Below are 70,793 nucleotides of genomic sequence, written 5' to 3'. Positions count from 1 at the left end.
GACCTGTGACGATCTTAGCCACCCTCTCTCTAGGAGTCAGTGCCAAGCAATGGTGCCCAGGCAGAGCATTGAGTCTCTGGAGACAAGGAGGGCCGCACATTGTCCGTCTAGCCAAAGAAGGGGCCGGCATCTCAATAAAAGGCAAGGAGGGCAAATGACAAGAACGGTGTGAACCTCAGAGATCCATTAGAAACATGAACACTTGTTTGGCCCCAAGGGTAGGGGTCTAAAATGGAATATAATTTCAGATCACCAAATTTACCTGAGTTTGTCTTCCACATATTTCACCCGCTGTTCCATCTCGGTTCCATCCAAATCTGTGAGTTCATCCTGTGGAGCCTCACTTTCACCTCTGGATGGCACAGAGCTATTGAGGATGACCGATAACTCATTAGAAGTCTTTCCAACATAACAGTGACACCACTGACACCACCTTCTACCCAGTAAACCCGAACCCTCACAGAAAAAAGAGGAAATTAATAAAATCTAAAAATATCAAAACAAAAAACCCTACCCTGAGCAGATGTTTTACCCCAAAAAGCGTGAAGTGCCAGTGTCTCCGTGAAATCCACTCAAGACTTCACTATTGCTACTGATTTTATGTAGAAGGCGCTTAGTACTACCATGATGGGAGACAGTATAAAACCCTAAAACAGACAGATGGCAATTATCTCTAGGGCAGGATGACCTGGGCAAGATAAAATAAGAACTCACCACACAAAACTTAAACTGAATCTAAAACCATTTCAGAGGTTGGGGGGGGAAATCTAGCCAGCTATTTTGCTTAAACCAGTCTTCAGTTTTTTAAGATACTTCTTAAAGAAAAGAGAAAGACGGAAATAGGTTGTAGCATTCTAAAGATATTTTTCAGTTTCATGGATGCTTCTGTGTTTCCCAGTTCTTCCTAGGACCAGAAATGCCAAATATTGTTCTGGAGAGATTTCTAGCTCAGTTTTGCAGGTTCAGGATATTCCTGCAATTCAGTTAATGACCGAGTAAGGATCTGACCCCCTGCCACAGAACCCCAGTGTCAGATAAAGGATGAGGGAGCCCGGGGCCATTGGTAACTGCAAGTCTGTAATTCTCTTCTAGGGCTGGCTCATGAACTACTGTCTAATATTAACAGAAGGAGCCGTTCTCTGGTTCTTCACTGGGTGTCATTGCTGTTGAAAACCTCTCTTTTAAAACTGAAACAGGATCCAAACTGTGCAGCTTGAACTTGCTCCATCTGTACAATGATCGGACCCAAAACTCCAGATCCAAGTACCCCTCAATGTAAGGAAAGTCCAGCTTTGGAGCTGAACTCTGCAGCTCTGCTCCATCGATAGTTAAGACTTACTGCACAAACACATCCTGGCCAAGCTTTTGCAGCTGAGCATGGGATGATTCAGGATGCATGTGTGTGTGCCTGCGGGTGAACTCAAATGAGCAGAAAAGGTCAAGTTCAGCAGTGGTCAGTGAAAAAGCAAACCCTGTTCTCCCCTCGCCGTATGTGCAGGAACAATCATTTTGCTGTGAAACTACTTTAAACAAAAATGGCAATTTTCTAACTGGTACAAAATCAAAGCACTTTAAGCTTTCATTCAGGGGGAGGGGAGGGGACATGCAGAAGTTTGTCATTTTTGGTTGCAAATATCTAAGGTCTTCATCCTGGATTGAAATTTGCAAATGCTAGGATTAAAAATAATAATGATGCAGTCTCTGACTGCAAACACTGACAACAGGAAGAACGCTGCATGAGAGTTTCACAACCATTTTTAAACAGAAACTTAGAAATCTTATTAAACATGCTGTGATTCCCCACTGAGTTCCGATTGCCCAGCATACCTGTTGGTCTCTTCTGAAGCCCCTGTTCTGTGATCCAACTCCTTGCACTGTGAAACCTCTGGCTGAGCTGTGCCTGGGTTAGATAAAGCGCTTTGCTCCATGCTTCTATTAAAATAGCAAATGTCTCTTCCAAACTTTCCACGCTGAATGCTAAACTAATTTCTTTGACTTCGCTTTCTTATGATAGTCTATTTGTACAGTGCCCCCCTTCGCCCACTCACACTCCCCTGACCTATAAGCAATTTAATGCAGCTCTCCTGCAGGCTGAAAAAGAGACTATTGTTGCTATTTATAGTTTTAAATATGTGGGAGGTGTTTAAATGTGTTGATGGTATCCAGAGAAGTGGACAGACAATCTCTTTGCAAAACCAGAGTAGAAGGCCAAGAGATTTGCTGCCCTGGCAGTGGGAGCTTGCTTTTGGACACGATTCAATTTCTATAGAAGTAAATAGGTGTCTTCACAGTAGAACTGGGTGAAAAATGGGTTTTTTGGCTTGTGGGCAATTTCACAATTAAAAAAAAAAGTTCCAGTTCAAAATGAAAATGTAAATCTTGAACATTTTCAGCAAATTGAAAATTCAAAAATAAATCAGCAAAAAGTAAGTCTCATTTTGGCTTGATTGAAATGTTTTGTTGCCATAAAAAAATAAATGTTTTATTTTGATTTGAGCTGTTACATTTAAAAATAAAATTTAATGAAAATTTGAAACAAAGTTGTTTCCAACTAAACTATCAAAAATCTTTGGTCAGAAAAATATTGAAACAGTCCATTTGGCATTTTTCAGCTTGACTTAAAAAATTCAAAATGAAAAACGTGGCAAGCTTTCTCCACAGCAATGAGGGCTAGAAACTTCATTTTTCTTTAAGAATGAAGGCTGAAATCATCACATATCCACTTGACTCCAGGAGCTGGGGCTTTAAGGAAAGCAATAATTATCATGAGACTTGTGACAAAATCATGAGAGTTGGCAGGGGCGTCTCTGTGTTTTTTGCTGCCCCAAGCACGGCAGTCAGGTGGCCTTTGGCGGCATGCCTGCGGGCGGTCCGCTGGTCATGCGGATTCGGCGGCATTTCTGTGGATGAGCTGCCGGTCCCGCACCTTCGTGCCTGCTGCCGAATTGCCGCTGAAGCCGCGGGACCGGCGGACCTCCCACAGGCATGCCACTGAAGGCTGCCTGACTGCCGCCCTCACAGCGACCGGCAGTCCGCCCCCCCATTTTTGTTGCCCTTTTCTGAACCGTTTCCAATTCCAATATATCTTTTTTGAGATGGGGTGACATCTGCACACAGCATTCAAGATGTAGGCGTACCATGGATTTATATAGAGGCAATATGAAATAGTCTGTCTTGTTATCTAGCCCTTTCTTAATGATTCCCAACATTCTGTTCGCTTTGGTGACTGCTGCTGTACATGGAGTAGATGTTTTCAGAGAACTATCCACAAGGATTCCAAGACAGGGCCACCCAGAGGATTCAGGGGGCCTGTGGCAAAGCGGGGGAGCTGCGGCCAGGGCCAGCTTTAGGCACCACGGGGCCGGATTCGAAGGAGCTGCTGCTGAAGTCCCGCCGCTGTCTTCGGCGGCAGCTCAGTCGCTGCCGCGGAGGAAGGTCCCTCCGCCGAAATGCCGCCAAAGACAGCAGCAACGATTGAGCTGCCGCCGCCGCCAGTGCCGGGACTTCGGCGGCAGCTCAATCGGCTGCCGGTGCCTTCGGCGGCACTTCGGCGGAGGGACCTTCCTCCATGGCAGCGATTGAGCTGCCGCTGAAGACAGTGGCGGGACTTCGGCAGCAGCTCCTTTGGGACGTTGCGGGGCCCGATTCCGGCCCTGGCTGCGGCACTTGTACTCACCCCGTGGCGGTCCGGGTCTTCGGCGGCATTTCAGTGGGGGGGGGCCCTTCAGTTTCTCTGCGTCTTCGGCAGCACTGAAGGAGCCGCCGCCAAAATGCCACCAAAATGCTGCCGAAGACTGGACCGCAGCCTGGCCAAGGCTCGCGGGGCCCCTGCGGAGCCCGGGGCCTGGGGCAAATTGCCCCACTTGCCCCCCCTCTGGGCGGCCCTGTTCCAAGATCTCTTTCTTGAGTGGTAACAGCTAATTTAGACACCATCATTTATATGTATAGTTGGGATTATGTTTTCCAATATGCATTACTTTGCATTTATCAGCATTGAATTTCAGCTGCCATTTTGTTGCCCAGTCACCCAGTTTTGTGAGATCCCTTTGGAGCTCTTCGCTGTCTGCTTTGGACATAACTATCTTGAGTAGTTTTGTATCATCTGCAAATTTTGCCACCTCACTGTTTACCCCTTTTTCCAGATCATTTATTAATACGTTGACTAGGACTGGTCCCCATACAGACCCCTGGGGACACCACTATTTACCTCTCTCCATTCTCAAAACTGACCATTTATTCCTACCCTTTGTTTCCTATCAGTTAATGAGCACGACAACGTGTCTAGCAGTGGTGCCTTAGATGGAGGTGACACTGGTGATGACTTGATGAATAAATGTTTTCAGTCCTACATATCAAGGCTAACTTCCCTAGGATTACCAAAGATCAATGTCTTTTTTATGTAAGCAATGTATCCCTGTGTTAAAGTACAACTTAAAAAGTTGATTTTTAAACACTTTTTCAAATATATATCTATGTAATTGTTCTGGGCTGTTTACGTTTGGTATCATTGTGTTTGTGGAAGAAAGGGCTTTCAAATGATTCCCAACTCAACCCATTTCCGATGACACTGGATTATCAAAATTTCCACTGACCGGAGGAGCTGGAGAGGTAGCGAGTCCCTGCTGTTACGCCAGGTGACACCACTGAAATTATGATTCTGTAGATTTTTATGAATCAAATTACATCTCCCTTATCTTTCTATCACTAACTTGCCCATGGAATGAGATTTTATTACATTATGCTCCCAGATGTGTGAGACCCTGGAGAAGTCATACAACCTCCCTTTACCTCATTCTCCTTAGCAGTAAAATGGAGATAATACTTGCCCTACCTCAGAGCGTTGTTGCAAGGATAAGTCCTTTAATGCCTGTGAGGTGCTCAGATACTACAGTGATGAGCTCCATAGTAAAGCCTATAAACAATAAATAAATATAAGGAAGAGGCCCGGCTTCAATCACACCCTCACTCATCCCATCAGAATCTTTTACATAATTTAATGTAATGTTTCCCCTTGGTCTCTACTATTGATGGATCTAAGATGATAAAGTGTTTTGTTACATTAAGCAGATGTACTACTACAAGCTAAAATCAGTGAGATAAGAATGAAGTCAGTCTCTGACTACAAGCCATAAAGCCAAACAAGTCCTCCTTAGCCTTGTAAGAAAACATCTCAGAAGTTAAAGGACATTCTACTAAAGTGGAGTGTTACTGTACAAGATGCAATTCAAACTGACTGTCTTATTTGGGTGGGGATAGGAGTTGTCTGTGTCATTACCAATATTGCAGTTTGTTAACAAGGATTTAAGGACAGTTAGGTTTCTGAGCTAGAGGGACAGATGTTGGTGATTTGTATTTACAGTGCACTTGGCAATATAGACAATTTCACAAAACATTCCCGGAGAAGGAAAATCATGCTCCAGATTTAAGAATGGTTTCATGGCATTGTAAAATTTGTCCACCAAAACGGCTGTAACATCTTTGTAAGTTCCTGAAGTCACTGACCTAAGAAAGGACGGAATGTGCCACACAGGGTACAAAAACAAATTTCAGTTCCTTCTGAGCATCTATAAAGCTCCTACATATAGTTTAAAATGTAAATGTGCCCTGCTTATACCATCTATCTTAGGCTAAAATACTGCTAGAACTCCACTCGTATACCTGGTTAGTACAGAGCAACTGGGCTGCCTGTTTCAGGATTGGAGTATAAACTGAATAGTACAGTAACCCAAGGAAAAAGGGTTTCAGAGTGGTAGCCGTGTTAGTCTGTATCAGCAAAAAGAACGAGGAGTACTTGTGGCACCTTAGAGACTAACACATTTATTTAATACATGCAGTAACAGTCACTGGGTAGGAGGGGGCAGAGACATGCCATGTGTACGTGTTGCAAGGGCTCACATGTGCCCTCAGCTTAGAGGACACACGGTGGTACTTGTTGAACAACGACAGTATATCACTACATCACTGTGTAGCTCAACGGTGCGAAAATTCAAACTAGAACAAATAAATACAAACGTAACTGACATTTCTAAAGCACCTTTCATTGTGCAGGATCCCAAAAGGATCCCTTTATAAGAGATCACTCACTCTCAACTGAAACGCAGCTGCCTGTGGGGGGGAACATGGATCACATTCTGTGTCAGCAACACAATGTTCATTTTTAGGAGGAGAAATAAAGACTAACTTTTCCAAGTTGAAGCTGCTAAAGGTATGCATTGGTAACAGCCAGGACACTATGATTTTAAGAGCTTTTGTCTCTTCATGATCTTGGAGCAGCCATGGTCTGTTTTAGGGTCTCATCAGAAAGACAGAACTTCCAGTAGTAGAGTTGTGTATTTAAAACATTTTCCTCCAAATGAGAAAGTTCTGTACTGTTTCTTCTCATAATATTGACCTAACTAAAGAACATACACAAATAATTAGCCACATTCACCTTGAGACACCAAGGTGCTCAATGTTAACTTACCGGACAATGCAGTTTACTTTTTAATTTTTTAATTTTATTTATTTATTTTTACAATTAAGGATGTACAGCTTACATCCCACAAGAAAAAGCAGAAAAAGTCTTTACGGAAAAAAACCCAAATATACTGAACACATACCAAATGGTAGAGAGAGATGGGACTGGCTTTGATTTCAAAATTTCAATAAAAATAAAAAATGTAATGCAACAGCTGTTCAATTCCCCAGTCTAAATAGGCACTGTAAAAAACGACATTTCAGCTTTCTCTGGCACTTATTCCAGTCTAAATGCTCTCACTGTAACCAACTCCTAGGTTCCCATACAATCATTGGGAAACAACCTTAGAATAAAAGTTTAGTACCCACCCGCCCTCTTAAGCGAGCGAGACCAATGTTTGCGGTGATCTTGGGACCTAGATCTGGAAACAGAAAGAAAGGATTTACGGTGAATTAGGCAGTCGGCCAGCTGCTCTATCAATATACCAATATTTAGTGCTCTGTACATAGTAACGGGTCTGTACAGAGAGCAATCTCCAATTGTCACAGCCATTATATAATTCTAGGAGAGCTCAGATACACTGATATAGGGTTACCATACATCCTGATTTTCCCGGACATGTCCGGCTTTTTGGGCTCCAAATCCCCGTCCGGGGGGAAATCCCAAAAAGCCGGACATGTCCGGGAAAATCGGGACATGCGGGGCCGGCGGTGCTGGGCCGGGGGCCGGGCCGGGGGCCGGCGGTGCCGAGCCGGGGACCGGGCCGGCGGTGCGGTGCCGGGCCGGGGGCGCCGAGCTGGGGGCCAGGCCGGGGACCGGGCCGGCGGTGCCGAGCTGGGGGCCGGGGGCCGGGCCGGGGACCGGGCTGGCGGTGCGGTGCCGAGCCGGGGCCGGGCCGGGCCGGCGGTGCCGAGCCGGGGGCTGGGGCCGGGGGCCGGGCCGGGGACCGGCAGTGCTGGGCGGGCCGGGGGTGCTCGGCCGAGGGCTGGCCCGGGGCCGGCACCCCAGAGCCCGAGCCGACCCAGGCTGGAGACGCCGGGGGGGGCAGACTGGGCCACGCCTCCTCCCCCCACACCCTCCTTACCTGCTTCAGGCTTCCCGCGAATCAAATGTTCGCGGGAAGCAGGGGAGGGGGCGGAGTTGGGGCGGGGACTTTGGGGAAGGGGCGGAGTTGGGGCGGGGGCGGGGCTGGGGGCGGGGCCGGGGCCCCGTGGAGTGTCCTCCTTTTGGAGGCTCAAAATATGGTAACCCTACACTGATAGTACACTAACACAGATTTATGTAGCACCAGCAATGCCAGCTTTCTGTGCTCAGATGTCTGTTTGAGCAAATACAATAGATACAGGACTTTGAGGGTTAATGCCCCAAAGTGAAAGTCAGAAGATCTGTGTGACCTGGTGCAAAGTCACCACAACCAAAATTCTCCAATGTGCATACCCAAGGTTAGGCATCTTAATTCGTATTTAGGCATTTAACATTTTCAGAGGTACGGAGTACCTGCAGCTCACATTGGCTGCAGCAGGAGTTGTGGATGTGCACAAAATTGAAAATCAGGCCTCTTAGATGCCTAACTGTGCACTGCGTTGCCTAATTTTAGGCACCCAAGTTTGAAAGTTTTGGCCCTGGGCATTTATCACTCTGTGGTGTAGCTTCCCATCAGTAAAATGTGGAGAATATTTACCTCAGAGGGGCATTTGAGGAGCACTTTGGAATGCTTGGATGAAGCCTTTGGATTGTTCAGGATGCTGCAATCAGAGTACAAACTATTATATACTTTCCTCTTGTAACCTCAGACACTGTCCAGATTCTTAGAAGGCAACTGAGTTGTGAGGCTGTATGGAATATGGGAGACCATTTATAATATTAGTGATACCAATATTATAAAATTGCAAGGAATCTGACCAGATATGCCATGTAAGATATTTGTGAAAATATTATGATTTGCCAAGTATGATAGTATTGTTTATATGTTTGTATCATCTGTGTATTGTGAGTTATAGATACGTATGGTATAGCTGTATTTCAAACTTGTGCTGTGCATCTAGGTGACTCCCCCAGACAGATTGGTATCACCAGTGCTCAGCCTAGTCGATGGCCCATCAAGGGTCATCAACTGTACAATGAACCCATTGAAAGGAACCAGAGAATATACCTCATGAGTCAGCAGGGCATGTGGACAGAGAACTCTAAGGCTTCCATGCCATGTGCTGCGCAGCTTATGTTTGGGACAAAAGAAGTACAGCCCACGTGGCAAAAGGCTATAAAAGGCAGCTACATCATTTCCATTTTGTCTTCATTCCTGCTTCTTACCTCTGGAGTAACTTTTCTACAAACTGAAGCTCTGAACAAAGGACTGAATGACCCATCTAAGCTGTGGATGTGTTCCAGAGCGACTTTCAAGCCAGCAAACTCACCAATATTGCTAAGAACCTGATATACGGACTTTGAAGTCTGTGTATGTATCTGAGTGCTTTATCATTTAACAACTCTCTTCTTGTTCTTTCTTTTTTCTTTATAATAAACCTTTGGTTTTAGACACTAAAGGATTGGCTGGCAGCGTGGTATTTGGGGAAAGATCCAAACTAATATTGGCCTGGTAATGTGACTGACCCTTTGGGGTCAGAACAACATTTTGTATTAGTGAGCAGAGTTTTTAAGTAACTTCTCACTGTACTGGACCTATGTGCTGACTGTGAGTCAGAGAACTGGAATGCAATAAGGGGGCTGTGATTTCTTTTTTTGCTTCTTGATAACCAGTGTGGGGGATCAGGAGCACAGTTTGTGACTGGTTGGGGAGTTTAACATCAGTGTTACCCACCAGTCTTGGGAGCATCTCTCTCCTTTTTGCAGCCTGCCCTGACTTTGGCATTTTCAGTGAGGGCTGCCCTAGGCCCCACAGGTCACATGAGTGTTGCTGATTGCACTGGAAGGAGGACCTAGAATTAATCAGAATTTTGTTCTTAATAAGGTTGAAATGATTGAATACATTTGATTTAATTATTTAAAAACCACAGCACACATCGAATTTGGGCTGACTTGCCACTCTGGTATAAATGGTGCTTAACGATGGTCAATTATTACTCACAAACACAGAGCTAAACTGATAGCACAATCTGGGGATCAGAAAGACCCTAGCATACATTGGCAGGGTCTCTGGAGCATTGGTGGGATATTGCCCTTTAGGATCAGGGAGGTGAGGCTGGGCTGGTGAGAGGGAAGATTTTCTCTCTCTCCAAAACACACACACACACACACACACACACTCTTATTCCCCCATCCCCCGTTTTTCCCCTCTGTATGCAATCTGCTCCCCGCCCACCCTATCCAATCTGGGGATCAAGAAGAGGGGCAGGAATAGGGGACCAAATGTTACAGATAGTGGAAGGGTTAGTTAAACCTAGCACTTCATCAGAGCAGCTAGGCTGTGATGGGCAGACAGGAGCTGAGGCTGCATTTCTATTGGGCTCCAATCACCCTTTGACATTTACAACTGGTCATTTATGTATACTCAGCCTTTGATCTCTGTGATCCTGGTGAGTTTAGTGAGTCCTGGAACTCAAGGTTTATATTTACATATCCTGCATTTCCCTTTCCTCATTCTTGATTAGTAAGGATATTTTCATGTAAACAGGGTACTTGCTCCTAACTAGGGTGACCAGATAGCAACTGTGAAAAAACGGGACAGAGTGTGGGGGGTAATAGGTGTCTATATAAGAAAAAGTCCCAAAAAATGGGACTGTCCCTTTAAAAACAGGACATCTGCTCACCCTACTCCTAACAGCTCATCTTTATTGGCTCATGCTGCTTATTCTCTAGCAGAAGGCATGATCCTGGTTATTGTGGAGATATTGTGACAATGTGACTTCCAACTGTGGAGGACAAGCAGCAGATAATTTAAAAATGGAGATTCTGTTTTCACACAAATGACACTTGGAAGTAATCAGGGATGATAAGTACCTACAATTTGAGACATGCAGAAGCAAAACTATTTCTAAGAAAAATGTTTTCCATGAGATATCTGGAGATGTTTAATACCCTATTTGTAAATCCTACACTCTCCTGTCTTCCCCTCTCCAAAGCTAAATTACAAGAGCTAATACCCAGGCATTTACTGGATAAAAAAAAAGACACATACCACCAGGCTGCAGATTTACTTGCTTTTTATTGCTTTTTGACACAGGGGTATAATTTGACTCCAAACAGCCATTACTTTTAATCATAGATTACACCCTTTCTACATATCTTTCCCCCACAGGTCAGCACTGGCCACAGAAAGGTTATTGACATACAACTTTCTATCTCTTTATTGTCCACATGCTCTATGTAAACTATGGGAACTCTACTTGTGGGCCACACAGGTTTAATGGGCGGGTTCTGAAGAAGCAACAAACAGTAAATTTTGTAGCACTCTGCTGTGAACTTTACAAGTGGCTGAAACTTCTGTAGATCAGGAGAAAGAACAGGCTGAAAATAAAGCGAGGACAGTGATTATTATCTTATGTGCTCTGCGATGTAATGATAATTATTAAGCAGACTCTACCACCACTCGTTGACTCACTTTGCTGCTTCTAAATATGGACTAATATCAGTAACTGAATTCCTAACCCAGAATTGATGGTAGTGGGAAAGGCATGTCTGAGGATCCTTTATTTTCTCTGATCTCCCATCCAGAGAAGTTGTAGGTTCCGGGGCCTGGTAGAATTCCAGTATCCATGGGCTGCCTTTGATCCCCATATCCAAACAGAGCTTTGCAGGTGACAGGAGAAAGAAGAGCTGCAAAGTGATGAAGCAGCTCCGTTGCAGCCCATATAGACTTTTACCACAAGAAACAGGACAGAGTCTGGTCTTGTAGAGTTGGAATATGGTTATTGAAACTTGGGTTCCACCCACTTACTGTTTTCCCAATTCCACATAACACAAGGTAGCATATGTCCACCTCTCATGACCCAACATGGAAACCAGATATAGACACTCTATGAGTCCCTTCTGACTGATGTAAGGAGTGGTATCAGTGGGGTGTGAAGGGAGGAGCATCCAGAGCTCCTCAGCCAGAGGGGTTTCCACAATGTCAGCTTTGAGGGGGGCGGAAAGAGGAGTAAAAGGGAGGGGCTGGACAGGAAAATTCTTGGAGTTTGGTGAATCCCACCCACATCGTAGAAGTGGATGATACAGCACAGAACTCAATGGTGTGTCTTTTAATACCATGAGTTTCACAGAAATGTGTGGAAATGGAACCCCTTTCCCAGGCTTGGTATTTACTCACCCAAATCTTGGCTTGGTAAAAGTCTTCTCCATATTTAAAATAGAGATTTTTAAGGTGATTCTTTATATCTCTTGTCAGCTCAGGGGGCAGCTACAAACCAAACAAAGAACAGCCCGAGTTAGCCGATATGAAATGGGAATAATCAAATTCCTGATTATAGGCCCTGTTCAGAGAGACAAATATTTCCAAACAGTGATTTGGAAACTTCCAGCTCCAAAGGTTTGGGCAAATGCCCAGACTGGGACATGGGGTTGGAAGGAGATTTCTAACTCTTGTATGTGCATTCCAGTCAGTCAATGACAGGATTATTCTCTCTCAGTCATGTGACCTACTGTCACAGTAAAATTGTCCCCCATGGGATCCCCTGGGTAAGCACCAGCATTGTATATTGCTAACGCCTATATATGCATATGCATGGGAAAGGATTTTGGGAGAGCTTCAAGGTGTGAGTGTGGGGCGAAAGATTCCTTTGCAGATTGCGAGAGGCCGAAGGGGGAGAAAGGAACGGGTTAACTCGATGATCCAGCTAGGTCCGCAGATAAGAAGTTGACTCCAGCCGCCCAAGGCCAATGCACACAAGCAAACTCTCTGAAGCCAAGAAAGACGGGAGCCTGAATTCCAACCCTGACCAGCCGTGAGAAAAGAGAAGTAAGCTGAACAAGACTGCAGGGGATTGCAAAAACTAATGAGACGGTAAAGGCCAGTGAGGGGGAAAACAACAGTTTCGAGTCCCTGAAGCCGGTGTGTTTTGGGAAGGCTAAGGAAGCCACACAAAGCCGGTTTGGACTGGTACAAAGAGCATGGGGGACAGAGGTCCCTAAACAAAATGCCCCCAGAAGAACCCAGGGCTTAAAAATCCTCTCAAAAGCCAAAGCAAGTCGGAGATCAACAGCACTCACCACTGTTATTTTATAAATAAAGCTTTAAAACTTAGTCACTTGGTGTGCTCCTTCATCTCCTCCTCTAACAATCCTGCGGCCTCAGCCTGATAACCTGATGCCTGAGGCAGATTGGTAACATGAATCTGTCACACTACCACACTACATATGACTCAGCCTGATTCTCCTGTCATACCAGTTACAAACATAAAGGAATCACAGTTCTCCCCTCCACTCTTCCTGTCCCGCTCAGGTTATTTCCATTGTAGCTGCCTGTCTACGTTAGGGCTTCCAGCATCGCTCACACTGGTGGAGCTGAACCAGTTTTAGCAACTGTGGGACACTTGAGATATTTCCCTCTTGTGCATAAGGTTGTAAGCGGTGGCAGATCTAAACAGGTTACCCAGCTTCCCGCTGCTACCCAAGTCCTACTGCGCTATAATGTTAAATACCTGTTGGCTGTCAAAGAGGCTTGTGGTTTCCTTTGAAACTGGAATATCAAGGAGTTCAAAAATTTGCTCCAGTCTTTGTGACAGCTCTTCTTCACATATGGAAAACACAGTCTGGGGTGCAAAGATAATAACAGATCACTGTTAATAATGAAGAGGACCAAACTAGAAGCATGGTATGGTACATGAGAGACATATGACTCATGCAATAGAGAGGTCAATCGACTGCGACATCCCTCAACTGACAGAAATGCACCTTGTACTCCTGGGGGAATTCTGCACCAAACGATTAAAAAATTCTGCACACAGTATTTGAAAATTCTGCAAAATTCTGCATATTTTATTTGTCAAAATAACACAATATAATCATGCCAGTTTCAATTTTGGTAATTTATTTAAAAATATCTGTCAGCGAGTATGTCTGTAACAAATTTTTTTTGACAAATAGATTTCTTACCAAGCATATTAATGCAGAACTTTGAGTACTTCATTTAAATTTCAATACAGAACTGTATTTCCTGCACCTGTCAGAAGTAGTGCAAAGGCTTGGGGGAGTCAGGGATAATGGAGGCACTGAGGAAGGGGAAAGGAGCCTAGGAGTGAACCTGGAGGGTGTTAGGTATGGGTGGGAGAAGGTTCTTTTTTTGGGGGGTAGGATTGTTAGAGAGTTGGGAAGTCTCCCCATGCAGAGCCTGGCTGACCCCAAGCCTCTCCAATTCAGTCAGGCACATCTGCCCCTGTCCCCGCACCCGCTATCCCCATCGGTCTCTGCAGCCCCCTGTTCCCGTCCCCAGGCTCAATGTTATCACCCTACTATAGCACCTGAGGCCATAACCCAGTCTGTCCCCCCGACTAGCCATTCTGAACCTCAGTCTGTGACCCCCCCAGCAGCCCTGTGTTCCCCGCTCTGTCCAAACCTGGCTCCATGGGCAGGTGCTGTGATGAACTTCTACTCCTGGGGGAATTCTGCAGCACTGGGCATAGAATTTCTCCCCCCCCCCCCAACAGAAAATACATTCTGCCCCAGAAGTGCTGCAGTTCCATCTTTTGCAGCTGGCTGTTCTGGCACCACAGCAGCCTCTGGTGGGCAAAAGGCAGAACTGCAGCACTTCTGGGGCAGAATGTATTTTATGTGGGAAAAAACAAAATTATGCAGGACAGAAGAATTCTGCATGTCCACAGATGCGCAGAATTCCCTCAGAAATATCCTTGAATCCGCGTGCAAAAATGCTTCAGTCAGCTGTCAGGGATTGAAGAATCTCAGTAATCTCTAGATAAAGCCTCAATTAAGTGAATGCTAGTGTGGGCACCGCCCACTGGACAATCAGTGCAGACATTTCTGACAGCAGTCACTCCATTTGTGTGCATCTGTGCTGTCCTCTTAATTGTACAATGCTGATTTTTCCCCAATACACTCAGCCTTGAAGCAATAATTAGAAATCAAAGCTAAATCTCCTATGTGGCATGGCCGAGCGCTAGTCACAAGGAAACCAGACAAGATGCTGCGACACTCTCAACTGATGCCCAGTTGGAGTGAGAAATGGCAACGAGGAATTGAACCGGCTCATCTGAATGCCAGGCGTGTTCAGCACCATTAGGTTGGTCTCCATGGCATTCCGTAGCTCTTATTTTTCAGCCCAGCATGGCCTAACAACTGAGTAGCTGACCCTAGTGTGAGACTTCCAAGGGTTACCCAGGGTTGTGAGACACCTCGCTACCACTGGCCCTTAGCGTGAGGAAGTCTTGTCTGTGCCTGCTATGCATCAGCTCCCCGACTCCCCCAGACTCTGGCAACACAAGGCCTGCTTTCCAGGCCTCCGCAGGCCTTGCTTCTCTATACAGATTAGCAAGAGGCACCCAGCAACTTCTGAGTCCTCCACGCGTCACCCTGGAGCATCCAATCTCTAATTCACTGAACACTTACAGAAGAGGAAATTACTCACCTTGTGTAGTAATGATGGTTCTTCAAAATGTGTATCTGTATAGGTGTTCCACTGTAGGTGTATCTGAGTCCCTGCACCTCTAATCTGAGATTTTAGGTAGAAGTGTCCATTCAGTGCACACATGTGCTCTCCATACCTCATGCTCTGCCTTGAGGCTAATCTTCCCTGGGCAAAAACGCCGAAGTAGAAGGGAGGAGAGAGGGTCATGGAGCACCCATAGGGACACACATCTCAAAGAACTATTGTTACTGCACAAGGTGAGTAACTTCCTCTTCTTCTTTGAATAGTGTTCCTATGGGTGCTCCACAGTAGGTGACTCCACAGCAATATGCCCCATGGAGGGCTGGAGCTTCGGAGTGGAGGCTGTTACTGATGATAGCACTGAGGTGCTGAAAAAGAGTCCTCGCGAAAGCATAGGCAGAGACCCAGGTTGCCACCCTACAGATTTCTGAGATGGGGACATCTTTAGCAAACACAACCGAAGTAGAAATGGATCTTGTGGCATGCGTGTGGATCCCTGATGGAGGCAGCAGGTTACGTAACGTTCACGGTAACAGTGGTTAATGCAACTGGAGACCCATTTGGAGTCTTTGAGGTAGTATTGTGGAGTCCTTGGATCTTTCAGTGAATTAAAGGAAGAGTTTGGAAGACTTCCTCAAGTCCTTAGTCCTGTCCAAATACAATGCCAGGGCTCTCCTAACATCCAGCATGTGTAGTGTTGCCTCCCTCTTGGCACAATATGGTTTTGGAAAAAATATGGGGAGGTTCATATGAAAGAACGCTACGTTGGGGAGGAACTTGGGGTGTGGCCTCAAGATGACTTGGTCTTTAAAACACCACTATTTCCCCCATCCTTCATGCTGAGGTCATGGCCACTAGAAATGCCATCTTCATGCATAGGTGTAACAGCGAGCAAGTCGCCATAGGCTCGAAGGGTGGTCTAGTTCTCAGAACTAGATTGAAGTCCCAGGTTGGAGTGGGTGGTCTGATGTGTGGGAAGAGGTTTCCCATGCCTTTAAGAAATCTGCATGTCGTTGGGTGGGCAAATACTGAGCATCCATCCACTTGATGGTGGAAAGCCATTATGGCTGCTAGATGTATTTTATATTCTAGAATTCAAAAGGTGTGAGCTCTCAGCTCATTTAGTCTAGGATCAAAGGGAAGGAGGAAGATGTTGGGTCCGCTTGTTTGGAATCTTATAAAATTTGGAATTGTTTCCATTTTTGAAGGTAAGTACGACAAGTCACCGATTTCCTACTACATAGTAACACCTCTTTCACCTCCTCAGAGCATTCACTCTCTAAGTGTTGAAACCAAGAAGGAGCCGAGCCTGGAGCTGAAGGATCAGTAAGTTTGATTCTTCCATTGTTTTGGGAGAGAAGGTGAGGAATGGGATGAAGAGAAATAGGAGGACATACTTCCAACTGTGCAAGGTATGGGTACCAAACTTGTCTCGGCCGGGGGAGTAGGGTAATCAGTATAACTTTTGCTTTCTCTTGCCATTCTTTAACAGGAACTTGGACATCAGAGGGAATGGGAGAAAGGCCTACAATAGTTCCCTGCCCCATGGGAAGAAGAAAGCATCCCCCAGGGACTGTTTCTTTAGTCTAACCTTCAAACAGTAGCAGAGACATTTCTTGTTCTGGTAAGTAGCAAACAGATCTATTGTCGGGGTCCCCCATAGGTTGAATATGTTGTGAAGCACTGCTGGGTTCATTTCCCATTTGTGATTGTGTGAGAAATTCCAGCTGAGACTGTCAGCTGTCACATTATGTATTCTTGGTACATGAGTGGCTGAAAGGAGCACATTGTGGTGGATGCACCGGTTCCAAAGTTTCAGCGCTTCCGTGCAAAGGGAGGATGATCTGGCGCCCCCTTGGCAATTTATGTAAAAAATGCAGGTCATACTACCCGTCATGACTTTCGTTTCCCTGATGAATGTCATTTCTGACAGCTCTTAATTCTAAAAGATTAATATGGAGAACTGCTTCTGTGGGAAACCACTTGCCCTGGACTTTGCTGTCATTTAGGTGGGCTCCCCAGCCTATTAGAGAGGTGTCTGTTCTTAGAATCAGCGTTAGTGTGGGTTCTGCAAACGGAATACCTGCATAGACATTGTATAGTTCTTTCCACCAGTCCAGGGAGTATTTGACCCTAGAGGGCATCAACAGCAGCTTGTTCAGCCCGTCCTTGTTCAGAGAGTAGACAGATCTGAGCCACATCTGCAAACATCTCATGAATAACCAATTGTGTGGAGTCACAAAGGTGCATGCCATCATATGCCTGAGAAGCTGGAGGCAATTGCTGGTGTATAGATTCCCAGGGAGCATAGTCTGGTCCTAGAGTCCTTGAAGAGATGGAGTAATGCATCTGTCTTGTCAGCAAAGAGTTTGGGCCCTTCGAACGGGAGGTCCTTGACCATTGTCTGCACTTCCTTTGACAACCCTGAAAGCTGCAACCAGGATGCCCGCCTCATTACCACTGCCATTGAGACTGAGTGGGCCGCTGTGTCCAGTGTGGTCTGTAGCGTTGTTCTTGCTACTACCTGGCCCTCCTTGGTGATGGCCTGAAATTGCTCCTTTTGTGCTTCTGGCAAGTGGCCAATAAAGGAGTTGAGTTTTCCATAATTCATGTAGTCATAATTAACTATTACGTCCTGGTATTTTGAGACCCTGAACAGTAAGGTCACAGACAAATATGCCTTCTGTCCAAATAGGTCTAGCATCTTCCAATCTCTATTATAAAGGGTCAACTTGGTACAATGTTGCTTTCCCTGTGCATTAACCACATCTATGACTATAGAGTTAGGTTGAGGGTGCATGAAGAGAAAGTCTGCTTCCTTAGGGGGCATATAATACTTTTTGTCAGCCCTATTGCATGTTGGTGCAATGGAGGCTGGTGTCTGCCAGATGACCTTGGCAGGGTACATAAGCACCTCGTTGATTGGGAGGGTGATTTTCGAAGAGGAGGAAATGTGCAGTATGTCTAACAATTTATAGTTCAAGTCTTTCACCTCCTCCAGGAGAAGTTGTAGTGCATCCGCCACCCTCTTAGTGAGGTTTTGGAAGAGCTTACAGTCATTGGCAAGTGATGGAGGACGGGGCATTACTGCCTCATTTGGTAAGAAGACGTTTGCTGTGGCATAATTTCCATCTCTAGTCTAGCCTCCTCCTCCTTGAAAGTTTCTTCCTCAGGTTCCGGGGATCTAGACACTAAAGCCGTAGGGGAACATCTAGTGGACTCTCTATGGGAGACACTTGATAAGGTCACTCGAAAAATGGAGTTCCTGTGGTACCATTGATGGGCTTGGTACCGTCAGGGAATGCCCAGTGCTGACTCACTGGTACTGATGGCCTACTATTGGCGGTGTGCTCCGAGGAGAGCTGCTTTGAGGTACTCTGTGCCGAGGGTCCTTTTGTCAGTGTCAATTTTTTTAGAGGTGGTTTAGTGTCTGTCCTTATCTCTGGTAGGCAGTGCCATTTCTTCGGTGCCTTTCCCTTCGGGTCTTTAGGCGCTAAGGAAGAGCTCATACAGTGGGGTCCCTGAGATTTCTGAGTGCCGTGCTTCGGAGCCATCAGTGCCAAGGTGGGCAAACGCACGGGGGATCTCCTCTGGCAGGTCAAGGGGTTGCCTAGAGGGCTTGCAGACCATTTACTGGAAGCTTTGTGGGGGGAGTCAGTCAACTTTCTCCACACTTCCACCTCCCTGGAGGTTGAAGGCTTTGGGGATGATCTTCATCCTGGAGAGGATTCAGGACAGGGGTCAGATGCCAGCCTAAGAGCACCTTCCATGAGGAGAAGTTCTAACTTCAGCTCCTGGTTGTTTCGGGATCTGGTCTTTAGTTGTTGGCAGAAGATGCACTTCTAGGGAATATGTGCCTCTCCAAGGCACTGGACACAATGAGTGTGTCCGTCTGTCACTGGGATTGCCTCCCTGCAGGAGAGACATCTCTTTAAGCCAGGGGAACACGGGGGTGATCCCACAGCAAAAGTCGGGAGGAAAACGGTTGAAAGAAAAAAGGGGTTTTTTTTTCAATCAAAAAACCAGAAGCTCTAAGGGCACTACAAAAGAAAAGGAAACTCTACAAATCACTATGAACTCTAACTGTCCACTACCAATATAAAGGAAGTTAAGCAGTCAACGGACTGCTATGTTGCCCTGGATTTGAGGGGTGTGTACACCCCAGAATGTGATCAAGCTAATTGCAATCATATTATGTGCATTCAGCCAACATGAAATAATAAAATTGAACACCATGTAGTTACAGGTTAATTTGAAAACAGGCTTTTAGAGGCAAGGTCAAAACTAGCTGCAGTTCCTGCTAATCAGAATGGGAGGAGGGCAGAGAAAAGTAAATAATTGAGACTGAAAGAAGATAAGTGGATGGAAGACCTTGTGTCTGGCCACCTTTGATATAGAAGTTTATTGAAAGTTAGGAAACGTGATGATCCAGTAGGGGGTCATTATGATTTGTATGTTTTGTAGAAGTTAATTATAAAAAGGATTAGCTATAGAGTGTACTTTGGAGCAGTCCTATGAACCCATCTTAAGAGATGTTTTTCCTGACACCTTTACTCCCCGGCAGGGAGGTGACTGGCCATCGCTGAACCGCCGTTAATTACTCAATAAGGTCTCAAAATTTAGGTAACTATCAGGGATGTCCTAAACCTATTGCTTACATCGGTGTGTGCTTAAATCTAATAAACTGCACTTTTAGATAGAGCATACGCACTTGTATTAATTATTTATCAGACAGACTCGCTGTGTTCCCATTGATTTATTCCTGACACCACCTAGAGTGAAAGAGTTGCCACTGCTGTGGGTTCTGAAAACCCTGGGTAAAAGCCACACGTTCTGTTCAAGGACAAAAGCAATTGAGAGGGAACTGAGGGTGCTTTGCCTGTGCAACACTATTTAGCCTTGAGGCAGACCAAGTGGGAGGGAGAGCGTATGTACAGGCCAAATGGACACTGCTACTTAAAGTCTCTGATTAGAGGCGCAGGGGCGCAGATACACCTAAAGTGGAGCACCCACAGGGACACTACTCAAAGAACTCTCAGATTCTCTGCTGCCAGAGGAATAGTACATACCAGCTTACTAGATTTAACTCAGGATCACCACTCCACTTAACACACAGCGCTTAGATATACTGATTGTGAAAGAAGAATACATTTTTTATCAAATCGCAGAGATTCACAGGACAGTCAGTAAGAATACTGGAAACAAATAGTTACATAGAAAACAAAATCATAACATGCTTGCTAGAGCCTTAACTAAACTCAAAAGATATTCCCCCGTCTCTTACAGGAGAGCTTACTTCAAGTCCTTTTCTCAGTGTTTTCAACCAGGATGGCTGAGATAAGATCAAGCCCTCTGGGAACTTGTCTTCACTGATTGAAGGATGCCAAAGCATCTCTCTGCAACCCCCAAATATACCAGGCCAAACCTTTGAGTTTCAGCGGAAAACAGCGTGGGTCCTACCCCTCCCTCCACCCCACTCCTTGCTGTTTATCTCTGTCACTTAATTTCCTTCTGAAGTTTCCGCAAACACTTAATGAGCATTTGACCCAGTATGCGAATAGAATTCTACTGTAAGGCACACAATGGCCCACCAGAGAGATAAGTATCTCTCTCCTCCTGTCTGGAGAGTTTGTCTCATGGTGCACTACATTTGAGTGACCTGCCTTCAATTACCAGTCCTACAGAACCTAATTTTCAGCAGATACACTTAACTCCTCACATATTCTTTTTTACAATGATTATGATGTCACATGTGACACAGGCTTTCATTAGAGACCATACATGACATTCTTTTGATGAACCCAGGGGATCCCTGTACCCCTATGTCCTCGGCCAGTTGGCAAGAGGTCCTTGGATCACACCTGCTTGATCATGCAAGTACTAAATGCCAGGTCATTAGACGGTTCCTACAGTGCTATTATTTTTTCAAGACTTTATACATTTGAGTTCTAGGATATGAATAGGAACAAACCTTAATTATGTTGCTACCTTTTTCATACATCATTGGGAAGACAGAGCCACTTGCAGCACATCTGGCTTTCTCCCATTCATGTGTCCTGAGCCTGTCATACATCCCCAGCACAGCTGATAATGGACAGGGGTCATTCAGGTTCTCAGAGCACGTATGGCTTCCCATTGCATTGGCCAAGACACGGTTCAATCTAGGGCCAAAAGGGGATTAAAAATACATTTTAAAATGAAAGAGCCAGATTCAAAGGACACACACCAAGACTAATGGGCTTTAAATTCATAAAAGGATAATTAATAATAATCCAGAAATACTTTATGAATTGGCATGTAATTCACAAGACACAGCCTCCACTCTGTACTTCCCAACCCCAAACTGATATCCGCCTGACCAGGGAGCATCCAGGTGTGCCAGATTCTGTCTGGAAAAGTATCACTCTCACAGCGATATTCCACAAGTAGCAATTAGCATGATTTAAACAGCACTTGGGTTTTTCCGTGGGCGCTTGCCTCTTTCATCTGCACTTGGATACTGGGACAGAGCTGCCATAGTTCCCCATCTTACAGTAGCCAATAGTACACATGCCCCATGGAGGCTGAGAATCTGGGGAGGGGACACTTCGGCTGCCAAGGTGGCATAGAGGCATTACAGTACTGGGAGAAGGATCAGGGTCTTTGTAGAAAGATAAGCCCTGGAGGAAATATTCACAAATACCCTACTTTTGCTCCAAGGCTCTCTTCTCTTCTTTCAGCTTTTTACACTCTTCCTCCTTCTGACGAAACTCTTCTGCGCTGACCATTTCGGAAAGCTCCCTGAAACAGATTCATGGACAAAATAAATATCAGCAACCATCAAAAGATGCACAAGGCAAGACTAGGGTTATCCATCCATTCCAGAAGTTATGAGACAGTCACAGCTTCTCACCAGTCTATTCTGCAAGCCCAGCTCACAGGACAGTTATTGTCCCAGCTGTATTTATGGCCTTGCAATGATGTGATGCTGCTGCCACCTCACATGATGTTGTTGCATTGTGGTAAGAGGATGCAATGTTGTCGTACAATAATGTAATGCCATGACATGATTATTTGTCTCACAAGGCACAAAATTGGATTCATTCAGATAATGCAGGGATTCGCTAGCCCAGATATGTAGCAGAAAGGTAATGTGTATTACAAACTACAGTCTGATCCAGCACCCACTGATGTCAATGTCAAAACTCCTGTTGACTTTGATAAGAGCAGGTTCGGGTCCTGTGTGTCAAAACCTTGAGTAATAAACATCATCTGATGGACAAGCAACACTGCTTGTTCCTCTCTCCTGGCAATCCCCCTTTTCCTGAGCACTGACGTGTGGCCTGCTATCTTCATGCACTTTCATAGATTTTGTTCACAAGGTTGTGTTTGTAGAGTCCCAACAAATTCAAAGATGACAGATGTCCTAGACAGATGGGAGGAAGGTCACTGGCCCCAGGAGAAGAGGCAATTCACAGAATAGCAACAAAGATAAACAATACTCACGTCTGTGTGGAGCTCTCACTCTTGTTGGTGGCCTCCGGTGATCTGAAACTACGGGAATCCATCCTGCTTGCTGCTTCCTGACTAGAGATGAGACAAACCAAGTTGAATAAAAGAAATGCAGATGGGAATAACCCAGAAACCCAGAAAGTTTAACTTTGGAGAAGTTCAGATCTAGATCTGGCCTTTGCAACTAGCCTACTGTATGTGGTTGAACAAAATCTCTGGATCCAACTTGATCTGAATTTGGGGGGAAATTTGGATTTAACTCCAACTTCTGTATCATGGAACACTTTCTGTTAATAACCTGAACCTTTGTCCTACATCAACCAAGTCTTGGGTTTGACAAAATTCTAAGAAAAACCTTTCAAATTTGAAAAAGATTGATTAGCTATTTCCAATCCCCTCCCCTTATCCTGGCTGCCTCTGTATTTCCTTCTTCTAGCTGGGATTGGAAGCTCCAAAATGCTGTGGAGAGAAGCTGCTGTCATTGTAATGCCATCCTGACCAGGCATAGAAGTTGCAGGAAATCTCCCATCACAGCCTATTCTCACAGAATTTCCAACACAGTTATTTGGGGTTCAGATAAGGCTCAAAAAACATCATTACTTTTATTGGAACCAACCTGTTTGAAATTTGTTCATCACTATTCTTGAACTTTTAGGAGGATTCATTGCATCTTTAGGGTACTCTCTTCTCTCCCCCACAGTTCACCCCTTTCCACCTTCACCAGAATCCCAGCTGCTACCCTTCCCTTTAGGAGCTTGTCCAAGACACCCCTTAATTAACTGTTAGGAGGTCACTGTATACAAGATTCTCCCTTCCCTCTAGCCTCAAGAGCAGTGTATGGTACAACGGCAGCTGCACTCACAGTGCCTGCCAAATATAGGTTTACTACCTGCCCTTACTGTATCAGGCTGGGTGGCTTTATCCTCTGTCCTGCTGATGTGCAAGGGGGTATTACTTATTTAGAAAATTCTTTGGAATGGAAATAAAAGTCAACCTATTGCCTCACACCCATGACATGATTTCAAGATGCCAATCACATGGCATAATAAGGCTGTGGTGTTACATCACACTGTCAGATTTGCCCTTCAAGACTAATTGAAATTGGTGGCAGCCTCTGGACCTGACCCTCCAGCGTCAAACACTCCCTGGACTTGTGGAAAGAACCATACAACACTGTGTAGGCATACCATTCACACAGCCCCCACTGACGGAGAGAGATGCCAAGCCAGAGAAATGGAGCTAGTCCAATCACTAGGCATGTTGATATTTTAGTATCAACACCCACAAGCACTGTGTAAACTTGGTGAGAAAACCACACTTGGAAATTTTCAAGACTTCTTTGGAATGGTAGATATTTCAGAAAGAATCACAATATTTTTCACTATCATTGAGGCCTGAACCTCCCCACTTACCTGAGCTGTTCTTGCAAATCCTCTAGTTGTTTCTCCATACCTTCAAATCGAGCATTCATTTCACTTCCGTCAGGCAGAGAATAATGCAAAGTGATTAGAATTAATAAAATATCCATAAAAGTAGTAATATCTGCAAAAGCTAAAGCCCCACCCAAAATTATTAGTCAGTCCTTCAGCAAAAAAATCTAAACAGCCAAGACTTATATGGTTAAAAATATATCTGCTTGGCCTGGTGGCTTAGAGATCACTGCTCTGCCCTGCCATGTGGGAGACCTGTGACAATCTTAGCCACCCTCTCTCTGTCTCTTTCTCTAGGAGTCAGCGCCAAGCAATGGTGCCCAGGCAGAGCTCTGAGGCTCTGGAGACAAGGAGGGCCGCACATTGTCCGTCGAGCCAAAGAAGGGGCCGGCATCTCCATAAAAGGCAAGGAGGGCAAATGACAAGAATGGTGCAAACCTCAGGGATCCATTAGGAACATGAACAATTGTTTGGAGGCCCCAAGGGTAGGGGTCTAAAATGGAATATAATTTCAGATCACCAAACTTACCTGAGTTTGTCTTCCACATATTTCACCCGCTGTTCCATCTCGGTTCCATCCAAATTCGTGTTCTTGTCTTGTGGAGCCTCACTTTCACCTCTGTGGGGCACAGATGTATCGGGGATGACAGATAACTCATTAGAACCGTTCCCAATGCAAGAGTGGCAACACCAACACCACCTTCTACCCAGTAAACCCAAACCCTCACAGAAAAAAAGAGGAAATTAATAATATCTAAAAAACAAAAACAAAAAAACCCTATTCAAAGCAAAGTCACCCCAGCAAGAGAAGTGCCAGAGTCTCCATGAAATCCAGTCGAGATTTCCCTATTGCTACTGATTTGTATGTGGAAAGTGCTCAGATACTACGATGATGGGTTGCAGGATAAAACCTTAAAATAGACAGGTTAACGATGGCAATAATCACTGGGGCAGGATGAACCGGGCAAGATAAAATAAGAACTCACCACTCAAAACTCAAACTGAATCTAAAACCATTTCAGAGTTACGACAAAAATCTGTCTAGCTATTTTGCTTAAAGCAGATTTCTTTCTTTTGTTTTTTTTTAAAGACGCTTTTATTTTGTAGAATCCCATTTAGGGAAGGAGAAAGGAGGAAATAGGTTGTAACATTATAAAGATATTTTTCAGTGTCATGGATGCTTCTCTGTTTCCTGGTTCTTCCTAGGACCAGAAATACCAAATATTGTTCTGGAGAGATTTCCAGCTCAGATTTAGAGGTGCAAGATGTTCCTGCAATTCAGTTAATGACTGAGCAAGGATCTGACACCCATCTCCCCCATATAAAGCATGAGGGAGCCAGGGACCAGTGGCAACCACAAGTCTATAATTCTCTTCTAGGGTTCAGAGATGAAACCAAACACAAGGATGAAACCAATGATACCCTTCAGTGAGACTGTAGCTTCAACACCACCACTGGCCCATGAACTGCTGTTTAACATTAGCGGAAGGAGCAGTTCTCTGGCGTGTCACTGCTGTTGAAAACCTCTCTTTTAAAACTGAAACAGGCTCCATCGTACAATGATCGGAGCCAAAACTCCAGATCCAAATACCCCCAAATTTTAGGGGAAGTCCAGCTTTGGAGCTGAACTGTGCAGCTTCGCTCCATCCATAGTTAAGACTTACTGCACAAACACATACTGGCCAAGCTTTTGCAGCTGAGCATGGGATGATTCAGGATGCATGTGTGCGTGACTGCGGGTGAACTCAAATGAGCAGAAAAGGTCAAGTTCAGCAGTTGTCAGTGAAAAAGCAAACCCTGTTCTCCCCTCGCCGTATGTGCGGGAACCATCATTTTGCAGTGAAACCACTTTAAACAAAAATGGCAATTTTCCAAATGGGGCAAAATCAAGGTACGTTAAGGTTTCATACAGGAAGAGGGCAGGGGAAGTGCAGAATCTTGTCATTTTGGTTTCAAATCTGTGTTCTTCATCCCAGATTGAAATGTACAAATATTAGCAAACAAAAACATGCGGTCTCTGGCTGCAAACCCTGAGAGCAGGAAGAACTCTGCATGCAAGTTTCACAAGTATTTTTAAACAGAAAATTAGAGCTCCTATTAAACATGATATGATTACCCACTGAGTTCCCATTACCCAACATACCTGTAGGTCTTTTTTGAAGCTCTAGTTCTGTCACCTAGCTTCTTGCAGTGTGAAACAAGCCGAGCTCCGCCAGGCTTAGGGAAAGTGCTTCGCTCCATGCTTCTATTAAAATAGCAGATGTCTCTTCCAAACAGGAGGGGACAGAAGGGAGAGGGGATAAGTGGAAGTGGATCCACAGGAGTGTGGGGAAGAGCTCCAAGTATCAAGCACTTTCTTGCTTGCACAAACAAGCAGGGAAAGCAGCCCTAACTAGGGGGTTGGTGCTTTCAAGTTCCGTTGTAGCTCAAAACCACAATAGAGTTAGGCCAACCCCTGCTTGGAGAATTTATTCAGAGAGCCCTGGCTCCCCACCCCACCCCCCACATCAGAGTCTGCTGTGACCACCCAGCCAATTGAAAAGGAGGGGCAGGGTTTCATACTGCAGAGTTAACTGTAAAACTGTTTCACTTTCAGTTTAAGTAGTCTGTTCTAACAAGCTGTGTAGGAGTCTCTCCCTCTCTCAAGTTCATGATCATGGCAAGCAAGTCCTTGTTCATTGTTGCCATTGATTTTGGCACGTCTTACAGTGGCTACTGCTTTTCTCTTGCGACACACACGGATCAAATCCGGCAGATGTTCTGGGGACAGGCGCACGGGCTCATGACTGTGAAGACCCCAACGTGCATCCTCTTCAATGAAAAGCGTGAGTTTAAGAAGTTTGGCTATGATGCCGTCATGAAGTACAACACGCTCCCCTCCAGTGAAGCTCACAAATGGTACTACTTCCACAACTTCAAGATGAAGCTGTACAACAAGGTAAATGCAATCTCTAGGTAAGAGCAGCCAATTCAGAAAAGAGCAGGGAACGTGCTTAATAAGGTTGTCACCTTTCTAAGGGCCAGTAATCAGACCACTGAGACGCCACACCCTGCCTTGTCTCTTCCCCCAAAGGCCCTGCCCTGTCTCTTCCCCCAAGACTCCACCCCTTCACCATCTCTTCCTGAAGTCCCTGCACACCCTGTTCCACCATGAGCCGCCTGGCCCTGGAGGCGGCAGCAGCTGCTGCTGCTGTGCTACCTTCTTCCTTCCACTTAGAGTTGCCAAAGATCCAAAAAAACAGCCATCAAGGCTTGTCAAATGGCACCTAGACACACAAGCTGGCACTCAGACACACAAGCCGGAACCTGGACTGTCCGGATGAAAACCGAACGGGTGGCAACTCTTGTGCTTAACGGGCTGGAGGGATTGATTTATGAGGGAGGATTAAGAATCGTGTGTAGGTTGGTTAAAGCAGTGGTTCTCAACCAGGGGTACACACATACCCCTTGGGGTACGCAGAGGTCTTCCAGGGGGTACATCAACTCATCTAGATATTTGCCTAGTTTTACAACAGGCTACATAAAAAGCACTAGTGAAGTCAGTACAAACTAAAATTTGATACAGACAATGACTTGTTTATACTGCTCTGTATACTATACACTGAAATGTAAGTGCAAGATTTGTATTCCAATCAATTTTGTAATTATATGTTAAAAATGAAAAAGAAAGATTTTTCAGTAACAGTGTGGCTGTGACACTTTTTTATTTTTATGTCTGATTTTATAAGCAAGTAGATTTTAAGTGAGGTGAAACTTGGGGGTACACAAGACAAATCAGACTCCTGAAAGGGGTACAGTAGTCTGGAAAGGTTGAGAGCCACTAGGTTAAGGGTAACTTAATAAACTACCTAGAAGTATCTGTGAAGACCAAGGAGGGAGGAGAAGTGCTTAAGGTGGCTCAAGGGCTAAACCTAAAGCCTGGCCTGTACTAGGAAATTGAGTCATCACTGAAACATTTGCAGCAGGTCCCCCTTCTGAGCTAGTATTGAAAATATTTAAATGCTAATGTAGACAGGACACGGACATTTTCAACATCATATCTGAAAACATGACTGAGACTTACCAACAGTATTGCCCTTATATAAATCCATGGTATGCCCACATCTTGAATACTGTGTACAGATGTGGTCTCCTCATCTCAAAAAAGATATACTGGCATTAGAAAAGGTTCAAAGGGAAACTAAAATGATTAGGGGTTTGGATGGGTCCCATATGAGGAGAGATTAAAGAGAATAGTACTTTTCAGCTTGGAAAAGAGGAGACTAAGGGGGGATATGATAGAAGTATATAAAATCATAAGTGGTGTGGAGAAAGTGAATAAGGAAAAGTTATTTACTTGTTCCCATAATATAAGAACTAAGGGCCACCAAATGAAATTAATGGGCAGCAGGTTTAAAACAAATAAAAGGAAGTTCTTCTTCACAGAGCGCACAGTCGACCTGTGGAACTCCTTGCCTGAGGAGGTTGTGAAGGCTAGGACTATAACAGGGTTTAAAAGAGAACTAGATAAATTCATGGAGGTTAAATCCATTAATGGCTATTAGCCAGGATGGGTGAGGAATGGTATCCCTAGCCTCTGTTTGTCAGAGGGTGGAGATGGATGGCAGGAGAGAGATCACTTGATCATTACCTGTTAGGTTCACTCCCTCTGGGACACCTGGCATTGGCCACTGTCGGTAGACAGGATACTGGGATGGATGGACCTTTGGTCTGACCCAGTATGGCCATTCTTATGTTCCTATGTTCTTAACAGTTATTGTGAAAACAGGCCTATACTGCAGTGTTCAATTTTTATTTTTTTTTAAGTATGAAGAATGGGCGAGAACTGAAGCCATGGAAGAGAGACATGGATTTTAGCTGAATCCCCTGTGTCTCTGCACATGTGCTGAGAATAGGGCAGGGCAATTTAGGTAGAAGGACTCAGAGACACCTAGAGAAGAGGCAGTTACTAGACATGCTCAGTAGCTGACTCGGAAGCTGTACAGAAAGTTTCCGCTAAGGACAAGCAGATTCCACACATTCACCATAGGAAAACTGAGCCAAGAAACGGAGCTCAAAGGAAAGAGATTACAAATATGGGAGGCAAATCTGGGGATTCAGCAGCTAACGATGCAGAACCTAGAGCTGTGTCTGCTGTGAAGGCTGCATCGCAATACCTGCACCTCTTAGATATGGGCTATAGATTCCTCCTCTTACTAGAAATTCAGACAGTTAGCTATTGACTCAGAGACTGGAACTGCTGCTGGCTTTAAGGAGCTTTAGAATATCCTCAGGAAATCAATAGTCCCAAGAGTTTAGAGGGGAATGGAAAGGAGGCCATTTTCCTCAGGCTTTGCAGAATCCAAGTGACAAAACATGTACATTAAAAGGCCACACCGGAGAGCCTGAGAAATTATCTCTGTGTAGGGTGACCAGACAGCAAGTGTGAAAAATCAGGACGGGGGTGGGGGGTAATAGGAGCCTATATAAGAAAAAGACCCAAAAATCGGGACTGTCCCTATAAAATTGGGACATCTGGTCACCCTAACTCTGTGAGAAGATTAGAGGTGAATGTGTTTGTATGTGTGTGCCAAAGTATAAAAGGGTATAAAAAAGGCATACTGTCTGTTAAAACCTGGCACTGAATTGTATGTATGTAACAGCAGCAAAGTGGGAAAGGCTGTATAAAGAACACCAATAGGTTTACTGCCTAACAGTTTTGTTTAAGATGTTATTCAAAAATATGCATAATACAGGTTGCAAATGTTTGTGTATGTATTAAATGTGTGTTCACTAAGAAATAACTTGTATGCTGGTTCTCTCTCAGGCTGACTGGGAGCTGTTAAGGTGCTGTTCTCTTGCAGTGGGCTTTGGGAATTTTGGGGGTGTGTATAAAATTTGTGTAAAGTTGCCTTCAGTAATTCAAGAGCATAAGTACCAACCTTAGGACAGACTGTCAGGAAGCAGGGCATAAACCCCAAACTGGCTGTGAGTTCTACACTTCGATTTCACCAGCCTATTTTAACTAACACACCAGTCAGCCAGACTGATTCAGCTGTGTGTTTGTCAGTGTTCAGTTGAGACATGGGGACCTTGGCATGAGCTGGCACCTGGTCTGCCAGCGTCACAGTTTTGTTCAGGGGAAATAGTTTGCTCTAATAGCCACATTAATATTTGACTTATGAAGTCATTCACAGATTTGAGGCAGCTGACAGTCATGGGCTTTTTGAGCAACTGCACCTCCTAGACTTAGAAAAGACGGTTACTCACCGTTGTAACTGTTGTTCTTCGAGATGTGTTGCTCATATCCATTCCAGTCAGGTGTGCGCGCGCCGCGTGCACGATCGTCGGAAAACTTTTACCCTAGCAACACCCGGTGGGTCGGCTGTGGAGCCCCCTGGAGTGGCGCCCTCATGGCGCTGGATATATACCGCAGCCGACCCAGCGCCCCCTCAGTTCCTTCTTGCCGGCTACTCCGACAGTGGGGAAGGGGGGCGGGTTTGGAATGGATATGAGCAACACATCTCGAAGAACAACAGTTACAACGGTGAGTAACCGTCTTTTCTTCTTCGAGTGCTTGCTCATATCCATTCCAGTCAGGTGACTCCCAAGCCCCACCTAAGTGGCGGGGTCGGAGTGAGACATCGCTGTGTGCAGAACCGCTGACCCGAAAGCAGCATCGTCTCTGGATTGTTGCACCAGCGCATAGTGAGCGGCGAACGTGTGTACCGAAGACCACACTGCAGCTTTACAAATGTCCTGAATCGGGACTTGAGCCAGGAAGGCAGTCGAGGAGGCCTGGGCCCTCGTGGAGTGAGCGGTGAGGCGTGGCGTCGGGACACCGGCCAGGTCGTAGCAAGCACGAATGCAGGACGTGATCCAAGAGGACAGGCACTGTGAAGAGACCGGTGAGCCTTTCATCCGGTCGGCCACCGCAACGAAGAGTTGCGTCGTCTTCCTAAATGGCTTTGTACGGTCAATGTAGAAAGCCAGAGCCCTGCGTACGTCCAAAGAATGCAAACGCTGGTCTTGACGAGTAGCGTGAGGCTTTGGATGGAAGACCGGGAGAAAGATATCCTGGTTTACGTGGAAGGGTGAAACCACCTTCGGGAGAAAGGCAGGGTGGGGGCGAAGCTGCACGTTGTCCTTGTGGAACACCGTGTATGGGGGCTCGGACGTCAGCGCTCTAAGTTCAGAAACACGCCGTGCTGAGGTGATGGCTACGAGGAAGGCCGTCTTCCAGGATAAGTACAGGAGCGAACAGGTCGCTAATGGTTCAAACGGGGGCCCTGTGAGCCTGGAGAGAACGAGGTTGAGGTCCCACGTTGGAACCGGCTGGCGTATTTGTGGGTACAGCCGGTCTAAGCCCTTGAGGAATCTAACGACCATCGGGTTAGAGAAGACCGATGACGGGAGTTCTCCTGGGTGGAATGCCGAAATGGCGGCGAGGTGAACCCTGATTGAAGATATCGCCAAGCCCTGCTGCCTTAGGGACAGGAGATAGTCCTGTATGAGAGGGATAGGTGCCTGCAAGGGGGACGTAGCTCGTTGCTCACACCAACAGGAGAACCGCTTCCACTTGGCTAAGTAAGTGGTCCGTGTAGAGGGCTTTCTACTTCCCAGCAGAATCTGTTGGACGGGCTGGGAGCATTGCTGCTCTGTCCGATTCAGCCATGGAGCATCCACGCTGTGAGGTGGAGCGATTGCAGGTCTGGGTGACACAGTCGACCGTGGTCCTGAGAGATGAGGTCGGGGCACAAGGGAAGCGTGATCGGTGCTTGAACCGACAGCTCCAACAGTGTGGTGTACCAGTGCTGCCTCGGCCAAGCGGGAGCCACTAGAATTACTCGTGCATGGTCGGTGCGGATCTTGAGCAGTACCCTGTGGACAAGCGGAAACGGGGGAAAGGCGTAGAACAGGTGGCCCTTCCACGATAGAAGGAAGGCGTCCGACAGAGAGCCTGGAGCTCGGCCGTAAAGGGAGCAGAATGCGTGGCACTTCCTGTTGGCCCGGGATGCGAACAGGTCGACCTGGGGAAATCCCCACCTCCGGAAGACGGAATAGATGATGTCCGGGCGAATCGACCACTCGTGCGTCTGGAAGGACCTGCTGAGACGGTCCGCCAGCGTATTCTGGACTCCAGGCAGGAATGATGCGGTGAGATGGATCGAGTGGGTGATGCAGAAGTCCCACAGGCGAATGGCCTCTTGGCATAGGAGCGATGAGTGGGCTCCGCCTTGCTTGTTGATGTAAAACATGGCCGTGGTGTTGTCGGTGAGGACCAGCACGCAACGGCCCTGTAGGAAGTTGAGGAATGCCTGGCAGGCTAGGCGGACCGCCATCAGTTCCCGGACGTTGATGTGTAGGGCTAGTTCGGATGCGGACCACAGGCCCTGGGTATGACGCTCCCCGAGGTGAGCGCCCCATCCTAGAGATGAAGCGTCTGTGACTAGGTGGAGGGAGGGTTGTGGGGCGTGAAAAGGCACTCCTGCACAGACCACCGCGCGATCCAACCACCAGGTGAGGGAGGTCAAGACCGAGGGCGGGACCGTGACCAGCATGTTCAGGTCGTCCCGGTGAGGACGGTACACCGATGACACCCAAGCCTGTAGTGGGCGAAGCCGTAGTCTGGCGTGCCTGGTTACGTAGGTGCACGAGGCCATGTGACCCAACAGGGCAAGGCATGTCCTTATGATGGTGAACGGAGATGCCCGCAGTCCGTGAATGACGCGTGCGATGGTCTGAAACCGGCCTTCTGGCAGAATGGCTCGTGCACTTCTGGAGTCCAGGATCGCTCCAATGAACTCTATTCTCTGTGTTGGCACCAGAGTGGACTTCTCTCTGTTGAGTAGAATACCCAACCCGTGGAAAGTCTGTGTCACTATGTGGACGTGGGTTTGAACTTGGTCTCTGGTGCGGCCGCGCACCAGCCAGTCGTCCAAATACGGGAACAGCTGTACCCCTTGTCGGTGAAGGTATGCCGCGACGACTGCCAGACACTTTGTGAACACTCTGGGAGCCGAGGACAAGCCGAAGGGAAGGACTGCGAATTGGTAGTGCACCTTGTTTACTACAAATCGCAGGAAGTGCCTGTGAGGTGGATAAATTGCTATATGGAAATAAGCGTCCTTCATGTCGAGGGCGGCGAACCAGTCTCCAGGATCCAGCGAGGGAATAATGGTCCCCAATGATACCATGCGGAACTTCAACTTTACTATGAATTTGTTGAGTCCGCGCAAGTCTAAGATGGGCCGTAGACCCCCTTTCGACTTGGGGATCAGGAAGTAGCGGGAATAAAACCCCCTGCCCCTTAACTCTGGCGGAACCTCCTCTATGGCTCCCATAGAGAGGAGCCCGAAAACCTCCTGTGTAAGGAGTTGCTCGTGAGAAGGGTCCCTGAAGAGGGACGGGGAGTGGGAGGGGGGGGCGAGGAAAACTGGAGGGCGTATCCCCTCTCCACCGTGCGAAGGACCCAACGGTCCGATGTTATAAGGGACCAAGCACGGTGGAAACGGGAGAGGCGATCCCGGAAGGGGGGAGTTGAATCCTGGGTGCTGGTTCTGGTGCCGTCCTCGACCGCACCTTCAAAAGGCTTGTCTAGGCCCTGAAGGTGGCCTCGGCTGGCCCTGGTTCTGACCGGGTTGAGGGCCGGTCGACCGTCGTCTACCGCCTCGACCCCGCCTCCTGGCAAAGTCCTGTCTCGGGCGAGGCGGGGGAGGGTAGAACCTCTGAGGCTGGGGCCTGAAGGGTCTGCGCTGTGGACCTGGGACATGCATCCCCAGGGAGCGCATCATTGTTCGAGAGTCCTTGGGGTTTTGGAGCCTCGAGTCTGTCTTTTCCGAAAACAGGCCCTGACCCTCAAAGGGCAAGTCCTGGAGGGTCTGCTGCAGTTCAGGTGGCAAGCCCGACACCTGGAGCCAGGAGGTTCGCCTCATAGCTATACCCGACGCCAGGGTCCTAGCGGCCGAGTCGGCTATATCTAGGGAGGTCTGTAGGGAGGTGCGTGCCACCCGCTTACCCTCCTCTACCAAAGTCCCGAACTCTTCCCTAGATTCCTGGGGAACCAGTTCCTTAAACTTCTCCATGGAGGACCAGGTGTTAAAACTGTATCGGCTTAAGAGCGCCTGTTGGTTGGCCGCCCTAAGCTGAAGCCCCCCCGCGGAATAGACCTTGCGCCCGAACAAATCGAAGTGCTTAGCGTCCTTCGATTTTGGCGCTGCCGCCTGCTGGCCATGGCGCTCCCGTGCATTCACTGATGAGACCACCAGTGAGCACGGTTGGGGGTGAGTGTACAAGTACTCGTGGTCCTTGGAGGGTACAAAGTACTTCCTCTCCACGCCCCTGGCCGTGGGCGGAATAGAGGCCGGGGTTTGCCAGATCGAGGTGGCATTAGTTTGAATGGATCGAATCAGCGGTAACGCGACCCTGGATGGGGCGTCCGCTGAAAGGATGTTCACGATCGGGTCGTGAACCTCCACGATCTCCTCCATCTGGAGGTCCATACTGCGCGCCACCCGGCGCAACAGGTCCTGGTGGGCCCGAAGGTCTATAGGGGGCGGGCCCATGGCGGATGTCCCCGCTACCGCCTCATCAGGGGAGGAGGAGGAGGATACCCCCGGTGGCAAGGGGTTCAAAGGCAAGTCTTGCTCCAGGTGCTCCTGGGGCTGGGCCTCGCTCGTCCCCGGGTCCATGGCCTGCGCCGGCGTGGGCAGTGGAGCCTCCATGCCCCCTGGGGGGGGGGGGCGGGAGATGGTGGCCTCCGGGGCTCTGGGCTCAGAGCGTGCCGAGCGGGAGGCAGACGGCGGGGCCCCTTGGGCTTGGTGGTAGGCCCATGGGGTCCAAAAGGACCAGTGAGCAGGTCCCTGCGTAGGGTCCTCTGCCATGTCCTGCGAGTGGCCGAAGTCCGCGGAAGCCGCCTGCCCCTGTGGAGGGTAGGCCGATCTAGAGGCCCCTTCAGAGGAGTGGGATGCGGATCTCGACGGCCATGGCGGTGCCGAGCGGGATGCATCCGTCCCCGGCTGGTGCGGTGCCGGTCGGTGCCGGTCGTAGGACGATCTGTCCCAGCGTGCCGGAGATTGGTGCCGGGATCGGGATCGGTGCCGGTAGCCGCGCCGGTGCCGCGATCCGGATCTGGAGCGGGAGGACGATCGCGACGACACCCAGTGCCGGGAGCGGTCCCTCGATCGGCGCTCATACCGGTACCGGGAGGTGCGCCTCGAGTCCGATCGGTGCCGGCGGTCGCGACGGTGCCGAGATGTGGAGCGGCGTCGCGAAGAGGATCTGGACCGCGAGTACGACCGGCGCCGAGGTGATAGTCGGCGCCGGGACTCCGAGCGGCGTCGGGACCTGCTCCGAGACCTGGAGCGGTGCCGAGAGTCCACGGTTGGAGACGGTGGGCGCACCAGTGCAGGCTTGCCTCTTGACTGCACAATGCGCGGAGCCACCGGTGCCGGGAGCTGCGACGGTGCCGGCTCCGTGAGGGCGATCAGGTCCCTCGCGGTCGCAAATGTCTCCGGAGTTGAGGGGAGACAAGGTTCCACCACCAGCCTAGGTGGTGAAACAGTCCGTACCGGACTCGACGGCCTCGGTGCCGGAGTCGACGGTGTGGCCGCCTGTTTTTGGCGGTCCACAGGCGGACGCGGCTCTACCCCCGGCACCGGGGGAGCCGGCGTCTTCAGGGCAGCAATGTCCTGTGCCTTGCGGGGCTTTTTATGGCCCGGAGATAGAGATCGGCGCCGAGTCCCCTGAGGTGGGCGCGGTGCCGAAGTCTGCCGGTGCCAGGAGGACTTGTCCGCGGCGCCGGTCGGGCCCGCTGGGGCGCTGCGCACCGACGCGCTCGGCCCCGAGGCACTTCAAGCAGGAGGCGTGCGGGTCGCTTGTTGGCATCGGCTTCGCGCAGGACGCGCACGGCTTAAAGCCAGGAGCCTTGGGCATGAGCCCGGTATGCTCCGGGGGGAAAAAGGGGGGAGAACAACCCCCTCAACCCCCGCTAACAATTTACAACAACTACAAACTAAATAAACAACTATCTAAAGAACTCTAACTACTATACACAACTATCTAAATGAACAACTATCTACAGAAATGAGCTAGAAGCTAGGGAGTGTGGAGACCAGCTATGCTGTGCTCCACAGTTCCAACGACCGTCAGGGGCGGTAAGAAGGAACTGAGGGGGCGCTGGGTCGGCTGCGGTATATATCCAGCGCCATGAGGGCGCCACTCCAGGGGGCTCCACAGCCGACCCACCGGGTGTTGCTAGGGTAAAAGTTTTCCGACGATCGTGCACGCGGCGCGCGCACACCTGACTGGAATGGATATGAGCAAGCACTCGAAGAAGAATGCAGTGATCTATGCTCCACAGAATTATTCTGCCTGCTTCTTAGCCCTGGTCTACACTACGAGTTTAGGTCGAATTTAGCAGAGTTAGATCGATTTAACCCTGCACCCGTCCACACGACGAAGCCATTTTTGTCGACTTAAAGGGCTCTTAAAATCGATTTCTGTACTCCTCCCCGAGGGGATTAGTGCTGAAATCGACATTGCCAGGTTGAATTTGGGGTAGTGTGGACGCAATTCGACAGTATTGGCCTCCGGGAGCTATCCCAGAGTGCTCCATTGTGACCGCTCTGGACAGCACTCTCAACTCAGATGCACTGGCCAGGTAGACAGGAAAAACCCCGGAAACTTTCAAATTTAATTTCCTGTTTGACCAGCGAGGCGAGCTGATCAGCACAGGTGACCATGCAGAGCTCATCAGCACAGATGACCATGGAGTCCCAGAATCGCAAAAGAGCTCCAGCATGGACCGAATGGGAGGTCCTGGATCTGATCGCTGTTTGGGGAGACGAATCCGTGCTATCCGAACTCCATTCCAAAAGACAAAATGCCAAAATATTTGAAAAAATCTCCAAGGGCATGATGGACAGAGGCTACAACAGGGACCCGCAGCAGTGCCGCGTGAAAATTAAGGAGCTCAGGCAAGCCTACCAAAAAACCAAAGAGGCAAATGGCCGCTCCGGGTCACAGCCCCAGACATGCTGCTTCTATGCTGAGCTGCATGCAATTCTAGGAGGGGCCCCTACCCAGGACCGGCTCTAGGCACCAGCAAAACAAGCACCTGCTTGGGGCGGCACATTTCCAGGGGTGGCACAGCAGCTGGTAGCAGTGGTGGAGGCGCAGCTGGGCCCGCATGGCCTCAGCCGCACAGCGCAGGGCGCAGGGCATCTGCAGCACGCGGGCGCCGCTCACCACCTCGGCCAGGTTGTCGTGGCGCACCTCGCCCATGCCGGCCGTGTCGATGAGCAGGCGCAGCGCCCCGTAGCTCACCCCCTTCACCCGCAGGATGTCCGGGGACTTGGCCGCCAGCACCGACTTGTGGGCTCGGATCCACCGGCCGGACACTTCGATCACCAGGTCCGGCTCCTCCGAGACCAGCTGCTGCGGGCTCCAGGGCTGCGCTCCAGCCTGTGGACAGTAAGTGCCAGGCGGCGGCCGGGCGATGTCGCCTCCTCCCGCCTCGGACTCGGACGCACCTTGTTAATCTCCCACTGGCTCTTCCCCACCCGGCTGCAGGAGGGGGCTGCTCCGGGATCCTGCTGCGGGGCTTTGTCCCCCGCCCCGGGCGAACTGAAGCACAAGGAGGAGCTGAAACCACTGGGAGCTTGCAAAGGGAGCGCGGCGCTTTCCCCACCCCAGCTCTCCTCTTCGCCAGCTGATGCGTTTCCTTCCATGGAGCCGGGCTGCTGCTGGCTGCCCTTGCTTCTCTCCGCTTCCCCCAGTGCTTTCCTCGGTGGCCCTAGCTGCTGCTCTGCTTCTCCGCAGAGCCTTTCTGGACAGGCTCTAGTAGAGGCTGGACCTGGCTAATGTCCACACACACACACCCCCACACTCCCAGATCAGCAGCACAGTCAGCCACCCCTTCACCTTCCTCTTCTCCCCCCCCCCCCTTGCCTTTTTCCTTTGCGGTTCAAGGTTGAACGTTACTGTGGGTTTTCCTTGCTCAACTCTCCTTCTTGGCACATGGTCAATTTCAGCCTTGTTTCCCAGCCTGGCCTCCTCTCACATGCTGACAGCAGAAAGAGGTGTGGGGCAGCCGTCCCTGCAGCCACTCGCTGCTGAACTTTTCAACTCCACTAATTTCAACATTGGATAGATATCTGTAACCATCATATGTTTGCTGCAGCTTGATTGCTCAGACTTTCCATGAGTGGCATTGACAGATCAATGTATAGAATAAAGTATCTCACTTCCTGTTCCTTGGGGGAGTTGGGTTTTTTTTTTCCTGGAGCAATTTAATTTTCTATGAGCCTTTTTCCTATTTTTTTTTCTTCAGAGTAAGCGACACATGTTCTTTAACAAGGGAAAGATCACTGAGTTTTAACAGTTTTGATTTACCTAGATGTTCGTATCAGCCTGCATGCAACTCCCAAGATCAGTTTGACTAATTGCACTGTTTTATTTCAGCTCAAAGAGGAGCTAAAGATTTTCCTTGGACTTTCTGCTCTGAAATTTGCAGCAACAGAGTCAACTAAACATGCTGATGTGTGATTATATTCTGCGATTATTTCCCCAATATGCAAACATATGTCAAAGCCAAAAAAAGGGGGGAAGGGGCCGCCAACATTTTTTTTGCTTGGGGCGGCAAAAACCCTAGATCCGGCCCTGCCCCTACCACTACCCCACCCCTGTCCGTGGACACCTGCAAGGGGGGAGTCTCATGCAACAGGGATGAGGATTTGTGGGACGAGAAAGATGAGGAGGTAGAGGAGGATGAGGATAGGGCACAGCACGCAAGCGGAGAAACCATTCTCCCCGACAGCCAGGAACTGTTTATCACCCTGGATCCAATACCCTCCCAACCCTCCCAAGGCGGGCTCACGGACCATGAAGCCGGAGAAGGCACCTCTGGTGAGTGTACCTTTGTAAATATAATACATGGTTTAAAAGCAAGCGTGTTTAATGATTACTTTGCCCTGAAGACTTGGGATGCATTCGCGGCCAGTACAGCCCCTCCTTTTAAATGGCCAACCCAACGGGTGCTTGGTACAGGAAAGGAGGGCACTGCTGTTTGAAACCATTCCCACATGTTATGAAGGTTGAAGAAGCTGAAAGACTGTGGCTTACCATGGCTGCCTGCAAGCCGAATTCTGTTGCCCGGCCCTGCGTGTGTGATCTCTCACACCAAACCGGCAGGCCCTCAATATAAGAGGCAAAATGCAACCTTGTACCGAAAGCACATGTGCTATGTAATGTTAACAGCTTGGTTCACCGTGAAAGAGTCTACCCATTGTTCTCTAAAATGTGTTTTTTTAAATACTACTGTCCCTTTTTTTCCTCCTGCAGCTGCAAATGTTTCAACGCTACCCCTATCATCTCCGTCCCAGAGGCTAGCGCAGATTAGAAGGTGAAAAAAACACACTCACGATGAAATGTTCTCTGAGCTCATGCAGTCCTCCCGCACTGAAAGAGCTCAGCAGAATGCGTGGAGGCAAACAATGTCAGAGTCCAGGAAAGCAGAAAATGAACGTGAGGACAGGAGGGACGAATGAGATGAGAGGTGGTGGGAGCAAGATGAGAGATGGCAGCAGCGCGATGAGTGGAGGCAGGATGCAATGCTGAGGCTACTGGGGGATCAAACTGATATGCTCCAGCGTCTGGTGGAGCTGCAGGAAAGGCTGCAGGAGCACAGACTGCCGCTGCTGCCCCTGTGTAACCGCCCGCCCTCCTCCCCAAGTTCCATAGCCTCCTCACCCAGACGCCCAAGAACGCGGGGGGGCGGCCCTCCGGGCACCCAACCACTCCACCCCAGATGACTGCCCGAGCAACAGAAGGCTGGCATTCAATAAGTTTTGAAGTGCAATGTGGCCTTGTCCTTCCCTCCTCCCCTCATCCACCACCCCACCCGGTGCACCCCTTCCAGGCTACCTTGGCAGTTATCCCCCTATTTGTGTGATGAATTAATAAAGAATGCATGATTTTGAAACAATAATGACTTTATTGCCTCTGCAAGCGGTGATCGAAGGGGGGAGGGCGGTTGGCTTACAGGGAAGTAGAGTGAACCAAGGGGGCGGGTTTTCATGAAGGAGAAACAAACAGAACTGTCACACCGTAGCCTGGCCAGTCATGAAACTGGTTTTCAAAGCTTCTCTGATGAGCGTCCTGCTGTGCTCTTCTAATCGCGCTGGTGTCTGGCTGTGCGTAATCAGCGGCCAGGCGATTTGCCTCAACCTCCCACCCCACCATAAACGTCTTCCCCTTACTCGCACAGATATTGTGGAGCACACAACAAGCGGCAATAACAATTGGAATATTGCTTTCACTGAAGTCTAACCGAGTCAGTAAACTGCGCCAGCTTTTAAATGTCCAAATGCACATTCTACCACCATTCCGCACCTGCTCAGCCTATAGTTGAACAGCTCCTTACTACTGTCCAGGGTGCCTGTGTACGGCTTCATGAGCCATGGCATTAAGGGTTAGGCTGGGTCCCCAAGGATAACTAGAGGCATTTCAATGTCCCCAACAGTTATTTTCTGGTCTAGGAAGTAAGTCCCTTCCTGCAGCTGTTCAAACAGACCAGAGTTCCTGAAGATGTGAGCGTCATGTACCTTTCCCGGCCATCCCACGTTGATGTCGGTGAAACGTCCCTTGTGATCGCGCTGTTGTTGCCTCCTCACCTGCTTTTGCAGGTTCTGGTTCTGCACATACTGCAGGATAATGCGCGAGGTGTTTACAATGCTCACAACAGCAGCGGTGAGCTGAGCGGGCTCCATGTCTGCCATGGTATGGCTTCTGCAGGAGAGCAGGGAGCAGAGTTGCAGCGGAAGCGGTGGATGACGACGGATGGCACAAGAATAGATATTTATACTGAACGACGAGAGGACCTGCGAGGTGGATTCATGGCACCAGGAGAGCAGGAGAGCAGAGTTGCAGCCGAAGCGGTGGAGGACAACAGTTAGCACTGCGCACATTTCCCGAGGAAGAACACATGTTCCTGGGAGCCCATGACAGACAACATGGAGAAATTCACTATTGAGACACGAGCAGGAGAGCAGAGTTGCAGCGGAAGCGGTGGATGACGACGGGATGCCACGAGAATAGATATTTATAAAGAACGACGAGAGGTCCTGCAACGTGTATTCATGGCACCAGGAGAGCAAGAGAGCAGAGTTGCAGCGGAAGCGGTGGTTGGATGACGACGGTTAGCAGTCCTACTGCACCGTCTGCTGAAAGCAGTATGGCGTCTGCACGGAAAAAAGGAGCGAAACGATTGTCTGCCGTTGCTTTCACGGAGGGAGGGGCGACTGATGACATCTACCCAAAACCACCCACGACAATGTTTTTGCCCCATTAGGCAGTGGGAGCTCAACCCAGAATTCCATTGGGCAGCAGAGACTGCGGGAACTGTGGGATAGCTACCCACAGTGCAATGCCCCGAAAGTTGACGCTAGCCATGGTACTGTGGACACACTCCGCCGACTTAATGCACTTAGTGGGGACACACACAGTCGACTGTATAAAATCGCTTCCTAAAAATCGACTTCTATAAATTCGACCTAATTTCGTAGTGTAGACATGCCTTAGATTGTAACATCTTTGGGGCAGGGACCATCATTTTGTTCTGTTTGCACAGTACTGAGCACAAAGGGACCCTGGTCCATAACAACGGCTCCTAGGGCACTACTGTACCCCACTGATGAGTGTGTTACAGGTCCTCCTCTGCACCAATCCCCAGAAGCTGAGTGGTTATAGTCCCCAGTTACAGAGAAGCTGTTCTTGTGCTTTTGGCTCAGGCGGTCCCCAGTTCAATTCTCGGTGTGTTGGCCGAGCTGGCGGCAGGGAGGGGAGCCTGTAACACACCCAGCAGTGGGTTACGCTACCACAATACAAATACAAATAATTCATTGTTTTTTTTCACTTCTAGAAAATCACTTCCAACATGGAACTGGAAGCAGATAATGGAAAGAAGTTTCCAGCCCTAAAAGTATTCTCAGAAAGTTTGCGGTACATGAAGGATCATGCTCTGAATACCATACGGGACGCCTCATACCAAACTGTCTATGACACTGAGGATGTCACCTGGGTCATTACTGTTCCAGCCATATGGGATGCTTCTGCCAGGCAGTTCATGCGACTGGCCGCTAAAGAGGTAAAGTGAGTAATAGCCTGATCGCCTCTGAGATTTTCTCTGGAATTTTCACTGCACAACAGTGCAGAAAAATTATTCAACATTTAAACAAATCTTATTTTAAAACTTGCTCTACCATGGAGTGGGTTGGGGTTGAGGATTTTTTTCTATATCCGGTGTTCTCAAGCTGGAGGTCACAGCTGTTCTGCCCTCTCTATACTGCTAAATTAGAGGGGGATCCTGACTAGATCTTGCCTAGACTGGAGAAGTGTTACAATACAGAAAAGGTTGAGGACCACTATTTTGCTTGCTACACATTACTACAAGAAGTGACAAAATTATCTACTGTCTGAGAGGCTTCTGTGAATGAGAATAGCATCTGCAGTGAGAGTAGCTGGAACAGAAATTACAGGGACTATGGATCCTCATGTGTCATGGCATACACTAATGCTGGTTGGAATCAGGTAGAAATTCCCCTCCTAGCTTACACACAGTTATAGTATCGCACATAAATTGTCCATGAGCGTGGGGTGGGGGTTTCACCTCCCTCTGACTCATCTGGCTTTAGTCACAGCTGAGAACAGACTAGATGGAACAGACCATTATTCCTGATAGGCCATCCCAACATTCCTGGGATTAGAAGAACCTGGCCAACATACTGTGCTCATGGTGCATCCCAGAGGTGGGAAGCCAGGATCCCGTCACCACTCCTGTTCTGATCACTTTCTCTTCTGATTTTAGGCAGGACTCATCAGTGACATGTTTTCTGAGAAGCTCATCATTGCCTTAGAACCAGAGGCTGCCTCAGTCTGGTGCAAGCAGCTCCCACGAGAAGGGTTTGTATCAGAGAGTGGTGATAGACAAAAGTTTGAAGAGTCACCTGGGACCCAGTATGTCGTCGTTGATTGTGGAGGTAACTTTCCCCATTAAACAGGTATAATCTCTGCTACACGCAGAGTTTGTCTATTCAGCAGCCACAGACCCTTCTGGCATAGAGAGCAAGGGACTGAGCTCTATACTGAACTCTGATCCCCCAGGCTGTGCTTGCTCTCGGTTCTTTAATTTTCACCTGAAAGAGCAGACACCTGAGGTTTTGTTTACATCGGGGGAGAGGGTAGTCTGTACTAAGTTGAGTTAGTGTGGATTGAAAAAGCCTGGTACATGATGCAAACCCCTGCAGCGCACTAACTCCCTACTTACAGCACATTCTGGAGTCCTCTTTCAAAGTGTACTAAGTCTGATGCAAATTGAGTTAGTTCGATCCACAGCTCTGGGGTCAAGTAGACAAGATGTTCCCTCCGCTGTTTAAAAACTGATGCAGAGCCAGGATCAGCCCATTTGCTCCTGAATCCAAATATATCGGCATTGCTGCAATATTAGTCCAGCAGCCTTACAACATGCTTCAAGCAGCCATGGTGAGATCCTTGATCTCATCATCATCTGGGGAGAAGTGAAGGTGCAGGCAGCTCTTGTGGCCAGCTATCACATAAGAAACTGTCCGAGGAGATCTCAAAACACATGGCTGAAAAGGGTCACAACTGCATGCCTGGCAGTGCTGTACAAAAAGCAAACAACTAAGAAAAATGTACAGAGGAACTGAGGAGGACAGAAGAAAAAGTCTGGCACTGCCCATTTGACCTGTCCATTTTAGGAGGAGCTGGACAGGATTTTTAGTTGGCTCGCCACTGCAGAAAGGGGGATGAAAGGAGAGCCCCTTTAAGGGCCTGATCCAAACCTCATTGAAGTCAATAGGATTCTGTTGTCTTCAATTGACTTTGATCAGATCCTAGCAGTGCAAGTTGCTGCCATCAAAGCCACATCACTCTACTCTACTGTATACTGCCCTGCTACATCACCAATGGATACACACCCATTTCCTGTTGTGTAGCTTGAATCCATAACCTCCTGCTGTAGGAGCAAGAGTGCTGACACACAGCTTCTTTAGTTTCTTGCTGTTGTTTTGTGTAACATGTGAACTTAGTGCTGATGACAGACTGACATCCCTGGGAGACAGAAGTCTGTGTTTCTCACAGAACAAATTCAGTATGGGCAGCGGCGGTGCAAGCTTCCTACAGACAACCTATGCTCAGCATTGTGCCCCAACTCGGCCAGAGAGAGTGGATATCACAAGATGTCAGTTTTCACACCTATTCAGTTCTGACATCTCAGCAGACTACCCAGAAGGGACAGAGCATCAACTGAGTACTAGACTGAGACCTACCAACTCATTTCCTACAGGCCACTGAACTTCCAGCAGATAGTAGTATCTTGTAGCTATTACCAACTTTGGGCTGAGTTTGAGTAAACTATTTATTAGACACCAACAAGGTGCTTGGTATTGTATCAACTCATCTAGATATTTGCCTAGTTTTACAACAGGCTACATAAAAAGCACAAGCGAAGTCGGTACAAACTAAAATTTCATACAAACAAAATGAGAAAGGAAGCATTTTTTCAGCAACAATGTGCTGTGACACTTTTGTATTTTTATGTCTGATTTTGTAAGCAAGTAATTTTTAAGTGAGATGAAACTTGGGGTATGCAGGACAAATCAGCCTCTTGAAAGGGGTACAGTAGTCTGGAAAGGTTGAGAACCACTGCTGCATAGCATGCAGAAATTAAGGCTCTGTCTACACTAGGGACCTTACAGTGGCACAGCTGTACCGCTACAACTGTGCTGTTGTAAGGTCTCTCGTGTAGCCGCTCTTTGGGCAGGAGAGAGCTCTCCTGCAGGTATAATTAAACCACCCACAATGAGCGGCATTAGCTATGATGGCAGAAGAGCCTCTCCTGCTGACATAACGCTGACCCCACCAGCACTTTTGCCAGTGAAACTTATGTCAGTCGGGGGGAGGTTTTTTTCACACCCCTGACTGACAAAAATTATACCGACAAAAGTGGTAGTGTAGACAAAGTCTAAGAATCCTTGAGCATGGAAAGATTATAAGGTAAAGAATGGGCAGCTCTGTATCCCAATTTGCAGAGCACATTTGCCAAGTGTGAGATTTTTTTACTTTTGTAAAGTTATGGACTCTTTAGAAAGCAGCCTTTTATTCAGCTAAAGTGAAGGCAATAACTTCCTTTTAAAAATTAACTAATTTTACTCATTTTGGGGTGCTTAGGTGGTACCATAGACATCACAGTACATGAAATCCAAAAGAACCAATCCCTGAAAGAGTTACATAAGGCATCAGGAGGAGGATGGGGAGGCAACACAGTGGATGAAAACTTCAAAATGTTCCTGAAGGAGATCTTCCAAGATGGAGTATGGGAGGAATATGCACAGAATCACCCAACGGAATGCCATCAAATGATGTACAACTTTGGCCTTCAGAAATGCTCTTCCAGCAGAGACGAGGTCTACATACATTGCTACCACAACCTAACAAAAGTGGCAGAACGCAAGCAAAAAGACATCTCCCTCTTCTTCAAGGGTGTGGAGGGAGCTCTGTGGTGCAATGGGACTATCATGATTACACATGAAAAAATTAAGAGCTTTTTTGCCTACAGTGTCAGACAAACCATTGGCACCTTGCAGGAAATCCTCAGCAAGCCTGAGATGGCCGAAGTCCAATATATTTTACTGGTTGGGGGCTTTGCTTCCAGCATTATCCTGAGGGAGGAGATCTATCAGACCTTTAGGGAGAGGTACCATATCCTGTGTCCACTGGAAGCTCAGGCAGCTATTGCAAAGGGAGCCATTTTATTTGGGAACAATTCACAAATTGTTGCCTCGAGAATCAGTGCTCTGACATATGGAGTAAAGGTATCTCGGGCATTTGATATTGCTGTCCATGATATACAGAAAAAGAGAGTCTCAAAAGCTGATAATTATGTATATTGCACAGATCTCTTCAATAAGTTGGTGGAAATTGGGGATTTGGTAGAGGTAGATGAGGTTGCCAGTTATACTTTCACTCCCATAGAACCAGATCAGACAAGTGTGATTTTTAGTTTCTATTGCACAGAAAAGAAGGATGCAAAGTACGTAGATGAGGAAGGGCTGAAAATGCTCGGCTCCTGTACTGTGCCAACGCCAAACACAGAGCTGGGGAGAAACCGCCAACTGAGACTGGATATTAAATTTGGACTAACGGAATTTAAAGCCACAGGTACTGATGTCACGTCTGGTGAAAGTCGGACGGTTATGATAGATTTTTTAACAGTGTAAAGATTCCACAGTTCAAGGACATTTAAGAAGAGCATCAGACTTGGATGATCCAAGGGACTATAGGGCTCAGTTAGGAGAACATATGAGCTGTCACAGTGGAATAGCCAAGCAGACCATACAGTCCAGTAACTCACTTCCTGCCACACTAGAACAAACCAGTAGTCTGTCTAGTCTGATAATCCTGCCTCTTCGCAGACTAGTCACCCATTTAGTCTGATATTCTGCTATCTGCCATTCCTGATTGGACCAATACAATTTGTCTAGTTCAGTATTCTGCCCCCTCCCATGCTAGATTAGACCAATGGTGCAATAGCTAGTCCGGCATCCTGCATGCTACACTACTGGATCTGAACACAGTGGTCCAGATAGTCCAGTATAATTACCTATATCCCACTAGATCGGATTTATCGCCATCTAGCCTGATATCCTGTTTGCTGCCAGACCAGGCCAATGATCTCTCTAGTCCACTCTTTTTCCTGCAGCTGTATTTTCTTATGCTATTATCTTTTCAGACCTCATTTTCTAAAGACTAAGTTTAATTCTGCTTGCTGTGATTTTACTGTATTATGAAAAATATTCAAATATATTATTGTATTTTTTTAAAAGATCAGAGAAAGTGTAAACATGTAATATTTTGCAACAGTGAAATTATGTTAAAGCAATCATAGAATCGTAGGACTGGAAGGGATCTTGAGGTGTCATCTAGACCAGTCCCCTGTACTCCTGGCAGGACTAAGTATTATCTTGAATTAAATATCCTAAGTACTAACTAAATATAGGTATATTCAACAGGTTGAAAGACAAAAAACAAACTCTGAACCATCGTACAAAATGTTATGAATTTTGGGGCTTTTAGATATGAAATTGTGAGCGTGTGGTGATAATTTAACTATATAATTTAAGCAAATTGGCATCATTAATTGAATAGATATTCATGGGCAGATTGTGCCACACAGCCCTGAATAATAATAATGCTGAAAACTCCCTTTGGGGAACTAGCAGTCTCTGTTTAGGGGAGTACATTGACTCAACTGGCTCAGGCTCCTCCATGCACAGGCCAAGCAGTCTGGCTCTAACTAATCTGGTTACTAGGAAAGAGCTACAAGGCTCTGATCCTGCTGTCTGATCGGTGTGAGAAGACCCCTACACCACTTTACTTTAATAGGGCCTTGCATGGACAGAAGGCTCTGCCTACACAGATCCATTGTAGAATCAGGGCCTAATTGACTATTACTGAGATCCTGTAGTGTACATTTCTATGCTCTTAGAAGTGAAAATTACCATGTGAAAATACAAACTGTTACCTGGGTTGATACATTGTATTAGAATTCGATCTTGGGATATTTTACATTAGATTTCTGTCCTCTGCCCTAGAGTGAGCACTTTAGTTTTACTAGCTGCCCCTGCACATTAAAAGTGGCATTCGGACAGATCGATTATGGCCTTTTTTCACTACCTTATCCGGTTTCAGTCTCCCAACTGCTGAACACTTCCTCAGCCTTCCCCAACGACAAGTGCCCCGGGTCAGGTGAGTTAAGAGTTACACAGAAATATAAAATTGAATATGAAAATGTCAAATAAAAAAAAATGTAACACAAAATGGGCAACTTCACCCCGTCTGTGATATTGTGACTTGGGTAGGGCCTCAGATAGAGACAGTAATGTAAAATGGAGAGACCCTCAGGACCCTGTCCTTCCCTCAATGTCTAAAACACATATGGACAGAACAAAGGTTTTCATGACCAAACTGACTGACTTGCAGTGCCTACCACTGTAGCAAACCCTACACAAATGACATGAAATTACCCATGCTGGGAACATCAGTTAAAAACACTGCTGCTGTTGCCACAACCAATATTTGCATCTAGCTGGTAAGGGGATCAAAACAGTCAGCCAAAAGTGTTTCACCTCCACCACCTCCCCCCAAAAGACAAAGGTTGTTGTGTTGTGCCCTGGAGCCTGTCACAATGGGCTCTGGCAGAGTCACTCCAAAGGCATTTAAAACAGCTTTCTTTTTCTCTTCCCAAATTGGTTAGAGATGATTTATCACAACTAGAAAGTGAAAGCAGACAGTTCCCGTAACATAGGGTTGCTTCAGTTAACTCTAAACAGCATCAAAAATGCACTAGGTGCTTTGCTGCCAACTGTCAGAGAATCAGAGAGGGGAAAAAACATGGTTATTTAAGCCCATTCCTAGCCAATACTACATTGCTCCTTGTGGTTTATCTCCCCAATATTTTTCCAGTCCAGTTTCAAATAACCCAGGTGATGTAGAAGACTATTTCACAATCTGCTAAATTTCACTGTTAGGAAACAATGGCTTACATTCAGCAGAAATTATCCTTTGCTCATTTTCCTCAACTCACATGCTGTTAGGTAAAGAAACAGAAGTGAAAGTTTTTATTTCTCAGAAACCCACAATGGGTGGGGAGGGAAGTCAGCAACAAACAGGATGCATCTCTATAAGTAAGCAAGAAACACTTACTGGCTATTCAGTTTTAACACCCCTTGAGTGCCAGGATCCCAGCACTTTTCTCTTTTAACCACTGGGGACTCCATTAGCTATTCAAGGTACTACAAGGGGCTGGCTGCATTTCAGTAGATATGAGTTCCCTCTAAATGTCAGGGTGAGGGATCTCAGGAACAGGGCCGGCTCCAGGCACCAGCAAAGGAAGCAGGTGCTTGGGGCGGCCAATGGAAAGGGGCGGCACGTCCGGGTCTTTGTTGGCAATTCGGCAGCGGGTCCGTGAGTCCCTCTCGGAGCGAAGGACCCGCCGCCAAAGTGCCGCCGAAGAATGAAGCGGCGTGGCTGAGCTGCCGCCAAAGTGCTGCAGATCGGGGCTTTATTTTATTTATTTATTTGTTTATTTATTTATTGCAGCTTTGCCGCTTGGGGCGGCAAAAACGCTGGAGCCAGCCCTGCTCAGGAAAGAAGGGAAAGTTCCTAATGTGCCAGTTCCTGTGTGTGTCATACCAATTATAGGTTTCTTTTCCGTGATTGTCCAGAAGAGGGCAGCAACAGGGATCAGTATTTCCCTCTCAGTGGAGAGTCCACAGATGCAAACCAGTTATCTAACCATGAGAGATCATCCAGGAAGCTAACTGCCTTCTCAGTGCTCCTACTCCTTTACTGGCGTGGGAGTGAGGGAACTGAATTTAGATGCCCCATTACACCCACAGGAAGAAGGCCTGGCTGGCCTTCCTATAGCTTAGTGTTACTCATAGGAATTGCCACACCAGAACAAGCCAATGGCCCAGTGAAGTCCAGTATCCCTTCTCAGGCAATAATTAACATATGCTACTTCAGAGGAACGTGCAATAAGCTGTCCATAATGCACTTATTCTATACTGTGATAGATTGGGGGGGGGAGAGAGATATTCTCCTGATCCCAGCTGATCAATGCTACCATAAAACATGATGAGCACCAACACGGTTAAGTGTCATCCTAGCTAGAGTAATGGCAGAAATTATTCTTATTCATAAATGTGTCTAGCCTCTATGAGATACCATTATCTCAGAATTCTCTGCTTCTGACCTCCCAGTAGTATAGGGTTGCCAGGTGTCTGGTTTTCGACCGGAACACCTTGTCAAAAAGGGACCCTGGCGGCTCCTGTCAGCACAGCTGACTGGGCCGTTAAAAGTCCAGTTGGTGGCACAGCAGGTCTAAGGCAGGCTCCCTGCCTCCTGTGGTTCTGCACAGCTCCCAGAAGCAGTGGCATGTCCCCCCTCTGGCTCCTAGGCATAGGCGCAGCTGGGGGCTCTGCACGCTGCCCCTGCCCCAAACACCAGCTCCACAGCTCCCATTGGCCGGGAACCACAGCCAATGGGAGCTGAAGGGGTGGTGCCTGCGGACAGGGCAGCACGCAGAGCCATCTGGCCACGCCTCCGCGTAGGAGCCGGAGGGGGGACATGCCGCTGCTTCCAGGAGCTCCCAGAGGTAAGTGCCACCCAGATCCTGACCCCCTCCCATGCCCCAACCCTGATCCCCCTCCCACCCTCCGAACCCCTCGGTCCCAGCCCAGAGCAGCCTCCAACACCCCAAACCCCTCACCCCCAGCCCCACCTCAGAGTCTGCATCCCCAGCTGGAGCCCTCACCCCCCCCTGCACCCCAACCCCCTGCCCTGATCCCCTTCCCACCCTCCAAACCCCTTGGTCCCAGCCCGGACCCCTCTCCTGCACCCCAAATCCCTCATCCCCGGCCCCATACTAGCTTGCACCCCCAGCCGGAGCCCTGACCCCAACCCCCTGCCCCAGCCTGGAGTCCCCTCCCACACTCTGAACTCCTCAGCCCCAGCCCAGAACCCCCTCCTGCACCCCAAATCCCTCAGCCCTGGCCCCACACCAGAGCCTGCACCCCCAGCTGCAGCCCAAACTCCCCCCGCACCCCAACACCCTGCCCCAGCCCAGGGCCCCCTCCCATACTCCAAACCCCTCAGCTCCACCCCCCAACCCGGAGCCCCCTCCTGCACCCCAAACCCCTCATCCCCAGTCCCACCCCAGAGCCCTCACCCCCTCCCGCATCCCAACCCACTGCCTCAGCCCAGAGCCCCCTCCCACACCCTGAACTCATTTCTGGCCCCACCCTGGAGCCCTCACCCCCAGCTGGAGTCCCTCACCCCAATCCCCCGAGCCAGCCCAGTGAAAATAAGCCAGTGAGTGAGGGTGGGGAGAGAGAACGACAGAGGGAGGGGAGGATGGAGTGAGCGGGGCGGGGCCTCAGAGAAGGGGTGGGGTCTTGGAGGAAGGGCGGGGCAGGGCAAGGGTGTTCGGTTTTGTGCGAGTAGAAAGTTGGCAACCCTACAGTAGTACCTCTCACTCCCCACCATGGGGAGCCATAACACTATCAGGGACTGCTCACTTGGATAATTTTAGTATCATTAAGAGGGCAGCTGAAGAGCACCTGAGACAAGCAGCACAGGTTGCCTCTGATCTGCCCATGACTCTCATTCAATATAAAGTGATACAAATTGAAGAGGGAATTACAAGGGAAAAGTTAACCTGGCCGCTTTAAAGGTTTGCCAAGCCAGCTTCAGGCAAACACTTCCAACCAGGATCAACATAAGGAAAAAGCCTGTTTGTTAGGACAAGACAAAGGGCAGGTGGCATTCTGAAGTCTGGCCATGGGAGGCAGGTGCGGGGTGAGATCTTTATTTGGAAATAAGGTGCAAAGCTGAGCTGGGAGACAACTATTCTCCTTAGAAAGACTTTTTAAATTGTGCAGGAAAATCAAAAATAGTTTGTCCAAAGCAATAAATAGAATAGTGAATGGATTGAAGAGACATACAAAGGATGTTTCAGCAGAGGTGGTGATAATCTCTTCAGAACATCAGCGTCTAATATCTTTGTGGGAGGTGTCATGTCTGACAGTACAATTAGGGCTCTATGTCTGTCACGGAGGTTGTGGAAGTCACAGATTCCATGACTTTCCATGACCTCCGTGACTTCTGCAGCAGCCAGTGTGGCTGACCCCACAGCAGCCCAAGCAGTTGGCTCGGGGGACCGCCTGAGCAGTGGCCAGTGTGGCTGGCCCAGGGTACCGCCCGAGCAACCGCTGCTCTGGCAGCCCTCAGCAGCTGGTGCCACTGCCCCCTCCCCCCCAGAAGCAGCCCCCACAGGATGTCCCCCGCCCTGCAGCAGCAGTCCCCCAGGGCGGCCAGAGCAGCCGCTGCTCCGGCGGCTCCCAGCAGCAGTCCCCGGGGCGCACCCCGCAGCAGCGGCCGCCCCAAGATTTAGTCAGGGGTATTTATAGTAAAAGTCATGAACAGGTCACGGGCTGTGAATTTTTGTTTATTGCCCGTGACTTGTCCATGACTTTTATTAAAAATACCCGTGACTAAATCGTAGCCTTAATTATAATATACAAACTAATGCTTTAGAAATTAAAAGGACCACTGGCTGTAACTAGGAGGCCTGAGGGAAAAGGGGAAAAGACCGCTATCTAAGGAACCAAGATTTGTCTCGGACATGCTGCCTACAAAAAGGGGATAGAGAAGAACAGGACAAGCTGGAGAAAAGAGAATGTACTCTCAAAGCAATGGGTATTGTTACTGCAAGTGCCCTGCGGGGTACCTGTCTAGATGAGCTGTTGCAGAGTTTCAGGCTAAATGTATTATGCACTCACCACTGTTGTGGCCTGCCCCACTGGAAGAAGTTATCTGGGACTGAGTGCTGCTCCCTGGGTCTCCCCTCCTCTAGAGGTGATCACATCTAGACAGGACGGTTCAAGTTCTAAGCAGGAGAAAAACTTAATACTTCTAGTGTGAAGAAAATACAGAAAGCTGAGAACAGGGCATCTCATGACATGAAAGAACATTCCAATGGAAAGTAAATTCTACCTCCATGCCCTGTGCAGGTCTAATTCTTTAACATAAGGTTCCCATAAATGAAGGTTCCCATTCTCCTCTTTAGGAGTCCTCCCTCTGAGAGCACCTTGAAAAAGAAAACCTCTCTGTAATCAGGGAGGATTGTGGCCCTAAAGACCCTCACTGCACCTTCACTTGGTAGTTCTCCCATTCCCAGCTCCTAACAGGACATTATAGCTCTAAGGCATGGGAGGCCCCAACATCTCATGTCATCTTAATGTTACTCCTCCCTTCGAGCTTCTGTGACTACTTGCTGGTCTGTGTCGGTCAGAATTTCCCTGACCCAGTTTTGCAGTTACCTTCAAAGACCTATTTGTGTAGAAATTCCAACAACACAGCTGCTCCCCCACAACCGTCAGGAGCTTTCCTGAAATCCAGGACATTTTGCTGAGGATTTAGTACAAGAAAACAGAAGTCCCCATTCTTAAGGCTCTACCTCAATCTGCTCTTTGTTGGAGTTGGGAACAGGAGGGGGCTTTCACTTTCAATGGAGTCATTTGAGAATCTACAGTGTGCTGGAGCCCTCCCTCATTACTTACCCAATACAACTGTATCCCCTCCCATCCTTTAGACGTAGCGTACTCCCACACCTTTCCACCCCCTCCCTATATCCACTATACACACAGCCTCTAGATCCACCTATCTGTACCCCCATACAGACACAAAGCACACCCCATTCCTCTCTGTACAGAAACACAACTCCTGTCTACACACACCTCCCAGATATCACACACAGATCCCCACTCCTACATACACCAACTCCCTTTGCCTTGTGCACAAATTTCCACACATTCTCCCTTCCACACCATACACACATACCACCAGAGAGACTTGCAGGACAGAGGAGGTCTTCACCTCACAGTGTAGCTGACATCCGCTGATATAGACGGACAAGTCTGGAGTAGTGCTGAAGTGACCTTTGCCCCATCCCCCTCCAATGAAATTGAGCTGGCATGAATTTACCAGGCAGGTGCTGAAGATGCCTTGCAGCAGGGCTGAGATGGAGGAAGACTCTTGGAAAGTGCAACATGTGAAACTAAGGAGCCCCAGAGCTGTGCTGCTGATGCCCTGGTTCATTGCTTGGTTAAGCACCTTTACTTTGTCTCTGTTGGTATTACTAATGCATCCATCACTGCAGTATCTAGACCCATCGACACCAAGGCTGCTGGCTGTGTGTTTGGAACTAGTTTCTTTTTATGATGCCAGATCCATGTCACTGTATTACACCAGACACACTGAAACACCTTGCTTGCTATCATGGTAGGATCAGTTCCTTTCCTCCCCCTAAATCATCCCTTATACATGGGATTTTGTCCCTCGTTTGAATAGCTCCAGAAACACTGTTTCCTCCACCTCCTGCCGCAGGGTTTTTGTGTCCTGAACTTTTCTTCATTAAAAAAATTCTCCTAGAGTTTAACCTGAATTACCCATGCAGCAGTTTAAGCCCCTTTGCTTCCTATTCTTCCCTAAGTGACTAATAAGAATAATTAGCCTCTGTTCTCTTTCTACCACCCCTCATTAGGTTTCTATCAGACACTTGTCTGTCTCTCCCTTGGTTGTCTTCTCATTACCCTGAGCAGGTTGCACTGTACTGTGCTCATCAGTTTTTTTTTTTTTTCTTTCAAACCTCTTAGGGAGCCATGTGAGGAGGATCATAACTGTAAACCAGCAGGATTAGGGTAAGGAAAGGAAAGAAACATATACGCTCTGGCTCTTCAGTGCTGTTGATTTCCTATTGTGCTAGAATTACATGGCCCATTGGGGGTGCAGTGAGCTCAGGCAGTGGTGGCCTGAACTTCTAAGGATGTGCCTTCAAAGATAGAACTAAAGTCATAAATGAAAAGGGTCAGGTAATCCCAGCCTAGGCTCCAGCAGATGTTTTGCCCATACTGCCGACCTACAACATGGTAGAACATAATTCTATATTTGCTCAGTTCAGGAGCCACCAAGGACTGGAATAGCAGGAGAGTTCGAAGATAAGGTGGAAGTGTATTGAGGGGCAGGCCTGGAAAAGCAGCATTCCTGAAAGGCAGGACTAAGGTGAATTACTAGAGCTGAGTGAGGGATCTGAGCACTGGAACAGCAGAAGTGCTGGAAAGTCAGTACTGTGGTGAACTGTGATGCCTAGGATAGCAGTAGCCCTCTCTGATTAAACAAACAGCAGCAGCAAAGGGCTCCAGAGCTCTGTGTACAACCCTCCCACTGATATGGATGGTCATCACCATAAAAAGCATTCAAAGGAGGTTGTGACAGGTTGGATCACAGAAACCCTCTTGGGAGCTGCCAGTTGATGTGCCAAGACTACCTCTGCCCCTGCTTTCCCTCTGCCAGCTCAGGACTCCAGCACCCTGTCTTGCTGAGCCAGACACTCCCGTCTGCTCCAACAAAGACCCAGGGTCTGAATTACTTGCCCCAAAGCTGCAGGTTTACCTGAAAGCAGCTAACAGAAGTGATCCTGTCTTTAACACTCAGATGCCCAACTCCCAATGGGGTCTAAACCCAAATAAATCCGTTTTACCCTATATAAAGCTTATACAGGGTAAACTCATAAATTGTTCGCCCTCTATAACACTGATAGAGAGAGATGCACAGTTGTTTGTTCCCCCAGGTATTAATACATACTCTGAGTTAATTAATAAGTAAATAGTGATTTTATTAAATACAGAAAGTAGGATTTAAGTCGTTCCAAGTAGTAACAGAACAAAGTAACAGAGGGGTAGCCGTGTTAGTCTGAATCTGTAAAAAGCAACAGAGGGTCCTGTGGCACCTTTAAGACTAACAGAAGTATTGGGAGCATAAGCTTTCGTGGGTAAGAACCTCACTTCTTCAGATGCAAGTAATGGAAATCTCCAGAGGCAGGTATAAATCAGTGTGGAGATAACGAGGTTAGTTCAATCAGGGAGGGTGAGGTGCTCTGCTAGCAGTAGAGGTGTGAACACCAAGGGAGGAGAAACTGCTTCTGTAGTTGGATAGCCATTCACAGTCTTTGTTTAATCCTGATCTGATGGTGTCAAATTTGCAAATGAACTGGAGCTCAGCAGTTTCTCTTTGGAGTCTGGTCCTGAAGTTTTTTTGCTGTAAGATGGCTACCTTAACATCTGCTATTGTGTGGCCAGGGAGGTTAAAGTGTTCTCCTACAGGTTTTTGTATATTGCCATTCCTGATATCTGACTTGTGTCCATTTATCCTCTTGCGTAGTGACTGTCCAGTTTGGCCAATGTACATAGCAGAGGGGCATTGCTGGCACATGATGGCATATATAACATTGGTGGACGTGCAGGTGAATGAGCCGGTGATGTTGTAGCTGATCTGGTTAGGTCCTGTGATAGTGCTGCTGGTGTAGATATGTGGGCAGAGTTGGCATCGAGGTTTGTTGCATGGGTTGGTTCCTGAGTTAGAGTTGTTATGGTGCGGTGCGTGGTTGCTGGTGAGAATATGCTTAAGGTTGGCAGGTTGTCTGTGGGCGAGGACAGGCCTGCCTCCCAAGGTCTGTGAAAGTGAGGGGTCATTGTCCAGGATGGGTTGTAGATCACTGATGATGCGTTGGAGAGGTTTAAGCTGAGGGCTGTAGGTGATGGCCAGTGGAGTTCTGTTGGTTTCTTTTTTGGGCCTGTCTTGTAGCAGGAGGCTTCTGGGTACACGTCTGGCTCTGTTGATTTGTTCCTTTATTTCCTTGTGTGGGTATCGTAGTTTTGAGAATGCTTGGTGAAGATCTTGTAGGTGTTGGTCTCTGTCTGAGGGGTTGGAGCAGATGCGGTTGTACCTCAGTGCTTGGCTGTAAACGATGGATCGTGTGGTGTGTCCGGGGTGGAAGCTGGAGGCATGAAGGTAGGCATAGCGGTCGGTGGGTTTTCGGTATAGGGTGGTGTTAACGTGGCCATTGCTTATTTGTACTGTGGTGTCCAGGAAGTGGACCTCCCGTGTAGATTGGTCCAGGCTGAGGTTGATGGTGGGGTGGAAGCTGTTGAAATCATGGTGGAATTCTTCCAGGGTCTCCTTCCCATGGGTCCAGATGATGAAGATGTCATCAATGTAGCGTAGGTAGAGAAGGGGCGTGAGTGGACGAGAGCTGAGGAAGCGTTGTTCCAGGTCAGCCATAAAGATGTTGGCATATTGTGGGGCCATGCGGGTGCCCATAGCGGTGCCACTGGTCTGGAGGTATATATTGTCACCAAATTTGAAATAATTGTGCGTGAGGATAAAGTCACAGAGCTCGGCAATAAGTTGTGCTGTGTCATCATCAGGGATACTGTTCCTGACAGCTTGTATTCCATCTGTGTGTGGGATGTTTGTGTAGAGAGCCTCTACATCCATGGTGGCTAGGATGGTGTTTTCTGGGAGGTCACCAATGCATTGTAGTTTTCTCAGGAAATCTGTGGTGTCACGGAGATAGCTGGGAGTGCTGGTGGCGTAGGGTCTGAGTAGGGAGTCCACATATCCAGACAGTCCTTCAGTGAGAGTGCCAATGCCCGAGATGATGGGGCGTCCAGGATTTCCAGGTTTGTGGATCTTGGGTAGTAGATAGAATAACCCCGGTCGGGGCTCTAAGGGTATGTTGATTTGTTCCTGTGTTAGTGTAGGGAGTGTCCTGAGTAGATGGTGCAGTTTCTTAGTGTATTCCTCAGTGGGATCTGAGGAAAGTGGCCTGTAGAATTTGGTATTGGAGAGTTGTCTGGCGGCCTCCTTCTGGTAGTCAGACCTGTTCATGATGACAACAGCACCTCCTTTATCAGCCTCTTTGATGATAATGTCAGGGTGGTTTCTGAGGCTGTGGATGGCATTGCGTTCTGCACGACTTAGGTTATGAGGCAAGCGATGTTGTTTTTCCACAATTTCTGCCTGTGCACGTCGGCGGAAGCATTCTATGTATAGGTCCAGACTGTCATTTCGACCCTCAGGAGGAGTCCATGTGGAGTTCTTCTTCCTGTGTTGTTGGTGGGAGGGTATCTGTGTATCAGTGCGCTGTTCAGTGTTATCTTGAAAGTATTCTCTGAGTCGGAGGCGGCGAAAGTAGGCTTCCAGATCACCGCAGAACTGTATCATGTTCGTGGGGGTGCTGGGGCAAAAAGAGAGTCCCCGAGATAGGACAGACTCCTCTGCTGGGTTGAGTGTGTAGCTGGATAAATTGACGATATTGCTGGGTGAGTTAGGGGTACCCCTGTTGTGGCCCCATGTGCCAGGTAGGATTTTAGACAGCTTACGGTCCTTTTTCCTTTGTAGAGAGGTGAAGTGTGTAATGTAGATCTCCTGTCTTATTTTAGTAAAGTCCATTTGTGTGGAGGGTTGGTTATTTATGAAAGTCTCCAGGTTGGAGAGCTCTTTCTTGATGTTTATCTGTTTGCTGTATAGGATGCTGATCAGGTGGTTCCTCAGTTTCTTTGATAGTGTATGGCATAATCTCTCACTGTGGTCTGTGCAGTATGTAGATAGCAATGGATTTTTCACCTTCAGTCCATTTGGTATGATGTCCATCCGTTTGCATTTGGAAAGGAAGATGATATCTGTCTGTATTTGTGCAAGTTTCTTCATGAGGTTGATAGATTTCCATTCCATACGGCTAAATGCAGTGCCTTGCATGGTGTCAAGTATCAGAGGGGTAGCCGTGTTAGTCTGAATCTGTAAAAAGCAACAGAGGGTCCTGTGGCACCTTTAAGACTAACAGAAGTATTGGGAGCATACTAGCAGAGCACCTCACCCTCCCTGATTGAACTAACCTCGTTATCTCCACACTGATTTATACCTGCCTCTGGAGATTTCCATTACTTGCATCTGAAGAAGTGAGGTTCTTACCCACGAAAGCTTATGCTCCCAATACTTCTGTTAGTCTTAAAGGTGCCACAGGACCCTCTGTTGCTTTTTACAGAACAAAGTAAGTTACCATGCAAAATAAAATAAAATATGTAAATCTATGTCTGATCAAACTGAATACAGATAAGATGCTCACCAGTTCCAGAATGCTCCCTTTTACAGACTCCTTTTAGCCTGGGTCCAGCAATCACTCTCACACCTTGCAGTCACTTCCCTTTGTTCCAGTTTCTTCCAAGTATCCTGGGGGATAGAGAGACTCTCTCTTTAGCCAGTTGAAGACAAAATGGGGCACTTACTGAGAATAGTCTTTTCTCAGGAAGCTGACCAACTTAGCCTACTTAGAATCAAACAAGTATGCAGCCAATATTCATAACTTCGAATATAAAAATGATACATGCATACAAATAGGATTAATAGATTCAATAGATCATAACCTTTACAGAGATATGTTACATGGCAGATGTAGCATAAAACACGTTCTAGTTATGTTACATATATACATTCATATGCATATTTCCATAAAGCCTTATGGGAGGTACCGTCACAGAGGTGAAGCAGCATAGGCAAAAAAAATGTTCAGACCAGGACTACAGAGACTCTGTATCCCTCAAATTGGAGGGCTTGGGCTGGGAAAGGCCAAGATGGAGAGCTGGCTCTGATGGCCAGATTAGTAGAGTTTGATTCCGATGCCAGTTCTCAGCAATGGATGAGTTGAGAAAAATCCCCTCCTTGTAAAAGTAGCCAGCATGGAATGATCAAACCACAAAGAACTATAAAAGCATCTTGTCTACATCCCCGATGACACAGGGAGGTCACTGCTCTGACAGTGACAGACACTGTGGAGTGGAGCTGGCAGGTCAGTGGTACACTAGAAAGGGATCAGCGTAGGCTCACTGACACTCTGTGAAGAACATGGGAGATCTCTATTATTCATTGATAGTATGCGTACCTCTGTCTATTTGATTGCTACCATGCTGTCTGCTGTATGGGTGCAAAGTTAACTCAGTCCTGGGAGGTTTTTGCAGGTCTGCAGATAGCCCAATCACCGATACGTATTACAGGTATCGGTGCCTTTGCAGGTTTTCCCCCACCAGGCTCTGCTCAGCAGGCTCGCTAGTAACCCCAAGTGGTGGTGGTGATGGTGGTGGTGATGGTGAGAATCCGAGTGGGAAAAAGGAAACAAAGCTAGGAAGGAGTTAAAAGCTTGAGCCCTGAAGCTGAGAGTGTCCAAAGGAGGAGTTACTGCTGGGGAGACGCTGACCCTCCTCTCATGGCTCCCTAAGTGTGGGGGGAAATGCTAAGCATTATGTGGGTGTAGGCCTTCTTGCAGGCCTTTTTCTCCCTGATTGCTACATTCCTATGGATAAATAAATACTTTGTTTTGAAGAAGCTGTTGGGTGTCACTGTTTTCACCTAGTGTTCATGGCTCCTGAAGGGAAGTCTATAGCAGGGGCCAAACCCAACTGGACTGTCTGAGGAAACATGGTTGGTAACAGGTATGCTGTAGCCTGGAGACCCAGTCTAAAGATGGGGTGAATCTCAGGATTCCACTCAGAGACGCCAGGTGCTGGGCCCGTCACTTGGAAAAGTGGCCACAAAGATACTGAGTGAGGGGTCAAAGGTATAACTTACCCTGCCACTGTGATACCCACAGCAGTGTGGGGGTGTCTTTATGGAAGAAAATGGACACACTGCCATGGCTGAAAAGCCATTGGATAGGCCAGCCCAAACCCCATCCTTGCCCACTGAAACCCCAACCCCTCTTCTCCCTCCCCTCCCTTCACAGCAAGGCCTCTTCTCTGTGTACTGTGGTCCCCTGCCTTCACAGTGAGAATGATATCCCTCCCTCTCCACATGGTAACCTTCTTTCCTGATTAGAGGTGATTAGACAGCACTAAAACCTGCAGAAATGTGACTGACTGAAGTGGAAACAAAGCACCCATTCAAAAGCCCTTAAATCCCTAGGGCAGTATATAGAGAGCTCTGAAACAGAGAGCAGGAGCACAAATCACACTACCCGCAACTCCCTACCCTTCCTCTCTCATCTCACTGCACTCTGATCTCAACATGGCATTCTCTGAAGCAGAAGTGCAGAGGGCTCGTGGGGCCTGGGAGAAGATGTATGCCAATGCTGAAGACAATGGGACAACTGTGCTGGTCAGGTAAAGAAAGATCCCATTCCATTGCTAGCCAAGCGGGGGAGGAAAGGAGACTGAGAACTACATGCTAGGAACTTGTTCTGGTGCACTTCGCACAATTCCTTGCCTTGAAACGTTATTAGCTATAAATCCGCACCTCAGTGGGAAATAGATGAGACAAAAGAGGTTCAGAGAAATAAAAGAGGAGTGTGGCGAAATGGGTTGGAAAAAATGAAAGAAACTAGAACTATTTCACTTGAAAAGAAGAGATATAACTGAGGTATATACAATAATGAACAGTATAAAAGAGAAGGCCAGCTAGCCAGACACTCCTCTTCACTCTGTCCCATAAGCAGCTAACAATGGGACAGACAAAACAGAAAGTTAACTGACTTTCCTTAGTCCACATACTAGTCTATGATAGAACCAGGAACAGAATCCAGATCCTATGTCCCTCTAAACTCCTTTAATGAGTTGTTTACTTCTATGTCCTCAAAACTTCTCTTTCAATTCTCCTTGACCCTTTCCAATCTAGCTTTCACCTATTTCATTCCACAGAAATTGCTCTCACTACTGACCTCCTCTTAAATAACTAATAGCTTTGTTTCTAGTCTCATTCTCCTTGGATCTTTTCCTCTAGAATTTTAACACTGGCTTCCCTTCTTCTTCCCAAAAATTCAAACATCTTCTCTTCATCTTCAAAGCACCCAATAACTCAGCTGGCATTTACATCTCTGCCTTTACCCACTCGTATAACCCTGCCACGGATCTGCCCAAGTGTGACTCCTTACCATTTCCGGTGTCTCTTTCAATCACTCCTTCCTCCTCTGACACCACTCCGAATGCCTGCATCAGCCTTAGTAAATGTACATAAAGCGCTTTCCCTCTCCATCCTAGAATACCGTATAGTACAACTAAGGTCAGAAAAGAGATAATTTTAAAAATGGTGCTGTCTCATTCAACAGATCTGTTCCCTGTGGTATTTACTGTAAAAGATTTAGCAGTTTTTATTACTGTTAGCTCTACTGAGCCAACACAGCTCGTGGAGAATGAGCTAGATTCTATTCCTTTCCATGCACTATCTGCACAATTGGTGACTAACATCTGATTGCAGATGTTTTTTTGTTTTTACTGGTGATGATGCCCAAGCCAGGGGTCCTGGCTTTAGTATCAGATCCTGGGCTACACTTGCAGGGCTGGAAGTTTTGGGAAAATAAAAAAACATCTTTACCTATTAAATGATACGATAGTCACTGAGTCGCAAACCTAGAACCACACAAGGCCATTTTTAGAGACACTTCTCATGTATATAGCTACACTCTGAACCTCAGCTAGTCTGTGCGGCATTTCAATTACAATGGCCACCTTCCACTCTATTTCTGTATTTCATTGCTCTGTAGTGGATTAACTTGTACCCCTTTAAACCATAAGCCCTTCTGCCCAGGGAATCTTAGTTGGCACTTTCTATGGCCAGACTAAATAAATTATTAGTTTGGTCCAGTGAGGGAAATATTGTGTTCTTACATGATTTGCCAAGGTGCCGCTAAACTTTGGATGGGACTATAGAAAGAAGCCTCATTTCCTTCACAGGTAACTTCAGCCTAAACCATCTTTTGTGTGAATGATGCCAGTGGTACCTAACACTTAACCATCTGAAGGCAGGCAGCAAACTGCAGTCTGGGCCTTCCCCGAATAAAGAGTTGGCTAACAAAGCCTATGCTAGGGGTTCCCTCCATCTATTCATGTATTTAAATAAGGGGAAGAGCCTACCACTTGGATTCTCTGTTTACATCTTCTGGGGCTCTCGCAACATCCTTGGTGGGACTGAATCCTCAATTTCCAATGGATTTCAGCTTTTATTTGTTTTATAAATCATCCATTTAAGTGGGCAAACTGGACAAGGTAGGATTTTAATCCAGGTACAGAAGATGAATGTGCTTCCTGGCCTCACACTCTGGAGGCATTTTCTGTTACATACTTTTGTTAAATGATGAGTGAAACTAGCTAGGAAGAGAAGACGACAGGCTGTGAGCATTTGGTGTTAGCAAGTATCATTGTGGTCACTGGGTTTCTGGCTGGCAGCAGCCTGAGCAAGTTTTAAAGTTTAATTAACAAGAAAAAATCCTGGAGGTGGATGAGCGGAGGGAATGGCAGACTACTACAGGATAGTGGTCTGGAGTTAGCAGGGATCTGCTTTTGACTTGCTAGGAAAGAAGGGAATGAAGGCCAGAGAAAGCCAGAGCTGACACAGAAAAGGGAGCAAGCGAGTACTATAGTTAGGGAGAGAAGTCAGGGAAGTACATGAGACAAGGTCTTGAACATGAAGCTACACCAGTGTCAATGCCTCAGTGCTCAGCTCATTAGGAAAAAAGTCTCTCAACTGTCTTGTATTCCTCTCCCATTTCTTCTCCAAACCCACTGCAGAATGTTTACAGAACATCCAGACACCAAGTCCTACTTCACCCACTTTAAAGGGATGGGTACAGCCGAAGAGATGGAACAGTCAGATCAGGTCAGGAATCATGGCAAGAGGGTCCTCACCACCATCAATGACTTGGTCCAACACCTCGACAGCACTGATGCTTTCCTTGGGATAGTGAACCCACTGGGCAAGAAACATGCCATGCAGCTCAAGATTGACCCCAAGAACTTTAAGGTGAGTCAGCAGACTTCTCCCCTCAAATGTACCAACATGTAATGGGATGCACATCTTTCCTGTGAGACAGAACAGATGTCAATCAGCTTCGATGATGCTTATGCATTTGGGGCCGCAGAAAGGCCACAATTAGAACTGACAAATGTGCTGCCAGTAGTGTCCATTCCCTCATCCCTACATCCCCTTGCATCACATTACCCAGGCTTGTAATATAGTACTATATAGAATGTACATAGAACTTTTAACCTTCAAAGCATTCTGGTAGCATTAATTAAATCTCGAGGCTTGCCTAGGAAATAGGTTAGTATTGTAATGACATTACATATATATTTAAGAAGAGATAAAGACCCTCATTGTTTCAGAGCATAAGACACCTAGTAAATGAGGAGGATTAGGAGAAAGCTTACCTTACGGGCAGGCTAATCCCTAATGGTTCAGTACATGGTTTCTTGCACCATATGCTGAAACATCTAGACCGTGTCTACACTAGAGAGCTTACAGTGGCACAGCTGTACCAATGCAGTTGCGCCGCTGCAAGATCACTCATCTAGCCACTCTGTGCCGATGGGAGCGAGCTCTCCTGTCAGCATAATAAAACCACCTCCACAAGCAGCGATAGCTATATCAGTGGGAGAAGTTCTCTCGATATAGCGCTGTCCACACTGGTGCATCTCTTGGTCTAATGTATGTTTCTCAGAGGTCTGTTTTTTCACACCCCTGAGCGACATAAATTATACCGACCAAAGAGGTAGTGTAGACATGGCCTAATACTGGTCACAGACAGGATAATGGACTAGATGGACCACTGATTTATCTTATGTGGCAATTCATATGCTCTTATGACTACGTATATTAGTGTGGCCAAAATCAATCCATCAGATATGGGATAGATTTACACAAACAGTGGTAATGGTGTAGAGTAGGTTTTCCACCATAGCTCATTTTCATTACCCATTTCCAGTTCTGAATGCCACACATTACAGAGCTGTTTCTGTGTGCCTTTCCCTTCTCCAAAAAAAGAGTCAGGCAACTTTTTTCTTATTAGGAGGAACCCAATTGACAAAACAGCAATTCTTATTCATAGATAGAATGGAGGGAGTTCACACGGTCTACTTCTTTCCCTCCCACCCTCCCTTCTCCTTTAGATAATCTGTGACATTATCTTGCAACTGATGGAGGAGAAATATGGTGGAGACTGCAAGGCTTCCTTTGAGAAGGTGACCAACGAAATCTGCACTCGCCTGAACAATGCCTACAAAGAAGCTGGCTGGTGAGGAAGTGCCATCTCTGGGCTCCTAAAACCTCTCACCAGCACCAAGACCCAGCACTGAATCACTGACTTTGAATTTCCAGCCACAGTTGAAAGTGAAGAAAAAACAAGAAAAGCTAACAACATGAATATAGGAACGTAAATACATATAGGAAAATAAAAACATATATATCAAAGGCAACCAACAAATCTTAATGCACTTTGCACCTAGAGATGCCCCAGTTTAATTCTTCTGTCAATATGTATGTAAGTTAGCAATAATCTTGAAAGCCCATGTAATACGTTTTAAGGTAGATACTTCTGGGTGGAAGACTTATCACTTCACCTGCTACTAGAATAGAAAGGAACCAACTTCCCTATCACCTTCTATCTTTCCGTCCCTTGAGTGATGGAGCAGTATTCCCTTTCAGAGCATCTCATCCTCTGGTCAGCAACCTGAAGGGGTCATTTTTGGAGTGACATGAGAGGTGCTTCTTTCTCCAACTGCCCTGCTTGTGAAATACTGAGTGGAAGGCTCCACGTGTGAGAGCAATTAACTACCGAGAAACCATGAGGGAAGTCACCAGATTGGCTTGTGCAAGGATGGTGAGATTTCCAGAAGCATGGGGTGATAGTCATCATCAGGCCAAACAAGGCCACCCACCCCTTCACGGTGGTAAACGAAGGCAGACCTCAAATGAAGTACAGGCCTTAGCAGCAGAGTTTAACACTTAATCTGTCCACTAGAGGGCAGCGGTATCACACATACTAGCCTGTATACTATGTAAACAGTGCCTTAAAATTAATCCAGTTGAGTCTTTCTTTTGTCAGCTGAGTGAGGCCTGGCAGGTTTGACTTTGGTGTAAATTCCCCCATAGTCCTTCCCCTCTTCCTTGTCAGCGTTCCTGTTCCATCACGATGCCTCAGCCTCTCTTCAGCAGTAAATGACCCAGTGTCTGCTTGATTGTTTTTCCTTGTACTTAAAGGAAGTGGTGAAATCATTAATTACTATATTTAACAGCATGTGTCCTTCTGCTTAAGTGTAACTGCAGATATCACCTGATTGTAATAAACAGAATTAAAGAAAGTGAATGTCTCCCCTCACTTGTAAAACCAGAGCGGAATATTTCATAACACAGAGGCCCTGTCAAGGGAGTGGGTAGTCCGCTGTGGATCCTGGTTATAAATGCACTATTACTGGTAGTTGTGTGGCATTTATATTAACCCATCTAAGATGCAATTCCCAGGCACCTAACAGATCTACAGTGCTTGGACTCCTAAAGTGGTGGAAGGGGTGCTTCTATCTTGTCCAGGGGCACAACCACAGGATAAAAACAGGTTTCAGAGTAGCAGCCGTGTTAGTCTGTATCCGCAAAAATAACAGGAGTACTTGTGGCACCTTAGAGACTAACAAATTTATTAGAGCATAAGCTTTCGTGGGCTACAACCCACTTCTTCGGATGCATATAGCTGCATCCAAAGAAGTGGGTTGTAGCCCACGAAAGCTTATGCTCTAATAAATTTGTTAGTCTCTAAGGTGCCACAAGTACTCCTGTTATTTTTGAGGATAAAAACAAACGTTTAAAACAAAACAAAACCAGAACTTGACATTTCTCCCACATTCCTCCATTTCGTTCACAGATCGCATCCACTCAGCAGTAGACTCTGACCTCCCAACATCCAGAAGCTAAACTGCTCCTGGAGAATGAGGACTGACTAGATTGTCTTTGCTTCAGTGCCCTGCCCACTGAATCCATGTATATTCTCAGAACTCTGACACCTAAAGTGAGTTACTCAGGAGGCAGGAGAGGAGAGTGAGGAAGTGTTTTTTTCAGAGATCAGGATCATTCCAGTTCTCGCACCTAGCATGAACACACTTGATTATTTACGCTTCAGATCAAAATGGAAGTGAGTAGGATTTTAAGATGACTCTGGGAAGGGGAAACAAAGGAAGTAACCAAGCTTTAGGGCACCTGGAGACTGGAAGAACTTGGTGACAGGATGCTTGCAGCTGGGCAGGCTGCAGGAAGTGAAGCTAGGGGCTGGGAAGGGTAAGAGATGGGTTAGGATGCTTGTCTGTGGGTAGAAAACAAGAAAGAGCATCAGGCATTTTTGTGGGGGTCAGATTACAAGCAAGTGTGCTCCACTGCAGTCTTAAGTGTTAGAGGGAAGGAGCAAAACTTGTGAAAACTATTTATGGTCCCAAATGCATCACAGAAGTTACACACAGAGCCAAGTTAAACATGTTGAAACATTATAAATAAATTCCTCCTTTATTTACCTGCTACAGCTCAAGTGAAGGGTTCTATTTTTCTCCAGGGCAAAATAAGATATACAGTCCCTGATACACCTGACATAAACAGAAAAACAGATACAGACGCACAAAAGGGACTGGTACTTGAAAACGGTGGTTTGGGTTTTGAGGTTCTTGGCATCTCACCTGCTGCTGCTGCTGCATTGGGAGGGCAGCAGAAGAAGAGTGCACAAAGAATCCCAAACTCAAGCCCTGGCAGGGACGTAAAGCAGGAACTCATTTTCAACTCCTTTGTTTAAAAATGTTAATAGGTTTGTAATTTAAGATTTATGTATGTGATGTGAATGATTTGAGACCATAAAAACAGTTTAAGGCCTGCAGTTCATTTTTAAAAGGGTGCCAGGTGGCAGATAACTACCACAAAACAGGGCCAAAGGATGGTGTTGTCGTCAAGGTGCTGGACTGGGACATTGGCGATCTGGTTTCAATTCTCAGCTCTGTCTTTCTTAACCTCAGTTCTCCATCTGTAAAATGAGGATACTACTACTTCTCCACATATCCCAGTGTTTGGGAGGCAAGCCATATAAAGTTATCGTTATCTAGGTGAACTAATATCAATATACACATTTACAAATACCGTAATTACTGTGAAGAAAAGATTACGGGAAAAACCTCACATCTAAAGATGGCAGGGAGAGAACTTTATTTTCCGTGGAACTATTCCACAGCATGAGCAAAGCCTTCATGTCTAGCTGCATGGCTTTCATATGACCCATGGCAGGAACACCTTTGGTGAAAGATTGCTAGCACTACTTGTTTAGCTCTATTATGGCTAGCACTACTTGTTTTTGTGTCTGTAGTAAAACGTTATACCAGCTTTGTGTCACATAATTGAGTTTGCATTTGATAAGCTTCTCTCCCCCAACCCATGGCCACAATGGGGAAAATAGAACAGACCATGAAAACTATAGGGGAAACCAGAAGACGACTCAGAGGACTCTCAGTACAGGAAAATCCTCACTTTACTCTAAAACAAAATGTTTTGCCAATAATATTTCTCTTCTTTTCAGGTAATATGTAGAGGGACCCAGGAAGTAGAATTCATATTTAGACTTTTAGAGGTAAGTAGGTTATTTGCACTTTCCAAGATCTCAAAAATGATCACCTAAGCATTGTACAAACAGCCTATACTCTCAAATGATCAGTCTCTCCAGTGAACTCTGACCTTTCAGTGCTTTTCCTTTGGGCTTAGAGGATGGGTTGGGGTGAGGAGCAAAGAAAGATAAAGAAACAGTTACAAGCAGGATGAAGCAAATGTAATCGGAAACTACCTGGCTTCTACCATGGCCAAGCAGTAACTTACCAGATGAGAATTGCATTGGTAAAGCATTGCCACAGGAAGGTGCAAATTCCAAAGTACGCCATCATCAGCAGGTGTGTTTCCACAAGCAGTGAGTGAGGCATAACAAGAGGTTGTAGTGGGGTGTATGTCCGTGGTGTTCCCAATTCCCATCTGTTTCTTCCTGCAAGACCAAAAAAAAAAAAAAATTGAAAAAGTATATATGCAGCAAGGAGCCAATATATAGGAAAGGTTAATTTCTACTACATCTCTAAGTGAGGATTACTTTGAGCTTTACGGTACCTGTCATCTGGAAGGATCCCAAGTATTTCACACTACATAGGAATAATTTCTTCTCGCTACTGACATGCAACCAACCTTGGGATGAAACATCAAAAGTCTAAAGGTGCACAGCAATGCTACAGAACAGTTTTGGACAAGAGGCGAAATATACCAGAACCATTTGAAACTGCAGAGTGAATTTCACACAGGTGAAGTAATTACCCAACACATTTATACACCTGAGTTTAATATTTTCCTCATAAAGACCCTGAGTATCCCCTCTGCCACCTGGAAATGTTATCTCAAAGGGAAGCCAAGATAATTCTGAATGTGTAAAGTGGTGTAGGTATCGGAATATAAACAAGCCTCTTTTTCTCAAAAGAGCAGATTCACCCTCTCCCATATCTGTCACCGATGGACTGGTGCAGATCTCCTCCCCTCTCCCCTTGTGTGGTGCACAATAAATATAACTGACAAGAGATAAGGTTCAAAACAAACAGGTAAATGTATTAGGGGATAAAATTACACAGATAGGGAAGGGGTAAATGTAAATGACTAATAGCTATATAACAAACAAACCCAGTGACACAGCAGCTCTTCCCTGCAAGCGTGAAGCTCAGGCCCAAGAATGAAACTAAACCCACCCTGGCATTCAGGAAATATGACCCCCAACTTAGAAACCCTAATTGCTTTCTCACTCAATTCCCAGCACTTCGGTGGCGTCGTCGTCGTCCAGGATCTCTACTCTGTAGGTAATTGAAACCCTTGGAGGAGGAACACTGGAGAGTCCTTCGATGGAGAAGCAGACCAGGAACCCTCTGGATGGTGATATTCTCCAGGTTCAGGACAGATAAGATGGTAACGTGTCTCCTTTTCTCTTCACTCCGGGAACGAATGGTGTTCTTCGCTGATGCACGAGTGCCACGAAGACCCAAAACCGCACACACAGTGGCTATGATGGACTGCCCCATCAGCCTGTGATCACAGTTCTTTTATAGATTCTATGGCGGGAAAACATGGTACGATCTGTAGAAAGGCAGGAAACGGTCTGAGGTGATGGAACCTTGGGGATCGTCCAGTGGCGGGAAAAACCCGTTCAGTCCAGTTTCATCCAGACCAGGCTGACAGTGTACAGAAGATCACAAGATGGAGTCACAAGATGACAGTTTTCAGACTCCATCTTGGATTGCCACAGTGTCCTTAAAATCACCGATCATTAGGTCTGATACCCACACAATAAACTGTGTGTAATGAACCAGAGAACGATACAACAGCCCATACCCAACAGAAAGAACACCCTGTAATTATAAATTTAATGAAAACATACCGAGAAGAGCCTAGGAGCTAGTGAGGAGAATTAATAAGGATGTCCTATGAGCTGTAGAAAGTTCTAGAAGAGCATGGAGCTGGTCAGAGTGGCAGTTAGTGAAATCACAAAGCATTTGGGGAAGCATCTATAACAGGGGTCTCAAAGTCCCGGCCCTTAGGCCATCTGCGGCCTGAGAACCTCCCCACTGCGGCCCACGGAGGAGAGATCCATGCAGCCACGCTGCCGGCTCTGTCTGCTGCAGGTGCCATCCCCCGTAGCTCCCATTGGCTGGGGGAGAGGGACAGAGATACCATCACTAGTCAGCAGGCAGAGTCAGCCATGGAGGCAGCATCATTAGTTGCCGGGCAGAGTCAGCCATGGAGGCAGCATCACTTTTTTCCACAATGAATATAAACAAGTCAAAATCCCGAACACAACTATCTGATGCACACCTTGCTGCAATCCTGAAGGTTTCAACTGCTCAGTCACTGAGGCCAAACATCAACAAACTGACAGAACTGAAGTGTTGCCAGGTGTCTGGCAAACACTAAAAACTCTGTGGCAGGTGAAGAATTGTATAAAGTTGTACGACAATTTATTATTTCTAAAAAAGTAGAAATAAAAAATATAATATAAACATTTTCTTTTCTGAACACCATCTTCAGTGACATTATTGGCCCGCTGAGAGGATTTGAGGACTGGCACTGGCCCTAAGGTAAATTGAGTTTGAGACCCTTGATCTATAAGAATGAGAGCTGGTCAGAGAGAAACTTGCTGTCAGGTGTGAAGGCAGAAGTAATGAATCTGTACTAGCCCATGGTAAACAAGTGAGAACTGATGCAGCAACCAAGCACTAGTGCAAGAGTCAGCAACCTCTCAGAAGTGGGGTGCCGAGTTTTCATTTATTCACTCTGATTTAAGGTTTCATGGGCCAGTCATACATTTTAACATTTTTAGAAATCTATAATATGTAACTAAACTATTGTTGTATGTAAAGTAAATAAGGTTTTTAAAATGTTTAAGAAGCTTCATTTAAAATTAAATTAAAATGCAGAGCCCCCCGGACCGGTGGCCAGGACCCAGGCAGTGTGAGTGCCACTGAAAATCAGCTTGCGTGCCGCCTTTGGCACGCGTGCCATAGGTTGCCTACCCCTGCGCTAGTGAAATGCCACACCAGAAATGATGTTC

At 47.1% G+C, this 70,793-nt stretch overlaps 3 protein-coding genes across 4 annotated transcripts; 2 read left to right on the top strand and 1 right to left on the bottom strand.

Moving 5' to 3' along the window:
* Nucleotides 1–10,643: 10,643 nt before the first annotated feature.
* LOC135895623 (uncharacterized) lies at nucleotides 10,644–26,369 on the bottom strand. Of its 2 annotated transcripts, XM_065423763.1 has the most exons (9): nucleotides 26,076–26,369; nucleotides 24,462–24,551; nucleotides 23,915–23,977; nucleotides 22,497–22,577; nucleotides 21,699–21,791; nucleotides 20,983–21,172; nucleotides 13,051–13,161; nucleotides 11,721–11,810; nucleotides 10,644–10,921 (listed from the first exon to the last, which is right to left on the bottom strand). In XM_065423763.1, the coding sequence occupies exons 1-9, from the start codon at nucleotides 26,171–26,173 to the stop codon at nucleotides 10,670–10,672; spliced, it is 1,068 nt and encodes a 355-aa protein (XP_065279835.1). In that variant the 5' UTR covers nucleotides 26,174–26,369; the 3' UTR covers nucleotides 10,644–10,669. The 2 variants fall into 2 exon arrangements, with proteins under 2 accessions (XP_065279835.1, XP_065279836.1); XM_065423764.1 differs by lacking the exon at nucleotides 13,051–13,161.
* A 208-nt stretch (nucleotides 26,370–26,577) lies between these two features.
* On the top strand, nucleotides 26,578–46,206 carry LOC135873616 (heat shock 70 kDa protein 12A-like). The gene is made up of 4 exons (XM_065398287.1): nucleotides 26,578–26,870; nucleotides 41,832–42,056; nucleotides 42,777–42,948; nucleotides 45,158–46,206. Exons 1-4 carry the CDS (start codon nucleotides 26,583–26,585, stop codon nucleotides 46,204–46,206), a joined length of 1,734 nt encoding a protein of 577 aa, XP_065254359.1. The 5' UTR covers nucleotides 26,578–26,582.
* A 14,239-nt stretch (nucleotides 46,207–60,445) lies between these two features.
* On the top strand, nucleotides 60,446–64,446 carry LOC135874824 (cytoglobin-1-like). The gene is made up of 3 exons (XM_065399766.1): nucleotides 60,446–60,540; nucleotides 62,941–63,172; nucleotides 64,318–64,446. The coding sequence occupies exons 1-3, from the start codon at nucleotides 60,446–60,448 to the stop codon at nucleotides 64,444–64,446; spliced, it is 456 nt and encodes a 151-aa protein (XP_065255838.1).
* Nucleotides 64,447–70,793: the final 6,347 nt, after the last annotated feature.

Source organism: Emys orbicularis, chromosome 1, assembly GCF_028017835.1.
Source record: "Emys orbicularis isolate rEmyOrb1 chromosome 1, rEmyOrb1.hap1, whole genome shotgun sequence".
Lineage (NCBI taxonomy): Eukaryota > Metazoa > Chordata > Testudines > Emydidae > Emys > Emys orbicularis.
Note: the sequence above shows the minus strand (reverse complement) of the source record. Positions and strands in the feature narration are given on the sequence as shown.

Bases quoted from the DNA above. Each gene is read 5' to 3' on its own strand.
- LOC135874824 (XM_065399766.1), top strand. From the start codon at position 60,446: ATGGCATTCTCTGAAGCAGAAGTGCAGAGGGCTCGTGGGGCCTGGGAG. The intron at 60,541-62,940 runs GTAAAGAAAGAT...AACCCACTGCAG, and splicing joins GGGACAACTGTGCTGGTCAG to AATGTTTACAGAACATCCAG. The intron at 63,173-64,317 runs GTGAGTCAGCAG...CTTCTCCTTTAG, and splicing joins TTGACCCCAAGAACTTTAAG to ATAATCTGTGACATTATCTT.
- LOC135895623 (XM_065423763.1), bottom strand. From the start codon at position 26,173: ATGGAGCGAAGCACTTTCCCTAAGCCTGGCGGAGCTCGGCTTGTTTCA. The intron at 23,978-24,461 runs GTAAGTTTGGTG...GCCTGACGGAAG, and splicing joins TATGTGGAAGACAAACTCAG to TGAAATGAATGCTCGATTTG. The intron at 22,578-23,914 runs GTAAGTGGGGAG...TCTCATCTCTAG, and splicing joins GATTTGCAAGAACAGCTCAG to TCAGGAAGCAGCAAGCAGGA.
- LOC135873616 (XM_065398287.1), top strand. From the start codon at position 26,583: ATGATCATGGCAAGCAAGTCCTTGTTCATTGTTGCCATTGATTTTGGC. The intron at 42,057-42,776 runs GTAAAGTGAGTA...TTCTGATTTTAG, and splicing joins TGCGACTGGCCGCTAAAGAG to GCAGGACTCATCAGTGACAT. The intron at 42,949-45,157 runs GTAACTTTCCCC...TGGGGTGCTTAG, and splicing joins TGTCGTCGTTGATTGTGGAG to GTGGTACCATAGACATCACA.